The 72,089-nt window shown below is 31.5% G+C and overlaps 2 protein-coding genes and 1 long non-coding RNA gene across 7 annotated transcripts; 1 reads left to right on the forward strand and 2 right to left on the reverse strand.

The window, feature by feature from the left end:
• Positions 1–26,369: 26,369 nt before the first annotated feature.
• On the reverse strand, positions 26,370–29,220 carry LOC129319501 (uncharacterized). The gene is made up of 3 exons (XR_008595509.1): positions 28,115–29,220; positions 27,626–27,715; positions 26,370–26,544 (listed from the first exon to the last, which is right to left on the reverse strand). It is a non-coding gene; the product is annotated as an uncharacterized LOC129319501 (long non-coding RNA).
• Positions 29,221–32,245: 3,025 nt separating this feature from the next.
• LOC129319500 (non-specific lipid transfer protein GPI-anchored 6-like) lies at positions 32,246–39,035 on the reverse strand. 5 transcript variants are annotated; one of them, XM_054964601.1, is made up of 4 exons: positions 38,630–39,035; positions 36,699–36,800; positions 34,449–34,513; positions 32,246–32,915 (listed from the first exon to the last, which is right to left on the reverse strand). In XM_054964601.1, exons 1-4 carry the CDS (start codon positions 38,988–38,990, stop codon positions 32,898–32,900), a joined length of 546 nt encoding a protein of 181 aa, XP_054820576.1. In that variant the 5' UTR covers positions 38,991–39,035; the 3' UTR covers positions 32,246–32,897. The 5 variants fall into 5 exon arrangements, with proteins under 5 accessions (XP_054820576.1, XP_054820573.1, XP_054820575.1 ...); XM_054964600.1 differs by lacking the exon at positions 32,246–32,915 and adding an exon at positions 33,622–33,796; XM_054964599.1 differs by lacking the exon at positions 32,246–32,915 and adding an exon at positions 33,622–33,811.
• A 3,724-nt stretch (positions 39,036–42,759) lies between these two features.
• Positions 42,760–43,191, forward strand: LOC129319567 (uncharacterized). The gene has a single exon (XM_054964666.1). It carries the CDS (start codon positions 42,760–42,762, stop codon positions 43,189–43,191), a length of 432 nt encoding a protein of 143 aa, XP_054820641.1.
• The last annotated feature ends 28,898 nt before the right edge of the window (positions 43,192–72,089 follow it).

Genomic DNA, 72,089 nt, shown 5'->3' on the forward strand with positions numbered 1-72,089 from the left:
GAGCTGTAGCGTGCCAGTCTAAAATTTCTGCTATCATTTTGACAGCAAAATGATGAACTTTTGAAGTACGTCAGTTTCACATTTGACATTTGATCGAAGTGATTCAAGCGCTCACATGAAGCTTATCTCATAAGATAGCTAATGAGATAGGTTTTGACACGATCTAATAGTCCAATCAAAATTTGGACACTCAGGTGCATTAGGTCACTTTTTTGAAAATTTTGCACGCCCAAGCACTGAAATCGATTTCTTTCTCTCATTAGACCACACAAAGTCTTGAACTAAGTTTAAAAGGATCTATTACACTTGATTAACCACAATATAACACATATATACTCTTATATCAAAATTTGACCCTTCAATAGTCAATTTCTGCATTTCTCAACATTTCACAATTTGAAACAATTTGACATAACTTGGCCTTTTCTCAACACATTCACATATAACCACATTTATAAGATATTAACTACTTAATATTAGCCCCAAATTATTCATTCCATCATAATTTCACACATGGGCTTAAGATTCACCATTATCATAACATTTTCCATGTAAACTCACACAAATCTTAGCTCCTAATTCATTTCACCACATATTACACAATTAGGCTAAGATTTCACAAAATCACTACTTAAAGCATGCATGGAACCTTATGGCAACTTATATACATATATATACACAAGTTCTCAATTCATTACACAAACTTGAAAGGGTCTCACATCTACAACTCAACTATGCCAGTCCAAACTCTCTTCCCTTACCTCGATCACTATTTTTCCCTGTAAAAATGTAACCACAGGGGTTAGATAAAAATTTCAGTAATAGAATAACTCACTCCTATTTACTATTACATGCAACTATATAAAAGTAAAGCATAATATACCGTTTAATATAACATATCACATATTTCATTTCAATTCACACTATAAGTGCCAATTCATTTCTTTTACCACTATAACCACCACTTTTCTACATATACAATATTTAGCATAATGATCACTGACTGAACCTCCAAATCCCCTGACATGAAACCATAGGCTCGCCTTAAACTAATGTACACTCTCCTTAGTCCTAACCTCTCCTTTAGTGGTAAAATCACCAAGCCAAAGGTGTTCTATCCTACTTCCAAACTATGGTTTCTCCTAATACATAAATGGGGTGTCGTTGACTTTAACACTATATCACACAGACACTAAGGAGTCTTAAATCTCTAACACCGCACCATAATAAGCACAAAAGAGATCTTCTTCAACACCACACCTCGAAAGGCACTAAGGAGGTATAATTCTCCAATACCACACCCCGTCGAGCACTAAGGAGAATGTGCCATATGGTCTTATCACCACCTCTCTACTCAAGTGAACTCCCACCCTTATGATCATGCTTTCAGAACCATTCATAGGTTCCTCAATCGCCCTTATCATGTATCAATACATAACATATATATACAATATATATATATATATCAAATCACCCGTTTCAATAATTTTATTTGATCAAAAGCCATTTCATGCAACATTTACAAAATGCCATAAATCATGCTTAGTTGAAAACTATTTCATGCACTATATAGCATACTTACTCACAGTTATAACAAATAGTCAAACAAAGAAAGTTATTTGGTTACTTCAATCCTTCTATCACTATAAAGGTTACCCGTAGATTTCAACTACCACAATAGCTTGTTATAAGTTTCCTTTCTCAAATCACTCACTCAATATGCCAATCTAAACACATTTGGCACAATTTAGCCATTTAGTTTAATTTGACCAAAACACATATTTACTACTTAAGGTTATATTTAACCGTCTATTCTTTTTTCATTTATCCATTTTAAGTCCATCACTACTCGATTACCACTATACATCACCTCAACGGGTCTCATTTCATTCAAACACAAATTTTTTACCCCTTTCTCTCTTTAACTTAAGGCCAAATTGAGCTTACAGGTTCAAAACTCTCTCGTTCAACTCTAAAACAGTCATAAAGCTCTAATTTAACTCCCGAGAATTTTTTATTACTATTAGGCAAGAATCAAACCCCTAAAATTTCACTAATTAAATTTCTCTATAACTCATATTTAGAGAAATTTAGGTAGAATGAAAAGTAAGAGTTATACAAAATTTACCTGCTAAGTTATCAATCAAAAAGAACCTTTCAATTACCTAAAATGGCTTGCCCTAGCACATCAGCCTTTCTCCTCTTCTCCTTTCATTTGTTTCTAATTTCTCCCTTCTAAAATTCACCCAAAATTCATGACTTATAGGGTCATTTTCTAGTCCATACACCACAGCGCATGCAGCAAAAGCCGCGGCATGTGGCATAGCGAGAATAATTCTTACCGCGCACACTTACTTCAACTCAAAACGCAATCCTTCCACCCATATCTATTCATTTAACATCCTAATGAGTCAAATTATCACATAATCATCCAATTCTATAGTCCCACACTAATTACCACTTTACCCTCAGTTAACAACTAATCAAGGGATTAAGAAATTCAGATATTACATTACTAGTTCTTAATAGAAGTATATGAAATGCAAATTCTCTTACTAAGAATTCAAATATGCTAGTAAAAGTTGCGTGAGCACAAGATATAACGCAATCATACATATAATCATGTAAGCTCATCAAAGAAGACTCAACTCTACTAAGATGGGGAGGAGTGAAATCATACAAGAATGGATCAAACAATAATGACTCTTCAATAGGAGTAAGAGTAAAAGAGATAATAATAGGAAGTTTATCACCACCTCTTAAGAAAGTGCATTTCAAATGTGAAGCCCATGGCTTGAGATTCAATTGAGAAAGCTCTAAAATGCTAAGAGGGTTCTTCTTCACTTGAATTTAGTTTGCTAAATCCCAATCCTTTATACTTTGCTTCTCAACCATACCACTCAAATATATTCTAACATGCTTGTCACTTGAACATTATCGAATTTGGCTTTATTTTGCATACGTAAAGCCATAGTTTGAGCCTCTTTTTCCCCTATTACATCACTTAACAAATGTCTCTCCAATGGTAGAGAGGTATCACATGCAAAAGAATAAGAAAATTATACCAAATCTTCACAAACATAAGAGCGAAACTCATTCAAGGTTCTAGGAATATTGCCAGAAAGATCATCAATGCATTTGGGTGAGCTAGAGCCACTTTATTCCAAAACTTCAAAATCATCATTTAACTCAAAAGAAGATGCATGAGAATGGCCAGAATCAATACTAAAGTTATCAAATTCATCCATGGCAAGTAAATCACACAAAGAAGCAAGATAACATGAAACATGCTCTTTAGTGAAATTTTGTGTGGCTTGGTTTGTGTCACCAATAGAAATTGTAATAGAATCAGTGGTAATATGCTCATGAGAGTTTAGAATATCAACCTCTTTAAGGCTAGCAAGCATAGAAACCAAATCCATACAATTGGCATACTCAACATCATCAATGCAAGCACAAGTCATAAATGACAATGTAGAACAATTTTCAACAACAAAAAAATCTAAAGAATGAGCATGTAAAGAGGATAATGACAATGAAAACTCATTACTAGCATGCTTAATAGAATCCTCAATAATGCTCACACACAAAGAAAGTTATAATCAACATAAGAATTTTTCATGCTTTCAAAAATATCAAACTCAATCTTAATATTAAGAAATTCTATCTTTTAGGATAGAATTCCTAAAAGATGTACCCTTGGATTTAACATATAAGGACCATTGGATTGGAATACAAAATGAGTCAAGGCAAAATACTTGAGTTTTGGGGTAAAAGTACAAGTTTTACATGGTCTTGCACACATTGTTCCATACTTTGATTCCACTCACTCTCTCTCATAATTTTCTATTTTCTTTAGCCTTATTTAATTCAAATTTTAGACCATGGTAACTCATTACCTTTTTCCATTTACTTTAGCAAAGATTAAAATTTACCCTAGCTCTTACCTAAACCCTAAACACTTAAATTAGGCCTATTCACTCTATAATTAGATTAAACTACCCTAATTTCATTCATCTTCCATCCATTCCATTCTCACCACCAAAATCACTCCCCTTCCTCCATTTTCTCTCATTGTTCTTCATGTTCTTCATCTCCATCTCACCTTCTCTCCTCTATAACTCATGATCCAACCATCAAAACCTTAATCCTACTCTACCATTCTTCTTCTCTCACCTCACACTTAAAACACTAGTGCTTTTTTCTTGATTTGGCTTTAAATTTTCCCAGGCGTTCATGGGGCAAATTTTAGCCAAGAGGAAGAGGATTGCTCAAGTGGATTCCAAGATGACTAGAGGCTAACTCTACAAGGAGTGCTAGGAAGGAAGGATGCTAAAGGAGTTTTGAAGTATCTCAAGGAAGGATAAAGGCAATGACTACCCTTCATTAAACTTAGGTTAATGTAATCTTGTTCTTAAAATTAGAAACATTGTTATATCTTGTTCTTATTGACCAGAATTGGTATTTGACTTGTTAGTGTAATGTCTTTTTACTTGATTTCCCTTTGTGTAGTTGCTAAAAATTTTCTCTAATACAATGTAATTCATATAAATATATGTTTTATGTGTTTTGAATATGCCTTATATTTGCTAAGAATAAATATGTTTGGTTGGTGTTTGATAAAATGTCTTATGTGTAAAATTATGCATTAGGCTCACTTAAAGTCAGACTACACTAAGGAAATCTAAGGGGAATTTTTGATGAATTTGCACCTAGCTAAGGAATTGATTAGTAACTTGTACAAAATTGTGCAAGGATTAAGTTAATTGAATTGGTTAGGAAGGCACACTTATATAAAATTGTGTAAAGAGTTTAATTCAATCAAGAGAATAGAAGTTAACTTAAGCTTGATTAAAAAAATAGACATGGAATTTAGTATCCCATAACTCTTAAGGCTCCACTTTAGAAAGGTTTAAACACTCTCATTTTCATTTCACTTGTTAACTAAGTTTTAAATTAAACCTATCCATATAGTTCAACTAGTCAAAATCACTCAACTTTTAGTTAATTTAGTCCATTAGTTAGCCTTATTTGACTTTAGTTAGCCTCCTTAGTGAAGAATGACCTAGGTTGCCACTAGTACTATATTAGTGCTAACTTAGCTATTTTGGAGTGTAAGTGACCATTACCTCCATATATCGATAGACTTTATGTCCATTCTGCTAAGAATATAGCCTAGGTATGATATTATGTGAATAATTGTGGACCAATTGATGAAGTAGGTGCACTTTTTGCTTGTGAAAACTGTAAAGTCCTGACTCAATCCAAACTTTACCATTCCTAATCACACAATTAATTAATAAAAGAACAATAATATTAGAGTAATATCCCTTTATTTGTTTTCAAAATTGTGAGATCTTGACTTCTGAAAACATAAATTCAAATAAAAGGGCTAGTGGAAGTGCAATACAATTCTATAACTCAAAAAGACATAAAAAATTTCTCTTAGAGAAGTGCCATATGTCACGGCTTGTACCACATGTGCCATGGCATGTGGTATAGAGCAACATGCTTTGTTTGTCTGTGCCATACGCTGCACTTATGCGCTGTGGCACATATGACAATTCTGCTGTCATATAGCTTGAAAGATGAACTTTTACCACGCACCATTTCCACATCTGATGTTCGATCAAAGTGATTCAAATACCTATATGAAGCTTACAACATATACTAGCTAATGGAATAAGTTTGGACTCAATCTAATGGTCCGATCTAAAATTAGACATCTAGGTGCAAAAAAGGACTTTTCTTTCAAAACTTACATCTTAAGTGCTCAATTCTCATTTCTTATCCCATTAGACCACTTCGGACCTTGAACTAAGTCTAAAAGGACCGCATACACCAAATTAACACTGCTAATCATATATATCATGTCATTTACTCAAATTGACCTCTCAATGCCACATTACACACTTGTAGACTTATGTAAGGCATAACATATATTCACATATATACAAATAAACTTGTTCCACTTTCAACTCTCCATCTCTTACATATGAGGCTTTGCCTCACCATGTGGTTGGGAATCATAAATATACTCGACTTTTCCAAATGGGGCCCTGCCTCACCAGTTGTGTTAGTTTCTCACATATGTACACAATTCACAATCAATTTCACATTCAATATATATAAACAAGTGGAACAAGTCACATATAACATACACTTACTTGAATGGCATCTAGGCCTATCCATGTATCCTTCACTAGGGCACCCTCAGTGAGGTGCAATATCATATACATATATACAAGCAAGTTTCCAATCACAATTCAATACATAGTCATTTATGCATCCTAGTTGGCAACTCTACTATCACAACTCACTATACATTCATTTACATAAATGGTAGTCATACCACTACTAAGTGAGGTTACTCTTTCTCAATTCCTTTCTCGCCTTCTCGTGCTCTCTTTAGTTGTGTTTAAAAGTAACAGAGTAAGACATATATCCTAGTAACTTAGAGGTAACCCCAAGTACCAAGTAGTAAGCAAAGTCATAAACAAGAGGTAAAGTAGTATGTGTTTTAGTAAAAGCAATATCATTTGCATATTCAGGAATTCATTCTCATTAATCTCACCATATTCATGCAATGCATTCCTGATTCCACTTAGCAGAGTAATCTCTATGCTTGAACTAAGACTTCAGTCATATAGAATAAGGGCCCACTATACCATTGCTTAGACTAGGTAATCCTCTTCGTGTATGGGTGGTCTCTAGGTCCGTCATGGCTAGATCATCAGGACTTCCTAGCCTTATATATAGTAGGACCACGACCCCCTACCCTAGTCTAAGGTAACCTCATTAATCATTCCATATCCTAGGTTCATCGTGGCGAAGTCTAGCTCTACGCTCTGGATCATCAAGATTCTTCTCCTAGGTCCGTCTTGGCCAAGTCAAGCTCTATAGTCTAGATCATCAGGACTTCCTAGACCTCCTCACAATAAAGCCGCATCCCCTTACCATAATCCAGGGTATTCTCACAAATGCGATGCATGTCAATACATATGCAACCTTAAATTCATTTCAAGCAATACTCACATTTCAAGCAATACTCACACACCCACATGTATATTCTTTCATAATGCTGCTACTCTATCAGTTCACAACACAATGCACGTAGTTATATAAAAATACTTGTGAATAATTTTACAAACAAATAAGTAAAAGGGTTACTCCAGTTACCTTTAACCCTTGCTACAAAGGGTTACCAATCACATTAAGCTCTCAAGGGTGTAGATTCTCACGAGCAATGCCACAGTTGCTTAATCTACATAACAATATGCCCCTCTGTCAATTCTTAACACTTACCACAGGTATTGATTCAGCTAAACTGAATCCCTTAACACACAAAGCAGTTCAATCGAACCCTTTTTGAACACTTATCCACTATCTATAATCATTGGCCCTATAGGCTATTTAAATGACCATAACAACTACCAAACATATTCATCCACCCAATTTCACCATATAACCTAACTTTCTTAGGCTAAATAAACCTAAATTCTTAAAGCCTAACCATTCAACTCCATACTAGTCACAAAACTTTAATTTTGCATTTGATAGCTCGTTTTAAACCTTTCTTTTAGATTACAATACCTTAGAACTTCATAATTTGATTTCTCAACCAATGAAATTCAATGAAAATAGGGTAGAAATGAAGTGTACGGTTGCGTGACACTTACCCAGTAAGTTACTAATCGAAGCAGACTTTAAACCTTCAAATTTGCTTACCCTAGTAGATAAGAACCTCTTATTCTCTTTAGCTGTGTTTCCTCACAGTTCCTCTTCTAATTTCATGAGCTAATCATGTTAGCTTTAAATGATTCCTAAACAACGCACCACGACGCATGCAGCTTTCATCGTGGCATATGGCACAGTAAGTCTAACCTTATTTGTTCTCATGCATTATGCCTCGAATTGTCATTTTACCCTTCAATCCCATCAATACAACATCCAATCAATACAAACTATTAACTCAATATCCAAACCATAATCAGTCCACTAAGTACTAACTTATCCATGGTTAGCAACTAGTTCTTGAAATTGAAAGTCAAGATGTTAGAAAAACCACATCGTATGTGATATGGGAAAATATTCAGAGGTATATGTGAAAAAAGGTTGTGAGGCTGTATGGTGTGCCTAAGGACATTGTATCATAGTGGGACCCTAAGTTCATTTCTTGGTTCTGGGGAGCACTGCAAACAGCTGTAGGTACTAAGTTGAGGTTTAGTACTTTTTATCACCTACAGACTAACAGATTGACTAAGCATATGATATAAACTCTAAAGGATATGCTTCAAGCTTGTGCCATGAAATAGAAAGATAGTTGGCACACCCATTTGCCCTTGGATAAGTTTGCCTATAATAACAGCTTTCATTTGAGTATCCAAATGACACCACATAAGGCATTATAGGAGTGAAAGTGTAGATATCCTCACTAGTGCAAAATATGCTATTTAAACCCCTATATCTACATTGGTTATGGCACAAACGGTGCAGAAATAGGAGACTGTGGCATTTTCATAAATAAAAAATCTTCTACAATAATATTTACACCGATTTCGCAAATAATCGATGTAGATATTTTAACTAATTTTTTAAAAAAATTATTTTAATATATCTACACCAGTTCATATCCATAACCATTGTAGATATGTTTTATTATTTTTAAAATTTTAATTTTAAACTTATCTACACCGATTATAAATTATAAGAGGTGTAGATTTTTTTTTAAATTTCTTATCATATCTACACCGGTTATGAATTATAATTGGTGTAGATATGTGTTTTAATTTTTAAAATCATCCAAAAAACATTAAACCATTCTCATGTCGCAGCAATTCTTCATTCTCTTCTCTTCTTTATCACAGCACAACTTCACTCTCTTCTCTATTCTAACTCTCAATTCAGCCCCTCTAAATGTCAAACTCATCATCCTCTTCTCTATTTTCAATCACATTCTCTGTTCTCAGTCTCAATCTCATCAGCCCCTCTAACAACTCAACCCCACCAATGAAATTGAAATGAAGCCAGTGAAAGGACCTTCTAGAACTCTTCGAAAAAGCTTGCCTCCCTCACTGATACTTCAGTTGTGGGTGGAAACAAGGTGTAGGAAGCTTTAAATTCTTATTGATTGAGGTTAGGACTTCACTATGTTCTGTACCTAATGCTATTTTGAACTTTAAATCTTTAAAAGCCATGGATTTGAATTTAATTAAGTTATTTGCTATATAATCAATTGTAATATCTCATCTGTTGGGATTTTTTGTTACAGAAGAAAATATCTTTCTATTGGTATTTGATAGGGATTATGTAAACTTGCTCAGTTCTAGCTAATTGATTATATTATTTAGTGTGTTATTGTTGATATAATTTGCTGTATATAATGTGATCTGTGTTTACTTCATATGGTTTAAAGTTAAATGGAACAATTCAGTGCCATGGTTAGAGGATAATATAATCCTGTTTAGATGTGGAATCTATTGATTCTTGTGATATGTTATTCTGCAATATCGAGTATGCATTTCCATTTATAATTTTCAATGTTTTTACTTTAGCAAAGCCTATACAAGTCTATTAGCATTACCTATAATAATGACTTAAAGACAACTAGGAAGGTAATGATCACATTTGAAGAGAAGAGGCTAGGATTAAAATTTAAAAATTCATGTTTGCAAGGTATTTGATAAAATGACTATTAGGAAGGTTTGCTTGATTATGCATCAGTAACTCTATTAATCTGACAAAAAGCATGAACTAGCTTGGGCATTATGTATTTGTAAATCTCAATTGAGTTTTTATGAAGGAATTTATTTAAAAAGTTATTGACATCCTAAGTAAAGTTTGGATTCTTGAAAGTTATGTAGTTGATAATTTATAAGACATAACATCATTTTAGAAGTTATATTTGGATGCTTGGAAATTATTACAAATTACTATGAATTAAAAATTACCACAAGGAAATGGGTTTTGCCTATATAAATTCTATTATGTTGGTTTATTTCCTATAAATTAAATTCTTGTGACATCATTACTAGTTTATTTTCTGTACACTGGTGGAGTGCTGATAGAGGCCATTAAGCATTGCATGCGACATTATTTTTTTAAAAAACAATAGTATTTTCTCCTTATACTTTCAATTGTAAATTTAGTAGAAAGTCTAACTTTTAAGGGAGACTGCCAAAATTTTTTAAAAAATTTTTGTTTTGCCCCTTCTTCTATATGAAAAAGGCCCAAAAAAATAAAGTTGACTTCTCTCCTACTTATTAGATAGGAGGGAAGCCAACTCTATAAAATATTCTCAAAACAATTGAAAATTTCCAAATTAAATTGGGAATTATTAAGTTAGCATGCTTGTTTCATATTTTTTAATATATAACTTGTCGTTTGACCTTATCCTAATGATTTAGTGATAATCTAGGAATTGTGGCATGTTTCAGGAAGACAAATTAAACATGAATCATAGTTAGATAAATGCCAAACGAATGAGTCTAGAGCATGCTAATAGGGTTAAGGTGTTTCTGGAATTTGCTCAAAGCAATACTTAAGATGATAGTTGGAGGTTTTATTATCCTTGTAGGGATTATTTAAATGAGAGGTAGCTGAGTATAGATAAGATATATGAACACTTAATTTATGAGGAGTTTCTCAAAAAATATAGAGTATGGATATGGCATGGTGAAAGATTGAATATGCTGATGCCAAGTACATCACAATCGAGAGATGTTGATGTTGGTGTTGACGATGATGATGTTGATCGGTTGGAGGATATGATTCATGATATTGGTAAAGAGGCTTTTGAGCAATCTCGAGTATACAATAATATGTGCAGTAATGTAGAGACACCTTTGTATCCATGGTGTGAAGAATTTAGTCTATTAAAAGCATTGTTGGAATCGGTGAACTTGAAAGCTAGATCTGGGCAGAGCAATAAGAGTTTCACATAAATGCTTGAGCTGTTCAAATTAATGCTTCGGAAAGAAAATGCGTTGCTAATTCATTATTATGAGGCAAAGAAGATACTATATCCATTGGGCATGAGTTCAAGAAGATACACGCATGCTTAAATGATTGCATACTATACATGAAATAACATAAAGAGAAGCAAAGTGTCCAGTATGTGAGGCACCAAGGTATAAAGAAAACAAAGCTCCTATAACAGTGCTATGGTATCTTTCAATTATACCAAAGTTTAAATAGTTGTTTGCTAATAAAAAGGATATGAGGAATATGAGATGGCTTGCAGATGAGAGGATTTCAAATGGAAACCTCTGACATCCAGTCAATTCAGAGTAGTGGAAGAAAATTGACACTTTGTTTCCCCAATTCAGCAGTGATCCAAGGAACCTCAAGCTTGGACTTATTACGGATGGCATGAATCCATACTATAGTCTTAGTAGCATACATAGTTCATGGCCTGTTCTATTGGTGATTTACAACTTATCTCCCATGTTATGCATACAACAAAGTATATCATGTTGTCTATGTTCATTCAGGACCAAAATAACTAGAAAATGATATTGATGTCTACTTAAGACACTTGATTGAAGACTTAAGAAAGTTGTTGGAAGTAGGTGTAGATGTATTCAATGCAAATCAAAAGAGGTATTCAAGCTACATGCAATGATCTTTTGCACCATAAATGACTTCCTTACATGTGGAAACTTATTAGGCTATAGTGTTAAGGGACATAAAGCATGTCCAATTTGTGAAGCAGGCACATGCTATCATCAACTTCATTATGGAAAGAAAATAGTCTATCTTGACCATAGGAGATTTCTTGAAGAGGGTCACCATTATCATAGAATGAGGAAAGTTTTCTATGGTGGTCAAGAGCATAGAATTGCCCCAAAAAGCATTGACAGGGGAACAGGTTTATAAATTGGTGAAAGACATCAATGTAACCTTTAATAAAACTATAATGAATAGTAAAAAAAAATATGAAAAAAGAGATCTATCTTCTTTGACCTTCTATATTGGCACCATCTTAATTTCAAACCTTGTATTAATGTCATACATATGGAGAAGAATGTGTGTGATAGAATTACTAGAATGCTTCTTGACATACCAAGCAAGTCTAAGGATAGTGTGAAGGCAAGATTGGATTTAATGGACATGAAAATTAAAGAAGATTTACATCCAAGGTCAGTTGGTAAGAAGACTCATTGTCCTCCAGCTAAACATGCTTTTATGCAAGGATGAGAAAAGAAGCTTTGTGAGTGCTTACACGGCATGAAAGTTTCCTCAGGGTATTCAAATTTTAAGAAGCTAGTGTCGATGAAGGATTTAAAATTAGTACACCTCAAGTCTCATGATTGTCATGTTTTAATTCAACAACTACTACAACTAGTGGCTATTCGAGGCTTTTGGAAAGATGAATTAAGAGACGACATAGCCAGGATTTGCTTTTTCTTTAATATTATATGCCGTAAAGTCCATAAGGTTAAAGAATTGGATGAATTAGAAAAGGAAGCATATCTTATCTTATGCTAAATTGAAAAGCTCTTTCTTTCATCACTTTTTGACATTATGATACATCTAATTTTTCATCTAGTGAGGGAGATAAAGTTGTACGACCCTATTCATTTACAATAGATGTACCTAATTAAAAGAATGATGAAAGTTCTAAAAGGATATATGAAGAGTCCACACCATCCTAAAGCATTTAATGTTCAAAAATATGTCTCTAAAGAAGCGGCAAAATTTTGCCAAGATTACTTGAATAATATACAACCCGTTGGGTTGAGACAAGTGACATCAAAGATCATAGACGTGGCATTTCTGTGAAGACTACTGATCCTCATGAATTGCAACAAGCACACTTACATATCTTGAATAATGTTAATCAAGTTAAGACTATATAAATGCACATAAAGAACTTGTGAGGAAGCAAAGTGGTCAAATTAGGATGACTGAGCAAAGACTAATTAGAGAGCATAACAATACTTTTACAAAGTAGTGTAAGCAGAAGGTTAAGAAGGAAGATTGTGTTTTTGATACTGTTAAAGGGCTAGTACAAGGTCCTAAGTGTGATGTTATATGCTAGACTGCATTTGATATTAATAGGTATTTGTTCTACACAAAGTCTTTGGATAATAAGAGTAATGCATAGAACAATAGTGTTACACTAGTAGCCTCAGGCAAGTACTTCTCTAGCTCGAAAGACCCAAATCCTTTATTCACCTCCATGCCTTCTTACGAGGTTATTGAAGAGATATGGAAGGTTGACTATATTAAATTTAAAATCTCTATTTTCAAATGCAAGTAGATTGATGTTAAAAATGGTTTTTATCAAGGATGGGATGGAATTTACATTAATCAACTTGAATACCCTAAGTTTTGGTGATGAACCTTTTATTATGGCAGACCAAGCAAAATAATTGGAAGATTAAAAGAGTTGGTTTTGAGTTAGAGTAGAGGCGAAAAGATTCTGATCTAGTTTGATAACCTAATTGGGGCTTGATAGAGCCAAGTTTATCAATATTTAGGCCTCCAATCTCGTAGCAAGCCAAGTATATTAGCACCTGCATGGGATGATATCCCAGAACCAGTGAAGGCACAGATCGAGGAAACCATCAATGTATGAAAAAAATACTTTTATCACTTTTTATCACTATTTATCACTATTATTATCACTATATCACTAACTATTTGAATGGCATGTATTACAGGTCACATACGATGTCCCCCTGTATAAACTTTAAGCATAGGTTGATGACTTAGGCCTGTTATCATTGTTTTCAAGACATCACTAGCTAAGCATATTAAGGTGCTAGAAAGACAGCTATGGCCTAATCCTTATACCTAATATATGTTTCTTAATGCCACTATTGTTAAAGAATTCATTAGGCTTTGAACTATGCCATATCCTTTAGTAAGTTAGTTTATTTTAATTTATTATTTTCATTCATTTTAGTTATATATCATTGTCTTTATTAGATAATGAATATTTTGTAATTCTAATTCATAGGAAAGGAGGAGAAAGGCATAAGAAGTTGGAAGGAAGAATAATTTCTCCTAAAAAAAGTCTCGTGGCAGTTATGTGTTGGTGGATAAGAAATTGATGGATGCCAAGAGGAGGAAGAGAGAAGAACAACCTCAATCAGATCCTTCTATTCTAATGTCTCTACCATCTCCAAGATGTCGTGATGAGAGATGGATCTATGCTCACCAGAAGAAGGAAGGGTCCTCTTCAAGCGAGCATGCTCGTGAGGTTGCTCAAAAAACTGTAAGTGCAATTGTCATTCATAATATTATTTAAATATGAAATATTACTAATTATTTATTATTTGTATGTTACAAGATGAGTTTAAATAGAAGTAATTTGAGGAATCATTCATCCCAGAGGAAAGAAATGATATCCTGACTATTGCTACGAGGAAAGGAGAACATCCTGGACATGTTCAGGGATTTAGATCAGGGGTAAGCATAAGAGATGTATTTGGACCACCTCATCAACGACATTCTTCAAGACTTGTGACTAGGGAGGTGTTGGATGTCAAGTTAGCTCAATCAAGGGCTGAGGCTGAGGCTGAGTCTATTCTTAAAGCCAAGCTACAAAAGATAAAGGAAGAAATGATGATGATGATAATGAGCTCAATCAAGGAGACAACTGGCCCATAGACCCACTCCACCGCTTGTCATCCGAGCACTAAAGGGAGCAACATCATTCCCATTCCTTCAGAGGATGACCCTATTTCGGTGAGTGAATTATGCTACTTGTATGTGGAGGATTCGGATAAACATTTAGTAGCACACAGTCACATGCACAAGGGGTCAAAATGTCCATGATGTTTAAGAAGATGTTGTCAAGATCACTATTGAAGATATAAAATTGATGATTCTCCTATCCCCTTCTCTACTAATAAGATTAAGACTGTGAAAGATTATAAGGAAACTTTTTGCTTATGGTCAAAGATACTTGTTAGGAAGCCTCAAGATCTGGTAACAAATTTTATTAATTAATTGTAATAAATTCTTTATATTTAAGAATGTGTTACTAAATTTTTTTATTTAATAGGAAACCCCATCATTCTATAAAAGTGGGTCGAAAGCCACAATTATTTGATCTAAGTCCATGGGACTAATTTATATTGATGGCATATAGTGGATGGTTTTCCACCTCAGTGTTTTAAAGTAATTCCTGATCTTACTGGCATAAACAACTACGAAATCTTTATTGAGAATGAGGATCTCCATCAAATTCTTATTAATATTGACCTAACTAAGGTGAACATTCAAATTGGGGTGATATAAGTGTCTTCTTGTAAATTTAAGTGAAATTAAACAATTCAGCTTTTCAAACTAACTTGTTTTCATTTTTTTTTTAGTTTTTGTATCAATTGTTAGCTTCCCTAGGTAAAGACAAACAACACAAATTTCTTTGCTTGCGTTACACTAATGATAAGGAGACCACCAAGGAGGCAAAGGAGGCATATATGAACTAAAGGCTTAGTGAAGTCTGAAAGGAGTGTTACTTTTCCATATTTCTCAATCTGTAAGTAAATATGTTTGAATTTGTTCACAATGGTATCGAATATTTGCTTAAGTCACTTTATTTTTTTACAGTACACACTGGCAATTAATAGTGTTTTCAATGAAGAAAAATTCTATAATCTTTTGATGCTCTCTGCATCATAAACTCAATCCAGTAATGAAGAAATCTTGCTAGCAATAAGTGTGCTTAAGGAGTCTTATAATATATTTTTCTTAGTAATTAAGTTACTAACTATGTCATGTTGATGATAAGGCTATGAGAATTAGCCAGTAAGTCCTATCCTATTGGGTAAGGCCTCATGTGATGTAAAAGATCCTACAAGGATAACACCAAAGGTAACAAGTGGTACATGTTTTTTATTTTGTGTAATTTTGATGATAAAGCTTTCTTTTAGTATAATTATGACAATGTTGTGTTATTCCATAGAGCTGGCAGCAACCCCCTACTAATTTTTGCAGCTTTTATGTGTTAAGACATGCATACAATATCATCACGGCTAGCTTAACTGAGTTCACTGAGCAGGTAAATCTAATTTTAAGTGTTATTTATTTTTTTGTTTCAAAATGCTAATTTAATTCCCTTATCCTTAATCTTTTCACATGTTCAATGATCCATCTCCATTTTTAAATTCAAAGATTCATCATTATAGCCTATAGGCTTTCGCTAGGCAATAAAATATACATTTGAATGATTTTCAATAGTTTTTGAAAGATTTTGGGATCCCAAAAATTTTAAAGCATTTATATTCAATATTTTTTTATACTTATTATTTTGTTAACATGGGGCCTCTAATTGTATTTGTGTGAATTAAGTGTAATAATTTAGTAATATTGGGTGGACATTATATTTGCCACCTCATAAGGTCAACTTATAGGTTCCAATGCCTTTCACTTCAATCCTTGCATTGTTGCCAACATAAAGTTACTTGCTTCGATTTAGCAATCGACAGTACTTTACAAAGGATCCACAATCCTTACTTACATGGTTTGTGAAGCCTAAGTCTATAATATAAGAAGAGGAAATAGTTTTCGTTACAAAAACATTACAGAAATATAAGAAAAATATGAATTCACATAATTCACAAGTAATTGATCGCTTCTACTTTGCTCAAGACAATCCTTTGCAAAATGGCTTATCTTCTAACAAGCAAAGAATTTAACCTTCTTTAGGTTAATTCTCTTTTTCCCGCCCTTCTTCTTGAAAGATTTGATTTGTTGAGGAATTTCCTCTACTCGAGCTTGATATCCAAGAGGTTTTTGAGCTATTGGAGGAAAGTTCTACACTTGTGGTACCCTTGGCCGAGCACCCTATTGAAATACTTGAAGAGGCTGTGGCTCCTACTAAGGATTCGAATAAGCAATTGAAAATAACTTAAGATGACAAGGAGGTTGGAATTCAAGGAATTGATTTTACAAGGCCAAATGGTAATGAGAATAATAGTGATTTAATGCTTGATAATTTTAATGATGAGTTGGCTTTGCTTCATAGTACTTGTTCTAATTTCCTATTCACTTATGATTGTTCATATGATTCTCCATGCCCTATTTGTTTAGAAATTAATTCATTTGTGTTTGAAAAGAGTAGCACTCATTTACTTAATGAAATAATTGATGATGCATGTTTGTGTGAAATTAATCATGGGTGCACTTCTTTGGAACCCAATATGCTTGAAGAAGGGTTCTTTGTTGATTTTATAGGTCTAAATAAAGATATGGCCAAGAGCCCACATGTACTTAGAGGATTTATCATTGCAATAGAAGAGAACTTGGCTAATGATAAAGATGATCAACCACATAGAATTATGGAAGATTCTACACCATACATCTTGGAGCCATTACAAATTGATCCCGAGCCTCCACCTAAGGTGCTTGGAAAGAAGACCACAATGAGTAGTTTCATGCTACTCCTCAAAGATGAAAATTTCAATTTCAAGAGCTTGTGGAGATTTAAACTAGCTTGTATCTTCTTCACCCTTGCTCTTTACTTTACTTTGCTTTATGCTTTGATTTGTTGATTGAGTAAATTGAAAATGTGGGGAAGATGAATCTATTAGGAAAAGGTAGAATTTCATTATTTTTAGTTTGCTTGTTTTTTTTATTTGTTTTAGTTTGAAAAAAAAAATTTTGCACCACACTTTTATTATACATTCATTATTGATCTCACCTTGCTTTATCACTAATCTATACATACATTGAGGATAATGCATGATTTAAGTATGGGGGAGAGAAATAAATATTTTGTTTAGTGTTTTTGAAAAAAATTTAAAAAATTAAAAAAAATTGCTTTGTTTTGTTTTGTTTGATGTTACTTAATTACCTAGCTCTTTAATGTATATTTTGATGCTTGAGATGTGGTAATTTTTAGGATTGAATAGGTGTGAAGTGAACATTCTTTTACCTTGAATTAATGGATTAGAGCGGCACATTATCCTTTCATGGAAGAGGCTAAACACTCATGTGTGATTAATTCCTTAGTGATGTACCCTCTAGAATTTGTTTCACTTCTTAATTGAGACCACATGTCTTGCACTTGTTTGATAGGAGATGAAAGATGGCATTCATAAAAAATAGACAAGAGCCAAATAGCCAACCCGTTATTAATGATGATCCTTTGTTAGCCACTTTAAGTTTTTGGTTTGATTCTTAAAAATAAATATTCACCCTATTTTCCCCAAGGAATGCATGTTACACTTTTATATATCTTTTTAATATTCATTGCATATTTTAGATCAAGTGAATGGATGCCTATTATCATTTTTCTATCCATTACTCTTTATCCTTTGTTGTTACACCATTATATCCATTATTTTCTATTGTTTTCAAAGAGTTAGGGGCAACCAAAAGAAAAAAAAAAGATAGATTTGAAAAAAATATATAGTCAAAAATAAAAGAAATAAAGTTGCTAGAAAAAGAAACAAAAAGAAGAAGAAAAGAAGGAGAAAAAGAAAAGAAAGAAAAGAATAAAAAGTTGCCTAGATCATCCATTCCATTTGTTTTATTATTTCTTGTCATTGCTTTCCATCTTCATTATGTTAAGGTGGCCACTCAATTGAATTAGGTTATGCTTTACATATTAAGGGGATATATCTTGACTTTAGAATTATCTTGATGCTAACTTTTTTTTTTCATACATGCACTTCTTAGACATCCCTTCATTACCCATATTACAACCTAATAAAGTTCACTTGATTCTTGATTGTAAGTGTTATTTAGTGATGGAGATGTAGAAGGGTTACAAATTTATGGTAGGGTTTATCCTAAGAAATTTTGAGTGAAATTTAATACCTTATACAATTTGAGTGATGAGAGTAAACACTTAACCTAGAGAGGCTTACTCTTTGACATTGATTCTTAGTAAGGGTTTCTTTGTGATGTGCATAATTCTTTCCTACTTATTGCAACATTGATTGATAATTTGTAGAAGTTCATGAGCTAGTATTTTAGTAACTTTGAACATTATTTTTGTCTTGTTTCTTTGTCTTATAGTTTTTTTTTTTTTGACCTTTTTCACTTGATTTTGCATGGAGTGTAAAAGATAAGTGTGGGGGAATTGATAGAACACATTTGTTACCCACTTTTATTTATCAATTAGGACCCTTTTATTAATGATTTATCACCTTCAAGTACACACATTGCATTATATTTGAAATTTTGCCTAAGTTTTTAGGTTCAGTGCACTAGGGGCATTTTGGTCCAAAAATTAAACTTTTGAGAAAATGTACAAGAAAAATTAAAAAATTTTATTTTATGTCAAGTTGATGAGTGGCGAAATTATATTTTTAAAATTCATTTTATTTTGAGAGTAATTAAATAAAAAGTTAAAACTTTCTTAAGTGTCTTAGTTTGACCTAGTTTTTGGTTTGCCTTTGTGTGAAAATTTTTATATAATTTTATGCAGCCTAAACTTAGTTAATTTAATAAATTCTCCCTTCTAATTATGAAATTAATTCTAGACATTAATTATATTTTATTATATCACATGCTATTTAATTGAATTATGTGATTTATGTGACATAGGTGGCATGTGAGTTGTGCATCAATTAGGCAATTGAGGTCAACACTCCTTGAGGTCAATGGATGATGGTTTGCACGTGAATTTATGATTATTTTGAGGGATTAAATCAGCTTAAATGATGTGGATGGCACATGGGAAATTACACACACATTGGAGTCATCTACCAATCAATAGGAGATTACCACCTTACAAGTGTGACAAGGCTCCCATTTCCATTTTAATTTCTTTTCCTTTTTTTTAATTAAGCTCCAGCTGATGGGAAAAACTTAGGAGCATGTCCATTCAGCCCCAATTGGGATCCAACACTCATTTCATTCATCTTCCACATTTTCTCTCTCTTGTTCATAGCGTTCTTCATTTTTTCTTTTTTGTTCTTCATTTTCCAGCACCCTAACCTCCATTTTCAGCCACTAAACCTCCACAAAACTTATACTATTCTTCTCCTCTCTTCATTTTCATTCCATCCCTTCCATTTTCACAAGGATTGAAGCTCATTTCTATCATCCAAGAGCTATAGAGTTTGGCCTTCATAAGCAATCACTAGGGTTCTTGAATATAATGAAGGTTGGCTAATTTTTTTGGTGGAATCCTAGAGAGATGAAGATGGAGGATGAGTCTTGAGCTTCAAATTGGCTAAGTTCTTTTGTTTCCTATCCTCTTCTCTTTTTACTAGATGGTTAGATTCCTTAATCTAGAGTTTAATCATCTTAGCTTGTAAATTCTAATTTGAATTTAATGTTGATGTAAAGAGAGAGGATTGTTTCATTTAATTTCTTCCTTGGACAGCCATGACTGAATTTTGCCACTCTTTGTTTGGCACAAAATCTTGTGTTTTTTAATTAGTGGATTACTTGTGTTAATATTGCATAATCTTATGGTGTTAATGCTTGTGTTGTTGAGTAGCTTGACATAATCTTGTGGTTGCTCAATTTATGTGTTTGACCATGGATATTGAGGGAGGATTTTGAGTAAATCACTTGGCTAATTTCTTCACTAATTGGTTATTGAACTAGAGACTTTAATCTAAGACCTAGGGAGGTTAACTAATTAGGTTAATTAGCTTAGGATAATTTTCTTAAGTCATGACAGCTTTAGTCAATAGGAAAAAGAAGCTAAACTTAGCCTAATCATGAGAAGATAATGAGTCCGAAATCAACTAATCTCTAGGGTTCCACTCTTGTGAAAAGGGAAGTGCATTTAACTTACTTTATTTAGCATTTTAATCATTAGGTAATTAGTTTAGATAACTGGATAACTAAATTCCTACAACTTTGGGTGATTTATTTCACTAGATAACTTTCAATTAGACTTAAGACCATTCCTTGAGAGATGACCTAGGGTTGGCCCTATATTGTATTAGGGTTACCTTTAGTTTAATTTTGAGGATAAGCGACTAATTCCCTATCAAAAATTAGATAACTAGATAACTAAATTCCTACAACTTTAGGTGATTTATTCCACTAGATAACTTTCAATTAGACTTAAGACCATTCCTTGGGAGATGACTTAGGGTTGGCCCTATATTGCATTAGGGTTACCTTTAGTTTAATTTTTTGATAGGGAATTAGTCGCTTATCCTCAAAATTAAACTAAAGGTAACCCTAATGCAATATAGGGCCAACCCTAGGTCATCTCCCAAGGAATGTTCTTAAGTCTAATTGAAAGTTATCTAATAGAATAAATCGACCAAAGTTTGTAGGAATTTAGTTACCTAGCTAGTTATCTAAACTAATTACCTAATGTGCAAGTAATTAAAATACTAGTGAAAGTGAGTGAAATGAAATTTCCTTTTCACAATAATGAAACCCTAAAGATTAGTTAATTTGAGACTCATTATCTTCTCATGGTTAGGCTAAGTTAAGCTTTCCTTTCCTCTTGACTAAAGTTGTCATGACTTAAGAAAATTATCCTAAGCCAATTAACCTAATTAGCTAACTTCCCTAGGTCTTAGATTAAAGTCCCTATTTCAATTAACCAATTGATGAAGAAATTAGTCAAGTGATTTACTTAAAATCTCCTCTCAACAGCCACGGTCAAAACAACAATGTGACTAACCACAAGATTATGTCAAGCTACTCAACAACACAAGCAATAACACCATAAGATTATGCAATATTAACACAAGTAATTCACTAATTGAAAAACACAAGATTATGTGCCAAACAAACAATGGCAAAATTCAGTCATGGCTGTCTAAGGAAGAAATTAAATGAAACAATCCTCTCTCTTTACATCAACATCAAATTCAAATTAGAATTTACAAGCTAAGATGATTAAACCCTAGATTAAGGAATTTAACCATCTAGTAAAAAGAGAAGAGGATAGGAAACAAAAAAACTTAGCTAATTTGAAGCTCAAGACTCATCCAACACTCATCTCATTCATCTTCCACATTTTCTCTCTCTTGTTCATTCTGTTCTTCATTTTCTCTCTTTTGGTCTTCATTTTCTAGCACCCTAACCTCCATTTTCAGTCACTAAACCTCCACAAAACTCATACCATTCTTCTCCTCTCTTCATTTTCGTTCCATCCCTTCCATTTTCACAAGGATTGAAGCTCATTTCCATCATTCAAGAGCAATAGAGTTTGGCCTTGCCCTTTTTCACACAACAGGGCCTACATTTCACAACTTCATATGTAGGTACAAACCTGGCCAATTCTCCACATATTCATCATTGTCTTACACATAATTACACATATAGACTAAGATAGACATATTCACCACACAACTATATTATCACATGCTAATGCATACTATAGCAATTTATAACATTAAACATTTATAGTAAAAGTTCATTACACAAAAATTTGATGATACGACTATAATTGCTATTATGCTTGTCCCAAATCTTTCTTTTTTCCTTACTCATAATCAAGGCTTGTAAAAATGTAACTACAGGATGAGATAAGCATCTCAATAACAGAATGACTCATGACTATCAATTAATATGCTTAAATATAAACAAGTAAAGCTGATATACATAAATACATTTATACACACCCGAATAAGCTCATATTCATTTTTGTAAAACCATTTTTACATTAAATCATTTCTACTAGCATGACTATCTACTATTCGATCCTCCATATCACCTCGAATAAAACTATAGGCTCCACTAGGTTAATCATACACTCATTGACTCGTGCACATTTTAATGGTACAACCATCCAGCCAAAGGTGTTCCAACCTGCTCTCAAACTATGTCCCCCTATCACACACGATTGGGGCATTGTTACTCTAACACTGCATCATACCAATGCTCAAGAGCACAAATTTCTAACACTATACCCATATAGGTGCTTAGGAGAAAATCTCCAACATCGTACCTTATTAGGCATTGAAGAGACAAATTCTCCAACACTGCTCCTTGTCGAGTACTTAGAAGAATATATGTCATATGATCTTTCACTACTTCTCTCTATAGGTGAACTCATATCTCTTAACCTAATCTTGCTCATAATTCTCACATATAAACCACATGTTTGTATCCAACCTATATATACACATATATACATATATGTTTATAAATTCATTTCTTTAAAATCATTTTCATACATAATACACTCATTCCATAATCGTGCCACAACTTCAAACACATATATGTAATAATAACAATACTTATAAACAGTTAATCTAATTAATCAAATACAGTGAATTATTTAGTTACCTTAACCCTTTTATCAATAAAAAGGTTACCTATGGTATTCTTTAATTGCTTATTGTCACCACAACTTTTTGTACCTCAAAGCACTCTCGTAGTATGACAATCTACACAAGCTAGCACTATTAGTCAATTATCAAATTGATCACAAGTATTAATCATCACCAATAATCATAATTAATCATTCATTATCGTGCAAACAACTATCCTAGGTCTCAACCATCCCTTTTAATGTCTTTTAACACTTTTATAAGCTCCCACGCATTTTATACCAATTTTCACCCATTTCTACTCATTAATTTAGGGCTAATTTAAGCCTATTGCTTAAAAGCTTAGTTATTAACTCCTTGACAAGTCGCAAAACCTTAGTTCAATTCTCAAGAATCTTTTTATTATCAAAGGGTAAGAAATAGATTCCTTAAAGCTTCCTAATTCAATTTCTCCATAACCTAAATTAAGAGATTAGGGTAGAATTAAAGCTTAAGGTGGTACAAAACTTATTCGATAAGCAAATGCTTGAAAGTATCTCCCATGGCTCCAAAACTTGATGCCCTAGTAGAGAGAGCTCTTCTCCTCCTCTCCTCATGCTCTTTTCTTTCTTCTCCCTCTCTAACCTACCAGTTTACCTTGCACATATTAATAAATTTTTTGTGTCATACGTCATGGCACATGTTACGTGTGGCATGTTATGTGGCATAGTAAATAATATCTTACCGTACTCACATGCTATACTCTACAACACCACTCTTCCACTTAATTCTATTCATCTAACATTCCAACAAGTTAAAACACCAATCTACCATCCCAAAATCTTAATCACTTACTAATTTACTAATTGGCAATTAGTTCTAGAATTAAAAATTTAGGATGTTACAATATTTGTATTATTTTTTACTAGAAAGATAACAACACTATTAGGTCAATAATTTGGAGGCTACGTGTAACATCTGGATTTCTTAATCCCATGATTATCTGTTAATCAAGGGTAAAGTCATAATTAGTATGGGATTAGAGATTGAGATGATTATGTGATGATTTGACTCAATGGGATATTAAATGAACAGGTACGGGTGGAAAGATCACATTTTAGGTCAAAGTATGTATGGTGAGAATTATTCTCACTGTGCCACGTGCCACGACTAGTGCTAAATGCACCATGGCACATGGACCAAAAAGTAACTTTTTAAGTCATGAAATTTTAGAAATTTTAGAAGGGAGAAATTGGTAACACACGAAAGGAAGAAGAGAAAAGTGAAGGTTGTGCTAGGGCAAGAGATTTTAGAGCTGTGAAAGGTGTTTTTAATTAATAACTTAGCAGGTAAGCTATGTATAACTCTTACCTTCCATTCTACCCAAATTTCTCTAAATATGAGTTATAGAGAAATTAAATTGGTGATATTTTAAGGGTTTGATTCTTACCCAATAGTAATAAAAAGGTTCTTGGGAGTTAAATTAGAGCTTTGTGATTGATTTAGAGCTAAACGATAGAGATTTAAACCTGTAGGCTCAATTTAACCCTAAGTTAGAGAGAAAAAAGGGTGAAAATCATATTTAAGTGTAATGAGACTAGTTGAAGTGATGTAAAGTAGTAATCGAGTAGTAATAAACCTAAATTGGATAAATGAAAAAGAATATACAGCTAGATATAGCCATAAGTAGTAAATATATACTTTTGGTCAAATTAGACCAATTGACTAAATTATACCAATTGTGCTTAGATTTGCATATCGAGCATGTAAGTTGAGAAAGGAAGCTTGTGATGAGCTATAGTGGTAGTTGAAATTCATTGGTAACCTTTCTAGTGATAGAAGGGTTGAGGTAACCGAATAACTTTATTTATTTGACTATTTGTTATAACTGTGTGTGAGAATGCTATGTAGTGCATGAAATGGTTTTCAACTAAGTGTGATTTATGGCATTTTGTAAAGGTTACATGAAATAACTTTTGATCGAATAAAAGTATTGAAATATGTGATTTCATATGGTATGTAAATATATAAATACATATTTGGTATGTATGAGAAAACATGAAAAGTAGTGAATTGGGAACTTATTAATGGTTTGGAAAGCTTGATCATAGGGGTGGAAGTTTACCTGAGTGGAGAGGTGGTGATAAGACCATATAGCATATTCTCTTTAGTGCTCGATGAGGTGTAATGTTAGAGAATTATACCTCCTTAGTGCCTTTTAAGGTGTGGTATTAGAGATGATCTCTTTAGTGCCTATTGAGGTGCACTGTTAGAGATTTTAGACTCCTTAGTGTCTGTGTGATGTGGTGTTAAAGTCAACGACACCCATTGTGTGTATTGGGGGAAACTATACTCCAGAAGTGAGATAAAAAGAAACATTCTCACTCCACTAATCATAATTAACCAATATAACTCCTGGTAATCCGAGACTTAACTCGAAAGGATGATTACCAAGGTTTAATTTAAAAACAAGTTATCCTAAGTTGTCTCAATAAATGAGTTTATATCAATCAAAATCTTTCATATCCAAGTAAAAATAAGTTACAGAAGCATGGGATATCTTAGAGGAGTGAAAGAAGTCGAAAACAGTTGAAAAACAAAACATGTGCTGTGATACGGGGTAATACGCTACAGCTCATGCATGCTGTGCCGTGGTGTGTTGCTCTCTGTGCTGCGTGCCACAGCTCAGGGGCCATGCACCATGGTGTGTTACATAAAATTTTTGCTAATTTTGCTATCATTTGACAGCAGAATTGAGGAACTTCCAACTCGCCTCGATTCTCCATCCGACATCCGAATGACTTGATCTAGGTGTCTATGAAAAGTTATTTACAAGAACTAGCTAATGGCATGGGTTTCACTTCTAAAACAAGTCACACTAGGAAGTTGGACACCCAAACATGTTTTAACCACTTTTCAAACACTGTTACACAAAATGGGTGTTCAAAACCCTCAACAAGTGCCAAACGCTTTTTTGAACACCTGAACCATGTCCAATAGGCCTAGGACTACCAGTACAATATGACACAAGTACTGAAACATAATTATAACAAAAATTCACTCATCAACCCCATATTACTAAAAATGAAGGGGGAGGTAAATTGTCATTGCATCGTGCCTAAATCATTCAAAACATATTCAAATTATTATTTTTACACTTGCACTAGTATTTTGACCCTATAAACATATATATATATATATATATATCAACATACATAAAGACTAAAAGCCTAAAATACAAATCTAACATTTCCAATAACAAAATAGTACAAGTGTGATGGCATGCATCCTAAAATGGGCAATTCATATACTATTACACAATTAAATCTACTCTAAAAGCATACAGTAGGAATATGCTAATTTCCCGTCTCTTTAGCCTTCTCCCTCTCAACACCAGAGCTAGAGCCTATAAAATGTTAGATGAAAAGAGTGAGTCTAGCCACTCAGTAACCAAAGATAAACCTACCCTATACAGTTATATATCAATTATAAATCAAATACATGTACAAGGAAATCAAGTATGTAAAACATGCTGGCATATAACATAACTTGTGGATTATCATTAAATAACATCTTTAACTCTTATAGCTAGGTGCATTGTCACCATATTCTCATATATGTGACATGACCCATACTCATGCGACTTGCCAATACTTAACATGTGTGACACGTCATACATTTACTTAGGCAATGATCAACCAACCTTACATCCTCCTTATTTTTTCAGACTAAAATTATGGAATATAACACTGATTAGGGCTCTATCCGTGTGACTGGACTACCCAAACTCACTAATTGTAAGGTGTGTGACCCGGCCAAAGATCACAAGACTCACTCTCGAACCACAGCTTCTCCCATTCTCAAATCCCTGGGGTGTCTCATACCCTAGGTTATTCTCCTTATTGAACTGATAGAGATAACTAGGTTTCAGTCCCTCGACAAACTATGGGATAATCCCTTAACAAATAGTAGGATAAGGCTATGGCCCCCGTGCACTGGGGGGCAGCCTAAATACCATATGAATTTTTTTTACTCTTAATCTCTAGGTGAACTCCTGCCATTGATCATGCCATAATCAATTACTTACTTATTTTCACTTTTTTGCTTCCATATACTCATTATTACAACAACCACATTGGGCTCACGACCATGTGCTATCTAAGTGTGTATTCTCATCATCTTCTCAACATTGTTCTCATTGATTTCAAAATCCACTTCTCAAAAATTCACTTTTCATTAACACACAAATATCTCTACTCATCATCACATTCATTTTTCAAAAACATAAGCATGTTCATAGTTAAAAATCCTCTTGACTTTGCATTTTGCATTTCAAGCAAACATAGCATTATTCAATTAAATTTTCATACACTTATTGAAACTAATATAGTTTTACATAAAAATCAATTCCATGCATGTAACATTCACAATTCACATTCAATAATCAATTAACATATAACTACACAAAGTAGAGCTTTTCCGATTACCTTAAACCATTGAGAGGTCAAAGGTTTACCCCTCAATCAACTAGCTTCCAATCTTGAATTTTTAATCCAATAGATGACCAATAGCCAAAGCTACAATCAACCAAGTTGAATTCCATCAACATAACCAACTCAACATTTAAACCCTCAATCTCCACTTCTAAATTGCTCAACATTCACTCTACAAGAGTTGGAACCCATCCATTGGGTTTAATAATTATCTTTAGCCTCCAATAGCATTAATGGCATCACAAACTTTCAACTACCTACAATAAATGGGATTTTTGGATATTAAAGGTGTCCAACAATCCAGTTTACCAAAACTCATTTTACCTAGGTTTAGATACTCTAATCTACTTCCATTAACTCCATTTGAGTCAATAGATTTAGACCCATAACTTATATAGATCAAAATTACCATTCTCATTTAAACCTTAACCATAAACTCATAAATGTGAAAGAAATGGAGAGATTAATGAGTGTGTTCCTTACCTTGGGTGTTTGTAGCCTTCAAAATACTCCCAAAGTTGTCCACAAGTAAACCTTAACAGAGCTTTGGCGTGTCTCTTCATTCTTTCTTTTCTCTTCTTTCTATTTTTGTTTCATTTTGTGTTTAATAAACTGTAGAAAATGGCCATACCTAATTATGTCTATGCGCCATGGCACAGAGAGGTCCTCCCTCACTCAAAAATGTCTGTGCACCATGGTGGACGATCTCCACACCTCAGCGTGTGGCACAGCAACTTCAACTCTTTCTTTTCGTCTCCTTTTAATACCCGGGTGGCCCGCCTCGATACCGAACCTACAATTAGGGCTGAAATACTATCAAATATAATTATTAGAACTCCCTGGCCACACACTACTTCAACTTACTTAATTACCCTAATTAGGTTTAATTAATCGAGGAATTAAAACTCATAATGTTACATAGAACACCTTTGGCCGAGTGATTCTACCACTAAAAGTGAGCTCAAGGCCAATGAGATTGTGCATTAGTCTAAGGCGAGCCTATAGTTTTGAGTTGGGGTGATTTGGAGGTTCGGACGGTAGAGATCATGCTTATGTTAGAAAAGTAATGAAAAGCAATGAAAGTGGTGATATATGCTATATTAATGAGATTTGAATGAAAGATATGATATGTGTTATGTTAAATGATATATTGTGTTTTACTTTCATATAGTTGCATGTGATAGTCAATAGGAGTAAATTATTCTGTCACTGAGATTTTTATCTCACCCCTCGTGGTTAAATTTTTACAGGGCAAAGTAGTGATTAGGGCAAGGGTAAAGAGTCTGAACTGGCACAATGGTGCCATGGTCATATGGAAGCTTTGAATTTGTATAATAAACTAATTTAGCATAAATTTTTTGTATATGAGTTGCCATAGGGTTGTTGAATGCTTTGAATGTTTTGAAATGGGTTTTTAGTTGAAAATGTAGAGATTTATGGTGAATCTTAGCCCATGTGTGAAATTATAATGAAATGAGTAATTTGGAGCTAAGATTGAGTAGTAAATATGATATGTGTGGATATGTGATAAGAAAAGGGCTAAGTAGGCCAAGTTGTGCTAAATTGTAACAAATTGTGAAAAGTTGAGAAATGTGAAAATTGGCCATTGAGGGGTCAAACTTCAGTATATGTGTATATATGTGATGAAATGTGGTTAATAAAATGTAATAGGTCCTTTTAGACTTAATTCAAGGCCTTATGTGGTCTAATAAGAGAAAAGGATTGATTTGAGCGCTTGGATGGGCACAATTTTAAAAAAATAACTTTTTGCACCCAGGTGTCCAAATTTCAATTGAATTGTTAGATCAAGTCCAAACCTATCTTATTAGATGGCTTATGAGATAAGATTCGTGGGGGCACTTGAATCATTCCGATCGGATCTTGTATATGAAAATGGCGTATATTGGAAGTTTATCATTTTTGCTATCAAATGACAGCAAAAAATTCAGACTAGCACGCCACGGAGCATGATGTCACATGCCGTAGCACATAATACAAAAAGTTGGGCGTGTGGCTTTATGCTACCTACTATGACACACGTACTTCATGCCGTGGCACATGGCCCATTTTTCCTAACTTGATTTTGTGGCATTGCTTCCACTGTGTATTACTCAAATGTGTTATGATTTCAATAGTTTTGCAAAACAAGTCTTTGGCCAAAGCTTTTCAAACAAATTTTTTGATTTTTGATTGGTGTGATTAATGTGGTGATTGTGTTAATCTTCTCCTGTATCAAGCGAATATGGGGAAAGGTCACACTATGTTTGTATCTCCCATCTCATTGCTTATGATAGTGATACTATCATCTATAAAGAATTTTATAAATATTTTCATAATCATTATATTTACTCTTAAATGAGTTGTCATTGAAGAGTTCTCACTTAAACAAAGCATATATAAAGTAATAAAAATCAATCATTATGAAAATTAACATGATTCATATTTAACAAATAAAAAGTCTTCAAACATGACAAAACACAAAGTCTAGAAAAATAGAATATTCAAAGATACATTAAGTTTTTTAAGGCACTTATCTAAAAAGACAATACCTAATTATGTCTTTATATTTTCTTCGCACTCTCATCCCCTTGATGGCTTATTCCATTGAAGATTTCTCAACTATAGCTTTCTTTGCTATATTGCATAAGTCTTTCCCTAAATTGTTTGAAAATTTTTCCCACAACCAAGGCTTCTTTTTCTTTGGTTATGAAGCTTGAATATTATCTTACAATCAAGAAAATGTGATTTAGCTTTTTATTATTTTAGCATTTCTCTTAGCTATATTTTTTTTATAACTGAGGTTGTGAAGGGTTGTTCCACAGCTTCATCTTTTTTGGAAGACCCTTTGTACCCTCAGATTCACATTTTGATTCCAACATTATGTGCACCTCTTTGGATTCTTCTAAAACATCTTGGAGATCATCATTAGGATCCACTTCAAGATTAGAATCCTCGCTTTGAGGTTCATACTCCTCCTAATCCCGAAATCTTTACTAAGAGGCTCATAATCTGACTTATTCAGATATTCAACACTCACATAATAATTTCTTGAGTTATCAATGTTGCAAGAAGCCTCTAGCTTCATATTTCCTAAAATTAAAAAATTAGTTGTTTTTAAAGTTATTAAACTTATAAAATACACTAAATAGCTCAAAAATAAATTCTAATTATGCATCAAATATAGGAAAATAGCATATCAAAATGAAAATCTCAAATTTATAGATTTTATTAGATGAAGCACGTCTCAATTAGAGGTCCCACACACCCACACATGCCCTGAAAAGGTCACCAGACAAGAAAATTATGGAAAAATTGAAAAAACCAAACAAAAATGACTCTCGAGAAGGCACATGTAAACCACATGCAAGCCACATGCCACCTTGCAGTTGTCTATTGATGACATGCATTGGCCCATTATGCTCCACTCATTGTCCTCTTTCAGGTGGGGTCCTCCATATGTTGGGCCCCACTCACCACATGTGCCTTTTATTAATTAAAATTTTTTAATAATAATTAAATTCAAATTTTTTAAATTAATTCTAACTAAGTCAAGTTATCCATACCCAACTCAAGGACCCAACCCTATGGACCTTTTTTTTAATTAAGATTTTTGGGCTATTAGGCTCGCAGCCCAAAATCCTTTCTTCCTTTTTTTTTTTAAATTAGATATGGGCTTGGCAGCCCAATAGCAATATTTAAATAATTTTTTTCTCAAGTTGGGGGTTGAAATGATATTTTGCATTGTCTTCAACTTCCCACCTAGTCTATTTGACTTAATTCCTCTAACAGGTCAAGTTCATAGGACTTGAAACTTTCAGAGGTTGTATCTCCTTCGTTCAACCTCTATTTTGTGTGTTCGTAGTGTCAGTTTCTTCTTTTTATTTTTTTTTGAACTCTACAAGTTTATTCCATCAATTTTTCAAAAAAAAAAACTTATTTTCAAACACCAAATTTTTTGTTTTGCTATGATTCGAAGTTTCAGCACTATTATTCTCACACATAGTTTATGCATTACATGTATAGCCTCATACAACATATGTACGATACTAAGAAAATGATATGACATATTCATATGACACAAAACAAGAATAAAAATGCACAGAGCCAAGACAACATATTCAATGTAAAAGAAAAAACGAGAGCATACGATTTGCACGTATATATGGAGCAAGCAAATCACTATTTCTTCTCAAATACAATAAAAGCAACCCAGGAATAGCACATCTTTGATACCAGTGTAAATTTCTGGAAGAGGAAGACATACCTATAGTGTGGTGCCAGATGGAATACTAAATGTAGGAACATAATCACGAGTACGAACTTAATTCAGGCTCACAGCAAATACACTGAAAGAAAGGGAAGAGACAAAACACAGAGAGAGGGAAGGTCGTCTGTGTTGTCAGACTAGAGGAAATGGACCAATGCTTCCCACATAGCATTCAACCTCCATGCACTCACTTCACATTTCGAACATGCTTGAGCAATCGCAAAACCGTTTCCACCAAAACTACAAATTGAAACGGGAATACTTGCATGTAAAGGCCAAGAGAATATTGCACTTATTGACCCAAACTCCTCCTTATTTTCATATAGCCCTATGAGCTTATATTGGGCCTAATCTATCGAAGTGGATTACCCAACAAATATATATTATGGTTAAGCTAACTTTTTTTAAAATCTAACTATTAGTTATTTTTTACTACTTAATCCTTGTTTTTAAATCTCTCCATTAATTTCTTTCTTCTTTTATTTTATAATTTTTTGGATATGTTACATTTCTTTGCTGTAGGTTTCTGCTGCCCTTATGCAACACTACCACTTCGAGTAAGTCTTCTTTTTGTCATTGCTCTGGCTGTATTTTTTGCTTTTGGTTTGTCTTACTGCACGCCATGAGACTGCTCTACATGTTGGTTGAGCTCCGGGTTTTCGGTTTGTCTTTTTTTTTACTAGGGCCAAAGCTCTATCCTTTAAACCCACTAATCCTGAAGGTTCTTTATTTGATTCTCTTCCCGCATTCGAGTGTGGAGGTGCTTGCTTACCATTTTCCCTTGTCTCAGCCAGATGAATGCTTCTTTGATCGAAGGGTCTAGGAGCTTCTTTCTTTGGGTATGGCCAAATTTTGGCCAAGGAACGACTCCAAGGGCTGCTGGGCTATGTGGGTGGAGTAGCACTTTCGACCCCATTTTACTTGGGATTGGAGCCAACTAGGTCCTCTGGACTTGATTGACCTGATTTACGTGTTTGCATTATTGCACATGGCGACCCCTTACTGCTGCAAACCCTTCTGCAATTTTGGCATGCGAAAAAAATTTCTTAGAAGCTTGTTTGTGACGTGAAGAGCTTCAAATTCTTTGCTTTTATGTACTGATCTTGCGACAAAATTGACGTAATGCTTGCTTAGTTGTATATAAAATTATTGTGAATTTCCTTGTGATATTTTGATTTATCAAAGTTAGGAAATTATAAGTATTACTGCGAAAACTTTGAGTAACCTTAGAGTTGATAGTTGACTAATCTCAAGTATGTGTAAGATACTATTTAGGATTAAATTATATATATATATATAGAGGATTAAATGGCAATTTGGACCAATAAATCCAATAGCGATTTAAACCCTAAATTTGTTTTCTATATATTCTGATCTTTAAACAATTATACCCAAGGCAAGCTCCCCCCTTTAATTTAGAAACCGTTGACCGTAACATTAGAGGAGAGGTAATTTGTTTTGACTGTCCATCTCTCTCTCTCTCATCACCCCTTCCTCTCACTTCAACATTATTTGTCACTGGCTGCTCCCGTGTCTCCTCATCCATGAACCTGTTAACCGCTTCCTTCCATCAATGTGTGCTAGTCTCTCGAATCCATTTTCTTCACTTAGCTTCTTAATTTATGGTATTTATTTATTCGTATTCAATATCACAACACATGTGATGTCTATCTTCTTCACCGGTTCTTCATCTTTCTGTCAACAGTTTAAATGCTTTCGAGCTTTTAACTTCAATAGCCATGTAGAATAAGATGCTCGCCAATAATATGAAAGCGTGGAGAGGGAAGTTAGCGATGAAAACTGGGGTGAGGAGTCTGTAGAACTCGGATCAAAGTAGCGTGTCTGATTGATAACCACGCACGTCAGCCAAGGGTTAAGAAAAAACCCATGCCACCTATCTGCACATTAAGGTCCTATTGCATAAAGCAACGAACGTTTAAACCAAATTAACGATAGGGAGAGCTTGCCCCAAAAACAATTGTTCTAGAGTCAAAATGTACGAGTTTAATTAGAGTTTAAATAGCTTCTAGACCTGTAGTTTCTAATTCTAATTAGCAAAATAAAAACAACAGTTGTTAATACCTAAACTGAAATTGTTAATATGAAAGTTAGTTATTAATATAAGTAGTTATTAGTTTAGTTATGCAATAACAAAATATGTTCCTATATTAACAACTTCAACTTAATAATTAACGACTTCAATTTAAATATTAACAATATAGTTCGTCATAACCTCAATTTAGTCATGCAATAACAACTATAATAACAACTATATTTTCTATATTAACAATTTTAATTTAAGTTTTCACAATCATGCTTTCTATTATTTTATAGAAGATCATAGATGTAATTTTGCCAAAATATTATGATAAATAAGTCCCTAAAGATGCTTCAAAGTGATTATCTTATTTTGCGATACTATTTTGACATTTGTCTATTTTAAAGGGATTTATTTTTCATTCCTTTTTACATATCTTTTATAAAGAACCAAGTTTTGGTTTAGATAAGCATGTGAGTTATGAAAACCATTGGTGAGACCCAATAAGCAACCTTTGCCACCGGCCACCTTCTATCATCGGAGCATGAAGCAGTGCCCCCAGCACTAGCATTACTAGCTGCAAATTTTCATTAATATTTTTAAATACAATGCATATAGATAACTAAAATTTAATAAACTCAAATGATTTTAAAAGTTATAATTTTTTAAGGATTATAAATTAATATATTATGATGACATTCAGTACCAAGTCTTGAAAAAGATTACAATTTTAAAATACTTCCATAACTTTTTGTTTTGAATTTTGGTTGTTATTTATGAGATCCAGTATTTGAAAACTTGATTGTAATTATGACCGTTCAAAATAATTATAATTGTCAACATGTTCAATCTAAACTTAAAATTATAATTGTTCTAAGGTCAAATTTGAGTTATTTTTCCCTGAAAGAAAGAAAGTAATTGGCATCGGGAGATGGGCAAAATTATAAGAATTGAAATCCTCTAAAATTAAAAATTGTGAATTTTCAAGAAGTTTATTTTTTTAAAGAAAGAGAGGAAATATTTTATATTTTATAAAAATTAATAAAATGATAAAAGTACTAAAATAGGAAATCTTCACAGAAATTCATAGATCTTAACTTCAGATAATTTAAATCTAAATTATACTATATAAGAATATAAAAAATATATAATATGTGAAATTATCAAACTAAATTATATTATTTTTAATTTGTTACTTAATATCTTTTATCTAAAAAAGGCATCCTATTTGAAAAGCCCATATATTAAAAAAATATAAAATATTTTTAATGTTTCAAAATGTAATCATTATATTTTTTTTTAAATGCCTCTAATGTATAATCACTTTATATTTATTTAAAATTAAAATACCATATTAAATAAAAATAAATACAAAAAAATTGTTAATTTAAAAATAAATAAGTACTTTATTAAAAAGTAAGATTCAGCTTTCAACAGAGGAAGTATATCCCAAACCTAAAATATTATATAACGTAGGTTATGGTTTGGTTTGTTCTTGTCCTCTCTTTGTTGTACCGTTTTTCCTTTTCAGATTTTAGTCTGACGTTGTATTGTTTTTACCCATCTTGGCATGAGAATCCATATTCCCCTTTTGCCCCCCCCCCCCCCAAAAAAAAAATAGCATCAATAAGCATTATTTTACTAGTTGAGGTGATAATAAATAATAAAGTAAATTCCTTATTCTTAAAAAAATTAAAGGATAAATAAGTGAATTAACTCTCTAAACTATAAATTTAAAAGCATCTAGAAATTTATATACTCATTTTTTGTGTAATACTTTTCTTCAACTTTTAAAAACAATATAATTTGATCCCTGACATTAATAAAAGTTAACTTTACCAGTTAATTGATTAAAAAATTTAAAAAAAAAAGACCTTCAAAATTATGAGAAAGGACTAAGAAAATTTTTCTAGTCATTTGCTATAATTTTCTTGATCCTTGTGTGTAATTTTTTGAATCTTTTATTGTAATTTTTGAATTATTTTTGTAATTTTTTACCTTTTTTATTTTTTTTGGTCAACTAATAATTAAAATTAATTTTTATTAACGAAAAAAAATTAAATTACACCATTTTTAAAAATTTAAAATAAAATATTATATAAAAATAAATTTATAATCTCAAACATTTTTAAATCTATACAGTTTAAGGTCAAAATTAAATTGTTTAGATGTGATTTTATTGATCTTGACTTTCGAAGAAAATGAGCGCGCCCGCTAGCCGCAAAAATTAGACAAAGCGATGTTATTCTACATTTTAAAAAAAAAAAAGTACGAGCTTAAATTTAATTTTTCAGAATGTAAGAATAATTTTTTTAGAAAAATGTTATGCTTTTGGTTGATGTTGTTTACTCAATTTTTAATATTGCCCTTATATTTTAAAAGTTTGCGTTTAAGTCCTGTGATTTTAAATAGTTTGATATCATTAATGCCTTTATAGACATCTTATCAGCTTAATATCTCTTTTGTCAGAATAAATCATACACATACATATGTATATACACGCACATATATTTTGGAGTATTAAGATAAATTAGTTTGTTAGTTATATATTAAAAAAAAGAATAAATTACTGTCAAAATTTTAATTTTAATAACAGGGACTCAACTAAAATTTTGTAAATATTGTCAAAATATGATTTCTTTCAAACAAATATGTACCGCAATCGCATGTTCAAATATTAATTTATAAGATTGATAAAATAAGAGTCATTAGTTATTATTATATTTAATTAATAATAAATTTACTCAAGTCAGACTAATTACCAGTAGAAGGTGCAGGGGTGGTGGAACCATTTTTTGCAGCCAGTTTTCCCAAATATTCAAAATCTTTAGCTTCCTTAGAAGTAGGAGCCAAATGCAAAATATCTGGAAAATTCAAAACTCAATATCATTGATATAATAAATTATAAAATTTATAAATAGCTATAAATAATGTTCACATTCATGATATAGAGGACCATCTCCAATTTCATTCTATTCATAAAAAATTGTCACTAAATTGATTCCTTCTCGTAACTTTTATTTTTAAAATATACACAAACCTCTTTTAAAAGAGATTAATAAGTTACATTAACCGATCATGTATTCTTTTTATTGTGTACTACAGGTGTCACAGGTAACCTCCTATTAAATATAAGTATATATATTTGAGACATAGACAAGTACCCTTTTCTAGGAGGGCGTTAAACATATAATGCAATTTGTTGATATTACAAAAGCTTTTTCTATATTTTATTTCAAATGTACCAATATCCATTAGAAATAGAAAAAATTTAAAAAGAAATTCAATTATGTTTAACTTCAGAAAAGTTGGAGGATATATATGTGTGTGTGTGTGTGTGTGTGTATATATAAATGGTTAGATTTTTATTTTATGAAATTTTTGTATCAGTTTTGAAAATAAAACGGGGGTTTAAGTAGTTTAGCAAAACTTAAAATCAACCAATTATAGTTTACTATTTTTCAGAAACATGTTTAATTTTAAAAAATAAAAAAAGCGGTTTCAATAAAACTTAGAAAATTTATGCAATTTTATTTATTTTATATAAATTTCAAATCTACTTATAAAAATATATTAATAAAAAAATAATAATTAAAAATTATTTAAAAAAATTTATATCAATCAAAAATTAATTATTATCAAAATTTAAGTTAAAAAATTTAAATAAATTGTTATTAATTTAAAATAATTTATTATTAAAAATTAAATAAATATTTATTGGTAGAACGCCACGCAACAAAATCATATAAATAGGCAACTTATGTCACATCAACATTCAACCTTTAAACGTACGATTCCTACAAAAACAAATAATCAAACCATGAAAAATAATAAATTAAGAAATTATTTTTCTTTTTTGACCTGACAAGTCAAGAAATTTTGGAGCTATCTAGAGACACAATTATCGAAAGGTCCGTGTACTGTAACTTATCACCCCCCCCCACATTCTCTCTCATCAATTTTTTTTTTTATTTCTAAGATACAAAATTAATCATCAAAGCTTTATAATCAAGTTATTCTAAAGACACATGAATATCTAAGCAGATCGAATTATGATTTGCAGGTTAGAACAGAAAAAAAGAATACAAATAATGATATATTTTGTCCCACTCAAGTAGTCCTAAAGGCCCCCACAGCCAAGTGAAAAAGAAGGAAATCAACAGCATATCTGCCCTTCAACTTGTAAATTAAATATCTTCCCTTCAACTTGTAAAAGCCCTAGTTTAAGATTCATGAACCAATTTAATCGGTTCATATAAACTTAAAATATTGAGAGGGTTAGGACCTGTTTGATTGTATTTCCATTTTTTTAGAAATTATTTTATAATACATTTTTAAAATTATTTTCAAAATAAAAAAAATATGTTTGATTTTGTTAATTTAAAAGCAGTTATAGAATTGAAAAAATCAATCCAGGGTAATAGTCACTGATATTAATGGTTGTAGCTTATAATAATGATCAGTCAATATGGCTGTAATTTTTAGTAATCAAATTTAATATATTTTAAAAATAAAAAAAACGAAAACAGTTTTTAGGATATTTTTGTTTTTAAAAATAAAAAAAATAGAACAAACAGAATTGTATGGAATAATCTAAGAATATTAATTTTCTCTAAAATATTTTGAACCGATCGAATCAAAGTTAATTAGATTTAGTCTGGTTTTCATAACATTAATAGAATTAAGTACTCACTGATACAATCGGTGATGTTAGTTGGGGCATGACAAATAGAAGGAAGCTTCACAGCTAGAGTAGCATTGATCTTGATGCCAAGGTTGGGATCATCACGATCTTTGAGTAGAATACAGATACACTTATTGCTCCTCTCAACCACGTCTTTGAAGCCATTACAACAATCTAGGGTTGGAGCTTTGGCTTCGCCATTAACATAGGAAAGACAACTTGTTAAAGAAACAAGTTTATCCGTACATTCTGCTCTGTCTTGTGCTAAATCCGAGCCTCCAAAACCAGCCAGAAGAACAAGAACGAGAAGGCACAGTACTAACCCTAGATCTATTGTTGTTGTTGTTCTTGAGCTTTTACAAAAAGCCATGGGAATGATGATGATGATGGAGGAGGAGGAGGAGGAGGAGGAAGAGGAGGAGATGAAAGAAGAAAAGTTGGATGGTTTGACGGTTGTGACTTGTGAGGTGTGTGAGAGACTTTATTTATTGATGAATCGATCGGTACTGAAGATTTTTTCTTAAAGGACATAGAAAAGTCAAGGGGAGGAGCTAGGGCATAGGGTGTTACTGGTTAGGTGGAGCCCAAAACATTAAATTAGTAGGATTCGATGCCACTGGCTATCAATTAGCCATACAATGACATTTAATCAAACGTCTATCTTATAATATGTCCATACTAATTGGTAATTGAATAAATTAGCTTTTGGGATTGGCCCCTTTTTTCCATAAAAAAATTGATAATTTTTAAATTTAATTAAAAACCTTTAAATCAACTGACAGAAATTAATTCAATTAATAAATATTTAATCTACCACGTAAAATGTTATTAGATCAAATCTTACTGTCAATATAATAATCTTATTAATAGATAATTTATAAGTATTTTTATAAATATTTTTTTAATTTAGAGGCATGTTATAAATCACTTATAGCATATTTAACAAAAATAGCAGAAAATTTTAATTTCATTAATTCTATCTAAAAGTTTAATATGTTTCAAATTTTACCTCTATTAAATCTATATACTTTAAAAATAAAATATTCTAACATTTAATAAAAATAAAAGAGTAAATATTAACAAAATAATTATTAAAATACCCTATAAATCAAGTAAAACAAATACTTTCTCTACCTATCATATAAATAGAATCATAGAAGTATGTTAAGAAAGGATTTTTTTTTTTTGTTTCATATTATAAGCATTTTTAAACATTTAAAGTGATATTCAAACATTTTGGTTTTGGAAGATTATAGATATATACTTGATTGATTTTTTTAGATGGAAATTAAAAATTGAATAATAATATAATGTCATTTCATAAGAGCTGAATTGGCTCATTTCCTAACTGTAATATGTTGATGCAGTAAATTAAATGTATGATTATCATTGAGATTTTTAATTTTTCATTTAATTTAAAATTTTAAAATTCAATATTAATTAATTGTTATAATTATTAGATATTCATAATTTTTTGGCCAAAATTAAATATTCATAATTGAGTCTATGCAAGGAGGGGTCTACTCCAAGGTATTGAAAATCAGACCAGTTATTAAATGAACTGAGATTAAGAGTCAGGGATCAGGGATTCAATTGAGTTTGAACTAAGAGTCAAACTAAAGTCATAATAAAATAAAATAATTTAAATAAAAGCACACTAATCCTTAAACTATTCTTCCTTTGTAATTATAAATAATAAGACATAATAAATAATACAATATAAATATTTCTTTGTCATAAGGTTCAACTTCAAAATTAAAAAAAAAAAAGGCATCTGGTTGAAGTAAACAAAACCAGAGTAGGTGAAGGGCACCCATGTTAATCAGCATTACAAGCAACCTATAAACATTCACTCTTCAGTTTCACTCCTTTTACTCAATAAGTAACCACTCTCCCTCCAATGTTTTTGACTTCCTCCTCTTATCCAAGAGGTAACCAGTCTTAGTGCATGTTTGGATTAACTTTGAACTTTAGTTAGAATCAGCCAAACTGAAGTTAGGATATAAAATGCTCATTTTATGTTGTTTGGATTAGGAAAAAATCTCAACCTCAGTTAGCCATAAATGAGCATTTTTTTGGAAGCCAACAGACCTGGCTTTTAGCATCAACGTCAATGTTAGAAGTCGTTGCAAGCATTTAATGATGTTTAAATTTTTATACTTTCTCTCTCCTCCTATGTATCTAACACGAGCTGTCTATTTTTTTTATGTTGCTATGCATGCTATTTTTCTTCCTCTCGTGACCTCCCAACCTATAACTCCAGATCTGCTTCACCCTCCTCTGCTTCACCTCTCGAGCTCTACACATCCGGCACCTAACCTCAGTCGATCTCCACCTCAATTGAAGCACTAAGATCTCCACATTCAAGCACCAAGATCTTCACCTTTCAATCTTGCATCCAGCATTCCCTGCTCGGTAGTGGTTTCTCCCTGTCGCCTCTCAATCTCCACTGTGTCTACCAGATCTGAGGTTACCATCATTGAATCTACTCCCGTTGACTGTCCTTGGCAAATAAAGTTCTTCCTTTCATCTCATTCCTTGCCTTCCTTACTGTCAGTGCTTTGTTCCTTTATCTTTTGACTTTTTTTCTTCTTCTTCGTCGTCTGATGCTTTTCTTTGCATTCTTGGTGGAGGATTTTTTTTTGCTTTTCATTCCTTTAGCCTGTGTTGCTCCTCTTTTCATTTAGTTTAGTCTTTTTCATTCCTGTAGCCTACTTTACTCCTCTGTTCGTTTAGTTCAGTCTTTTTCATGGCTGTATGTCTGCTTTACTCCTCTATTTTTTTGAATCAGTGTCCTTTTTTTTGTGGTCTTTTTTAGTTCAGTTTATGATCTGAACTTCATCTTTAGCCATACAGTTTAGATCTTTCAAGGTTTCTCTTCAGCTATTTTTCCTTGGAATGCCTCCTTTCTCATTTTCTTTTTCTTCAAGAATCTCAGTTGAGTGTGTTCAGAATGTGTGAAAGTCGTAGTCATTGCATGAAGTTGATTTTCACATGTTGATCTGTTGTTCAAGTTTAGTGTTGGGGTGCTTCTAATTGGCTATGATTTTTTTTCCCTTCCTTATTGGCTGCTCATGGCTGTGGGAAATTAGCTACCCTTGTTTTATCAATTGCTAGTGCTATTGCCGTGGGGTAATGTGCTTTATATACATTCAAATATGAATATATATATATATATATATATAATCCATTTAAGATATAGCAACAAAAATTCAGGCATATAGTAGTTTATAATGAACATCTTGTGCTATTTATAATGCGTTTCCTTCCTTGTTTTAAAAATGAATAAATGCAAATATTATGCATTTTTGGAACTCGAGTTTTTGAATTTGAAAAATGCCAAACTAAAAATTTTGGCATATAGTACTTCCTTCCTTGTTTTAGGATTATTATTTTCATTTAGTTTCACTATGACTCCAGGATATGGTGGTAAATTGATATATATATATATATATATATATGTAGAGATATTTATTAATTTTGCATGTTTATGATGGCTAGCTAGTCTATAGAACAATGAACATTGATAAAGGAAACGTTGTGTGGAATTCAACCTTGACAGAAATTTTCATTAAGAAATATTTAGAGCAAGTGTACAAGAAATAAAGGAAAGGAATTGCTTTCAACAAAAATGGTTGGCAAGCAATAATTGAGGGGTTTGAGCCAAAAATAGGAAAAATGTATGAGCGAAAGTAACTGAAAAATAAACTAGATAACAAGAAGAAAGAATGGAACATATGGTATAAATTATTTTCTAGTGAAACCGGCTTAGGATGGGACAATGCCAAGAACATTGTCGATGCTCCAGATGAGTGGTGGGAGCAAAAATCTTAGTATAGATTAGTTATTAAGTATTTTTTAGACTAGAATTTAACTTGAGAATCTTAATTGTTGATTACTTGAATGCTTGCAAGAGAATCCCCTTTATGAAAAAAATTAGACATAAAGGGTTGAGGTTTGCAAGGAAATTAACCTTCATATTTAAGGATGTCCTAGCAATTGGGAAGACACTGTTTAAGCCATCTGCTACCCAAACCCAAATAGAGGATGATGATGATGTGTACCGCCCAATCGTTGACCTTTAAGAAGGATCCAGTGATAGTGAAGAGGAGTTAAATTTATCTGACACTGTAGCACTTATGAGGGTCACTGATGAGTTGTTAGGCTTGAATGTCACCACAAATACCGGTGGAACCAGTGGTGATGGAAGTCAAGGCAAGAGAAAGAGGGTTGTAGGAGGCGGTGGGAGGAAAAAGCAAAAAGTTCTTGCCTCAATGAAAATAGCAGATGCGATGAGTGAAATAGCTAAGGATAACAGAGTTAGAATAAAGACAATAAATAAGATTTTGGCAAATGACATAGGAGTTTTTGAGGTTGTAGCTCACCTAAATGGACTTCTAGAAGTTTTTAGTGATAAAGATTTGCATTGGAGATGTGTCAATCTTGTCTTGTACAAGCCTATGCGAGATGCTTATTGGCAACTTAAAGACCATCCTAATCACTTGGTCAATTGGTTGAAGCACCAAGTCTACCATCTATCAAATTTTATTTCAAAGAATACATCAAGATGAATTTTTATCTAGGCTTATGATAACTTGACTTGTGTTTATTTTAATTTAAAGAATACTTGTAGTTGCTTTAGGCTGACTTGTACTTTGCTATGCTTATGATGACTTGGTTTGTAGTTAATATTTAACTCTTATCTAATGCTTATCTTATGCTTTATTTTTTATGTTGTTGAATGATATTTATATACTATGTATTTTATATTATATACAAATGATATTTACATACTATTTTACCTCAGGTTGAAAATCATGGAAGATTCAAATGAATATATGTTAGGTTGGAATGAAGGTTGGGATGTAGATATGGCTCATCAACTACTTCCCTTGTTACAACAAGATATAACTGAGCAAGAAGAAATATATCAATTAATTAGTGAATATGTGATGCCATATGTGTGTAAAGAGCCACGAAGAATTGGCAGGCAAATAGGGTAAATGTGGGTCAATGAGATTTTGCAAGATCATCTTGATCGTTGTTATGAAATGTTTCGAATGGAAAAGCATTTGTTTAGGCAACTGTGTGTGACACTAGTTAAGCTTGGTCTAAAGAAATCTAAAAAATGGGAGTTGAAGAAATGGTTAGAATGTTTTTAAATACAGTTGGACATGGAGTTGGTAATAGGATGATACAGGAACAATTTTAGCATTTAGGGGAAACTGTCCATAAAAATTTTCATAAAGTATTAGCTGCCTGCCTTAACCTTTTCAAGGCAAACATAAAACCACTTGATCCTTCATTTCAACGATGTCATTCAAAAATTTAAAATGATCCATGATATTGGCCATTCTTTAAGAATGTTATAGGGGCAATTGATGGCACTCATATGCCATGCATGGTTAGTGTTGCTGATCAAATTAAATTTATTAGAAGAAAGGGATATACAACACAGAATATCATGACTGTATGTGATTGGGACATGTGTTTTACTTTTGTCATTATGAGATGGGAATGTACGGCTTATGCTACCCAAGTATTTGATAATGCCATATCAACTCCTTCAATACATTTTCTGCATCCACCTCCAGGTATATTTTATTAAAGTCACTATAATTATTATTGCATTGAATTAATGTTGGTCAAATTTACAACACTTTCTTTTATTTAATAGGTAAATATTATTTGATTGATTCTTATTATCCAACACTAAATGGGTATCTTAGTCTATATCGTTGCAAATGTTGTTACCTTCCAGACTTCAAGCGAGTTGCAGGATTTGCAAACAATAATGAGATCTTCAATTATTATCATTCAAGTTTGAGATGCACTATAAAAAGAACTTTTGGAGTATGGAAGAATAGGTTTGCAATTATACGAAAAATGTCCAAATTTAAATATAAAATACAAGTTCAATTGTTTGTGCAATAATGGTAATACATAACTTTATTAGGAGAAATTCAATTACTAATGAGCAATTCATACAAACTGAAGATGAAAGTATATATGTCCTTGAGAAAGATATCGATATTGGTGAGGCATCCTCATCAAATTTACCTAGATCATCAAGACAGATGTAGCATGTTCATGATATAATTAGAGATCAACTTGTAAATCATATCAATTAGATATTAATTTATTTTAGGTTTTTGTGATTGAATATTTAATATATTTTACTTATTAGTTGTGATTTTAAATTTAATATTTTTTACTTATTAGTTAGTCAAAAAATGTAATCATGCTTATTTAAGATTTAATATTAAGATAAAAAAATTTATGCTTATTTTTGCTATTAAACATCTCAACTGACTTTTGAATCAAATCATTCAAATGAATTTTAATTTATCTAACCGACTTTAAAAAAAATATTCAAATATAAATCACGTTACATTAACTGATTTTTCTTAACAGAAGCTTGAATTTGGGTAATGAAAGGGTTGAATATATGTGGCAGAGGCTTGAAAAAGGAAAAAGAATAGAAGTTAGAGAGTCGGGGAAGATTAATGACGTGGCAATCGTTTGGAAATAATAACATTTACAAACCTTCAACAATCAATTATTTCATTTAATTAAGGATGTCTAATTATTGATATTAAATTAAAAATATTATGGTACCTTGATTGATTGTATTCACAAACTTGACAAGTTCCTCGAAATTCCCTCTTGAGTAAATAAATAAAATAGTTGCCTATACTGTTTTTTTGTGACACCTTTTTTTACAGACAAGCTAGAAAATAAGGAAGCCACAATATACATAGTCAAATTCACATGACCAAAAATTGAAAGTTGGAAAGGGCCAATATAAAAAACTAGAACAAGATCGAGCCCCAACCTAAAAGTTCATTTTTAAAATACTCACAGTAAGAAAGGGAGATTTTATTGCATTGATGGGCTCGAGAATCACAAATCAATCCAAACAAGTATAGAAGTAATGTTTTAAAAGCTAAATGGGATGTTAAATCAAAAAGGTTAGTGGATCTTAGTTTTTATGATCTAATTAATTAGACCGTTGATAAAATTGGTCATATAATAATTTAATAAAAATTTAATAAAAATAATGTTAATTGCATATAATATACTCCATCTGTTAAAAAATGCAAGGTATTTTCAACCAAATTTTACCTTCAAATAAACTAGTTACCTTTTTTCTAATTAACCATATTTTTTCATATTTATTCCTATTAAATACTCTATAATAAATATAAAGTCATTATCAATATGGGCACTTAAAAAAAAGGTAATGATTATATCTCGAAAGATTAAAAATGTTTTACATTTTTTAACACGCAACTCCTTAAAAAATGTTTTATATTTTTGAACGGAAGGAGTATATATGTATGTATACAAGAAATAAATCTATAGTCTATTTTGTTATTAATAATTAAAAAATACATGATTATAAATAAAAAATATTATAAATTATAATTTTTTGGTAAAATTATACTCTCTCCGTTTAAAAATGTAAGGCATTTTTTGAGAAGTTAGATGTTAAAAAAATATAAAACATTTTTAGTCTTTTGAGGTATAATTATTGCCTTTTTTTAAAAGTGCCCCTATTGATAATGACTTTATATTTATTGTTGGGTGTTTAATAAGAATAAATATAAAAAAATAGGATTAGTTTGAAAGTATATAAATATTTTATTGGGAGTGAGATTCAGTTAAAAATGTCTTATATTTTTGAATAGAGGGAGTAAATTATAATTTTATAATTTATCAAATATAAGTAGATATTGGTTAAATCAGGTATAAGTAGACTCAAAATTAATGATATATATTTGTACTTATAACTGTAAATATTTTCCTAGAAAAATGTTTTCAAATCATATTATGTATATGTAAAGGGTCCAAAAATAAAGTTGATTTTAAAGTGGGGTCCATTTTTTTAAATTTTTTTTTCAATTTTTTGAGATTTTTTAATATTTTATTTAAAATCGTTCAATTTTTTTTTTAGATTGTTCCTATTTTTTATTTAATAATGGCTCAATTTAAGTTTAACTGGGTTAAATTATGAAAATAATTTTTTAATCTAAATCAACTGTAACAATCAATCTAGTTACCGCCTTTGATCGACATTTCAATCAATATGATTCTTATAACAATCATCATAAGCTAATAGTCTAGTTACCCCATAATCAATTATTAGACACAATAAACAATTACATCACGCCCAAGATCATCACAATACAACAATTAATAATTGAAACTAACGCACAATCCAAATTGATATCATCCTTAATAGTACATCATGGAGGACAAGATCAATAATTTCTACACAAATTAATCCAACCAGCATCAACGTTACCGCAGCTATCAAAAAGCCACTCACAAGCATGTGATAATCAAAAGCAAAGAGGTGGACGGTGATGCTTCAACGGTAGTTGGATGCTATTAGGTTCTCACTTCACCTCACTAATTGGTCAGCGAATGAGATCCAGTACTCAAGTCCCTTCCCTCACCCCATATCCCCGCCTGGGATGATGTGTAGCTGAAAGGATTAGGCCATTACCATATGCTAATGAAAAGGGCTCACTGCCCAATCCAAGAGTCAAATCATACTAATAGATGAATTATCATAAATAGCCGTACAATACGGGTGACATCATAAATAATATGTCAAGATGTACTTTCTGTGATCATAATTTTCCAAACTTTTCATCGCATGCTTAAATCGAATGCGTACATAAAATCAACAATATATATTATGATCATGAAGTTCTTCTTTGTAATTTTGTGTATGTGTGTTAAAATAAACCTTATATTGCCTAAGATTGAGAAAGGCTTAATATTTAAATACTAAGATGATCATTCGCGTAAGTGAGATGGGCCAAGAAGAGGAATAAGTGTGCACACACATTGTATGAAAATAAGATGCAGTTTTGGGCTCTTTTACCAAAAATATTTTTCAGTCTTCATAATAAATCATATTTTTTATACCATTTTTATTCCCATTATTCTTACTTTTTTGACACTTGTTTTAAGTATTTTGAAAATTTTAAGCATCATTTAAATTTATTAGACTTAATTTTTAATTTTGAAAACTTTTGGAATAGAAGGATAAATAATGAAAATTTTAAAAAAATTAATTTGGCACATAAAATTAATTTGAGCTATACATAATTGGGCATGTGAATGAGATTTTTTATTGCATTACATGAATAGAAATTGAAGAGAAACTCAAGGGCAAGTTTGCCAATTTCTAATTTCGCACCTTGTTTCTTTTTTTTTTTTTTCTCATTTCCTACTTGCATCATCATACATCATGCATATATAGTCTTATTTTAATTTATAAATTCTCTTCTTTACTACTTTTATTTTTTCAGCATTTAAATAAATTCTTATAAATATGTTATCATACTCATATATTTTTAGGCACACATATACTCACACCACTTTAGCATACTTATACAATAACTCATTTTTTATTATTTTTTTCCTTCACCAAATAGGACTTAGGCAAATTTTGAATTTGTTTCCCAGGAGGATGTCATTTTTTTTGCATCATCATCATCATCATCTTCTTCTTCGTTTTGTTCTATTCACAACGTTGCTCTCTCTCTCTTCATTTTTTTTTCCAGCAACTTCTCTCCTCAATTTCTCAACTTCTAGCTGTTCAAATCATAATCTAACTTCACCATCGTCTTCCGCACTTCATCCACACCAAAACCTTGTGAATTTTGTTATGGTTTGTTGAAGATTTGGCTATCCGAACTTCCCTTGCTCTTGCTGCCATGACTTTCCAATCTTGGAGCTTGGATGAAGATTTAATAATGTTCTCCATGTGTGGCTAGGCGTTCTTCTTCCTTTAGAGATGGATGCACCTATGAGCTCCATTACTATAGGATTTCTCTTCTCCTTTATCTTTTTAATTCATGAATTGGGATTCAATTTGTTGAAATATTGATGCTATATCTTTGAATTTATGAATGTATGGCTAATGTTGATATATTTGAGGTAGTTGAGATTAATTTTGAATTAATTTAGTTTGCTGGACAAATTTATTATTACATTCCGTTGTTGAATTTAATTGTTACTTACCAATTTATACAAGTGAGACTCAATTGTTGTTGTTATGTATGTTAGTTAGTATTTAAAATCTTAATTGAACTTATATTGTGTTATGGTTTGGGCAAATGTTAAAGGCTATCTAAATTAATCAATCAAATAATTGGATAATTTTTATAGTATTGAGTTGTTTATTATTGCTAATTGGCCCTAATAATAATAAGTGACTTAGTGTTTAACTTAGAAAATCCTAAATACTATTAACCCAATTAATTGAAGAAAAATTAAAATTAAAGTTAGTAGTAATGATTAGGTAGTTAAATCATTCAAGATAAGTCCTATCATTGATTTTACTCACACATTTTTACATACTCATTTTACTCCATTCATTCCAATTTAAATCATTAAAATAAACAAAAAAAGTAATAGCTTTTATTGTTTTTTTAGATAGTTAGAACAAACCCTTAACTTGCTATTTTATTAGCGTTTTTAATCGTTAGAATTTTAGAATATCAATTCCTTGAGATATTCAATCTTGATTGACCTTAAACTATGTTAGAGTTAATTTTATTAATTTTAGCTATATGAATAAGGATTATCACTTCAAAAATATTTGTTTAAGTAACTAACCAAATTCAGCACTAAAACCTTTGGAAATTTGTAATACATAATGGTGATTAATGATTCAATGAACCAACCTTTGAAAATTTGTAGTGATTAATGATAACTTGTTCAATGCTCTAACTTTTCAAAATCTCAGCAATGTTTATTGATGGATTTCTTAATCAAGATTCAATGCACCAATATTTAGAAACTCTAAAAAGTTTTTTAATGGTGTTGAAGTATGCCAAACAGTTATATACATCTATTGCTTCTATAAGACATGCAAGTAGAGTGTTCAAAACACGTTGCTCTTGAGCTTTTGAGCATTCCTTTTTCATTTATTTATTGAATATTAACTTTTTTAAAAATTATTTAAATGAGAGAGGTGACGTATTCATGTGATGGAAATGTCACCTTTCTTTTCTAAATTTTTTTATTAATTAGTATTATTTTTAAAATATATAATTATTAAATATTATTTATTAATTATTAAATATTAAAAATTATTTAAATGACCTCTCCCTTATAAATTAAATTTTTTATTAATTATTTTTATTTTTAATATATATATAATTATTAAATATTATTTATTAAATAGTAGTCCCTCCATATTTAGTCTTTTAAGATATTTAGATATTTTTTAAGAGGTTGGATGTTCAAAAGTATAAGACATTTTTAGTCTTTTAAAATGTAATCATTATTTTTTTAAAAGTATCCCTATTGAATAAATTACTTCATATTTAGGGTTTTTATAAGGATAAATATAAAAATATAAGGTTAATTTAAAAATAAATAATTACTTTATTGAGGGTGAGATATAATTAAAAATGCCTTATATTATTTTAACAGAGGGAGTAAATATTAAAAGAATTTATTTAAATGAGAGAGATGGCATTTCCAGGTGCTGAAAATGCCAGCTCTCTCTTACAAATTAATTTATTTATCAATTAATATTAATATTATTTTTAAATATGTAATTATTAAATATTTTTTTAAATATTAAATATGAAAAAATTATTTAAATGAGAGAGATGGCATTTCTAGGTGATGGAAATGCCACCTCTCTCTTTTAAGTTAAATTTTTTATTAACTAATATTATTTTTAAATTATATAATTATTAAATACTATTTATTAAATATTTTAAAAATTATTTAAGTGAAATAGGCGGCGTTTCCATGTGTTGAAAATGACGCCTCTCTCTCATAAGTTAAATTCTTTATTAATTAATATTATTTTTAATATATATATTATTTTTAAATATTAAATATTAGAAAAATTTATTTAAATATCTCTCTCTTATAAATTAAATTATTTATTAATTAATGCTATTTTTAATATATATATATATATATATATGTATATAATTATTAAATGTTTAATAATTATGGGTCAACGACCATATACAAAGGTGTGTTGGTGTCATCAAGGTGAATAAGAAATTTCTTGAATGAAATTATGGGTAAGGGTGAGTATAAATATGATAAGAAGTTGTAAATGACTTCTTCTTCCCCAAGGCTTCTTATCATCTTCCTATTACAAGTTGTCATTTTTTTTAAGTTATAAATGGCTGTTGTCCAGTTGTTAATACCCTTAGTCAAGTTGTTAATGCACAATATTTGGGATTTGAGAGTATTTTGTGAAATTCATGGTATATCTCAATAATAAACTTCATTCTGTGGGACTTGAATGCAATTTTTCCTAAAATTATATCTTTTCCTAATCCCCCACACTTGAATTTTTCCCAATCATCAAATAAATCTAATAAAGCAAAGTAAAAATCAAGGTTAGAGAGGTACAACATAATCAAGGGAGTTTGAAGTGGAAGGTTGAATCTTTAGTGATGAACATGTGTTCCTTTCAAGAGTCTTGATTGTAAAGTTCTCGTTTGATGCCATTTGGAGGCTTAGGATCAATTGGCAAAGGTCTTAAAATAAGCAATAGATTATTGACCTTGCAAGGTATGAAAGCTAAGTAAATCAAGCCAAGCATGTAAATGAAGTAATGAATGATAAAATGCACCATCAATGAAATGAGGAGAAAAAATAAAATTCAAATCAAAGAACTCTCTTTCTTTATCCAGTGCAAGATCACATGAAATGATCTCTTGGAAGGGAACAAGGACAAGCTCTTCATTTGGAATGATAAAATCTTGAAGACCTATAGCTTGAACTTATTGCTCTAATGATTTTGAGGTTACAGCTCCTTTTGTTTTTGGTGCAGAATTTTGCTCTAGTAGCTTGGAAATCCTAAGAATATGAAGCCTGACTAGAGAAAATTCTTTAGGTTTGGCCTCATTGGACTTTACAAGTTAAGCAAGCTCTTCTTCTACATCATGAGATGGTTTGGCCACATTGCATTAGTCACCTATACAAGAAGGTAAACAACCCTTCTCCAAGAGAAGTGAAAGCATTATTCAAATAAGAAAAGAGAACATCATCACTATCTTCTAATAGAAGATAGGTGTATGGGTCATCAAGTAAAAGAGATGCAACATTAGAATAATTCTCACATATGAAATCATCCAAGCAAGAACAAGATAAAGATGGAGATGTAACATTTGGAAAATTTAATCATGGTTAATTAATTTAATAAGTGTGATTAATAAGTTGACATGGTGTGTGACCAAAGGGGTCTAATTAGTATATTTGACTTAGATTTCAGACCAACATGTGGGTCTAGATTGAAGTCGGGCCATTCGGGCCATTTTAGACCAACATGTGCGTCATGGTAGGAGGTTGCGTGCACTATGGCACATGGCAAAAAATCATACTTAGTTATTTGCGTTAGAAATCAAAAGAAGAGGAAGGGAGAAAATGAAAGGCACGTCTAAGGCTCTACTAGGGCATGACGTTAGTTCCCATTAGTGATATTTAGAGGCTCCTAAACACTCAAGGTAAGTAGTTCATGCTTTTCTCTTCCCTTCTCTACCATATTTATGAAGAGTAAACTTAAGGTTTAAGCATTAATGGTGGTTTTCGATCCACAAAAATTATGGGTCTAAACCTATAGGTTAAAATGAATATAATAGGAGTGGTTTAGAGTATTTAAATTTTACCTTAATGATTTTGTGTATGGTTAGTTATGGGGAGCTATTAATACATGAAAATTACACTAAATGAGGTTGTTGGAGGTGTTTATGGCTCATTAATGGTGGTTTATTTATTTATGAAAGTCAATGTGGGTAATGAAACCTAGTAAACCCATTAGGTGTGAATGGGTCGTAAATTATAGAATTGATATAGTAAAGAATGTGGAGTTTAATGTGCATAAATTCTTAAGAATAAGATGTTGATGATGACAACTTTGTAAAATATGTGTAGAGTGAATCTTTTGGTACCATTCAAACTTAAGAGAAGCTTTGCAAGTATTTTTATGAGGGGTAAACCTTTAACATCTCAAAGGTTTGAGGTAATCGGGGAAAACCTAGTCTATGTAGTTGAATATTAATTGATTATTTGTTGAAAATAGGTTGATTTGAATCATGATTTATATTTTGAACCATTGATGCAATTTGGAAAATGTTGAACTTATGAAGTTGTGGAATGATTTTGAAAATGGAACCTTTATGCATGCTATCCATGAGTGATCATTGTTTTTGATTGATGGCATGTTGTGAAAATTGCTAAAATATGATGCTATATGTGGAGTAATGTGAAGTATATGATTATGGGTATGTGAGTTTATATGACATGAATTGATCGATTTGAATGCATAAACATGTGAGTTGAGCATAGCATGATTATTAGCGAGAGTTTGCTTATGGAGAGCTATAGATGGATAAATTCATGTGGTATTGGTAGTGACCGCTAGAATTGAGAACTTGCCTTAGCATCGACCATTAGAATCGATATGTAGCCTTTGCCCCTTGTTGATTTGGGACTATTCTACTTGTTTTATGAGAAACTAGAATCTAACTAGTCTCTATCGGTTTATGAGGAGGCTAGATTATGGGTACAACACCTCATGGTTATTAGTATTAGGGAAAACCAGATTACACAAGTAAGTAAGTTGACCTTGCCTCAGTAGCTCCTTACAAGTGAAAGGTTGGGTTAGTTTGTAAAGGATATAGCTATCGAACAGCTATCAGTTTCATGTTGGAGGTAATAGGAGGGCATAAGGTTGGCATTTGATCATACATTTAGAATTCGATCATATGGTTGTTATTATCGTGGTCCGGCATGTGTTAGGGACATATAGTTGGTATTATTGTGACCCTGTATTGTGCGTTATCATTTAATATGGATATATGTGCCTTTAGGCTTAATCACATGGTTGTTAATATTGTGAACCATGGTCAAGTTCATCATATGTGTTGTAATTGTGTGTTTTTGCCCATTTGCATCCGTTTTCAATTGATATTCAATTGTATAGATTATGTAAAACTTGGTTATTGAGTGGTTGTACTTACCCCTCAATTCTCAATATTTTTTAAGGCCTACCTTATTGGATCTAATTCAAGAAAAGCATATTGAGGCATAGGATTTTTGTAAAAATCTTATTTTTTATGCCTCTCTACTCTATAATGTGTATTTATATTGTAAAATTGCCAGCTAAATCATATACCATTATTTTGAGGTACTTGCATTATTTTTGTGTCTCACCTGTATATTTTATGCCCTAGGTTAATGAGTTTTGGTTGTAAACCCTAGGATAGGGCCAAAATATTTATACAAGTAGGAACATGTATAATTTGACTAATTTGAAAAGGAAATGAATCATTTGTGCAAAGTTTTCCTTCCCTTTATGTTTTGTAAAATTTACAGTTGAGTGGCAAAATTGAGATTTATGTGTTTTTGGTTGAGTGTGGTGTATGCATGAGTCCTTAAGAGTCTATTGAGTGTACTCAAATGGTTAGTGAATGCTTTTGGCACTCATGTATGAGTTGGGCCACCATTGTTGTGAGTTTTATGTGAAAAAGTGGTAAAATGGGTTTTCGTTTTCAACTCTTTATAGATAATAAATTTGAGATGGAACTTATGCCATGAGCTAGAGCTAGGAGAAAGCTTCGTGTAGACATAAAAATTACCTCAATTAGACATTAGACGAAGATTTGGGATGCGTTTGAAGTTTTCTCCCTATGCTATCAAATTGGCAGTTGATTACTATCATATTCGTGCAATAAGCTGCAGCACATAGTACAGAGGCGAATGAGCTGCATCGCGTATGTCCTTAGCTGTAGCATATGTCACATTTTCCTACATAATTTTCACTATTTTGAATCCACTTAACTGTTTTGGGTCCTACTTAATTTCCAAGCTTATGTATTTCTTTGAAATCATGTTTTGAGCATAAGGTTAGTATTTGGGAGAGTTTTAAATATTAACAACTTAGGATCCCATTACAAATATTTTGAAAATTGTTTCTTTCGCTGGAATTTTGGAAAAAAAAATTTTTCTCCTAATTGTGAATATATGAAAACTTAGTAATCATTATTGGGTTTAGGCCCTTGATTACTTGTTGAGTTGATTATTGTGGTATTTAAATGAGCTAATCTTACAAGAGAAGTATGCAAATCATAAGTAATATTATCAACAAGCTCAGTAGCATTGAAACCAAGAAGTGAATAGTCCTCAAAAGGATGCTTCATGGCCTCATATATATTAAAAACAACTTGATCATCACATATTTCAAGGCTAATGTTCCTTTTTCCATATCAATAAATGTCTTGGCCATCCTCATAAAAGGCCTATCAAGAATGAGAGGACCATCTCCCTTACCAACCTTAGCCATGTCTAAAACATAGAAGTCGATGGGGAAAACTAATTCTGTCACACCAAGTAATGAGTTCTCAACTATGGCATGTGGTCTCCTAAGGGATTGAACCGCCACTTGTAAAATCATTTTATTTTTATGCATGAAATCTAATCTTAAAGAATCATAAATGGAAAGAGGCATTACATTAATTGCAACACCCAAGTCAATTAAAGCATTAAAAAAATTGTTCTACTAATTTGACATGGAATTGTACATGAACTGGGATCCTCACACTTTGTAATCAATTAAGGCTTCATAATAGCACTCACAATTGAGGATAATTGGACCCTTGCATTTGGTTTAAATTTCTTCTTATTTGTGCAACAATTTTTCAAGAATTTGGCATATTTAAGAAAATTTTTAATGACTTCCATTAACGGTACATTAACATTTATCTTATGAAAGAAGTCATATACTTCTTTATCTTGTTGGCTCTTGATTTGTGTTGGTATAATTTGAGCTTGGGGAAATGAAAGTCTATTCATGATATCCTCATTCTTCTTGTCATTTTTTACCTCTATCTTTTTCCAGCATTAGTTCTATCGGTAGGATAAATTAGGAGACTACTCAAGTCTTTTTTCTTTTCTAGGATCAAATAAGATCACGAGCAGGCAAATATACTATCTAAATCCTTTAGAAACCAGAAAAAAAAATTGAGCACTAAAAAAAAGGAAAATGATCAACCTAAAGATTTTAAACTATAGAAACAAAAGACTAAGCTACATGTATATATAAATGACCCTTATATTGGAGAAACTTGCATGTGCCTTGCTAAGAATTTTTTAGCTATTGTTTTAAAAAAAATTGGAATTAATATTTAACAATCAAAATATTACCTAAGGACTTATAGTTTCTCAAAAAAATATTTATTGTTTTTTAGGTACCCACACAAATAAAAGGCTAGGAATGTGGTTACTATGTGATAGAGTATATAGGAGAAGTAATCACATAATAAGAGTTGATTAGTCCTCCAAAAGTAAGTGTTTCAAAATTAAATTCATGTATTATATATAACAAATATAATTAATTATATGTTACTTTTTCTTGTAGTATTTTGTGGGAGCAAGAGTCTTGCATTTTAGCATGAAACAAATTGAAAATGTAATTGATGAGTGGTCATAATATATAATTAGTTATTTGTTATAGATAACTTGTAATATTAGAAAAGTACAAAAAATTTGATTTGTTAGAGTAGATTAGACAAGTTAGGAAATTGATATAAATTTGTTTTGATTCCAAGTTTTTTGATAGAATACAATTTCCAATGTTAAATTATATTTTTGCTGAGTTGGTTTTTGATTACATTTTGGATTAGTTATTTATAAATTAGCTAGAGGAGAAAATGAAAAAAATTGAAATAAAGAAAAAATAATTAGCCTACAGGAGCGCTTTTCCAAAAAGCACTCCTATATAAGTCATAGAGGAGTGCTTTCCCAGAAAGCGCTCTAGTAGCTAATTTTGATGAAAAAATTATTTTTTCTAAAGGCTTACTAGAGTGCTCTTACCAAAAGTGCTCATGCTTTCATAAGTGCTTCTATATATATGGGAGTGCTGGTTATAGAAGTGCTTTAAAATCACTCTCGTATGCCTGAAAATAAGTGCTCTCGTAGGGTTTTTTTTAATAGTAGTGCATCCATCCACATTACTATCCATCTACTAGCACACATTGCCATTTCATCATTCACACATATACACAAGAGGTTAGGGAATCAAAACACCAAACACAACAAACATTAACAATAATATGCACATGTTTTTGAATCCTAGGGCAACTTATATATTTATACAAATACAACTAATATGTTGAGTCATTACACCAATTCTTACATAGGCTTTTTGGAAAAATCTCTATTCTCGGCTCAGTTCCTTTCCCTTTGTACCACTACTACTAGAAGCTAAAAAATGTAAATAACCACAGGTGAGATCAAAATTTCAGTAACCAATATAGCTCATTTAATGTTCATTATCACCGATAACTATGTCAAAGTAAGGGAAGTCAAAGTAATCATTCATATATATTGAAAATAAATATAAAACCTCCCTTTTAAACATTTCACACAATCAAGAACAATAGCATGATCATTTATCCACCAATCCTCCAAAGCTCCCTGACATGAAACTATAGACTCTATTAGATCAATCATACATTGACCCGAGTACACCTTTGGTGGTAGAAACACTTGGTCAAAGGTAATCTATCCCAACTTTGGACTATAGTTTCCCTCATTTCACATATTTATGATAGAGGTATCGTTAACTTCTAACTATATCCTAACAGGCATTAGGGAGTTGTCAGACTGCTCAGATGTCTTATGATAACAATCCCAAGATAATGTTGTAGCACATCACATGGTACCAGTCTGTAAAATGCTATATTGGATGTCCTATGGTGTCAGCTTAACCATATGGATTTGTTTACTCCCATCTCCACACACACATATCCACACACACTTTGGGTGAACTCCCACCCCCTATGATCATGCTTTTCATGCACATTTCACCCCAATTCCACATTTTATACTCTATATATATATATATATATCAAACCAAGCTAAAAATCATTAACCCTTTATTTCACAAATCAATTTCATGCTAAAACTCATTTACTTTGCAAAATCATGCATAAAAAACTCACAACACAATGAATGCATAGTTATACATTTACTTCTATATAGTTATATTAGCTAATAAATATAACAAACTATATAGTTACCTCAACCTTTCTATTCAATAGAAAGGTTACCTATGTTTTCCTCAACCTTACTTACTTTCTATTGATATTCAACTCATCACACACAAAAATCTATACAAAATTAGCAATCAAAGTCAATTGTCTTATTGACTAAATGTGCCAGTTATAACAATTAAGTAGCTAATTGCTGTCATCTCCTTTATTTGCATTCATTCATGCATATTGTGACTAATTATCACTCGCAACAGACACTAACTTTCTCACAATCAAATTTTCTATCATTACTTTCTCTAGATTAGGTCAAATTGAGCCTAAAGCTTCAAAACTTTATCATTCCAACTCAAACCAACCATAAAGTACTAGTTTAGTCTTAGAGAACATCTCTATTACTATAGGGTAAGAAATCATCTTCTTAAAGCTTCCGAATTCAATTTCTCAATAGTTAAAACTTAGAGAAAATATGATAGAATTAGAGGTTAAGAAAGTATGAGACTTACCATATAAGTAATAGGTTAGAAACGTCGTCCTTACTCTTGAGATTGTTTGCCTTAGTAGAGGTCGCCCTCTCCTCCATGCCTAAACCTCTTTTTCTTGCTTCTCTTTCTATTTTTCATGAGTTATCACATTCTTATTTACCAAGCTTTTGCACCATGCACTGTGGCGTATTTGGATTCAGCCATGGCACATGGCATAGTGAGGAAATTCCTCATCGCGCTCACATGCTCTACTTCGTGATACCATCCTTCCCCTCATATATGTTTATATAACATTTCAATGAGTTAATATAACACTCCACCATATAGAATCCTAACCTCACACTAAATTACTAATTCAATCCCTAATCAGTTATTAATGTAAGAATAAAAATTCGGGATGTTACAACCTCCTTGACTTTGGAAGTCTCCATGCCCTTTTTGATATTGGTATTGTGAACATTATATTTTGTCCGGGAATTTTTTAAATATAAAAATAATAATAAATTTAACAAAAAATGAAATTTTAATAATATAGATAGAATTAAAAAATCTTTAATTAATAGGGTTTAATTTTATTTTAACCTAGATAATCTTTTGTTAGTTAGGTTATAATTTTTTTTAGTTCATTAAAACAACTAAAAAATATAAAAATATAAAAATAAAATTTAATTCTTTTATAGGATTATTTTTCAAAAAATATATATATATATAATAAAGATGATAAATAAATTTAATTTCACCTCAGAATCAATTTTGAAAATGAAAAAAAAATCTTGCTAAAATCTTTAAAAAATCTCTCCTAAATTATCTTAACAATTCAAAGATCAGGAGAATTAGTTTTTTTTAGAGTTCAATATTTTTAAATTTCTTTCCTTAAATCTTATTGTTTTCTGGAAAAAAAAAGATATTCTTGTGTAATTCAAAATCATTTTTTTTCTCTCTTAATTTGATTTCCAAAATTTTAATTAAAATAACCAAATATTAAGCATTAAAAAAATATAAGCCAAAGGTTAAACATTAAAAACCAGATCTAGCATTTAACTATTGGCTCTAGCTTCTTCACTCAGTCAAAGCACACGAGTGAAGAAAAGAGAGAGACACAGAGAGCAGCCCTAGAGGCTTTTAGCCACATGCAAAGCAAAAGAGAGAAGAGCAGAGATGCACGAGTAGAGAGAAGAGACTAAATGTAGAGAGAGCAGATGCACACACACGATCATAGAGCATAGCAGAAGGTAGAATCTGGCATGCAAGCGCCTCTTGCCTCACATGCAAGTTCCAAAAAGTCATCCCTGTGTCTGCTTTCAAAAGGAGATAGAAAAATTTTTAGAGAGAGGAAGTAGTAGAGGTCAGTGGTGGCTTGGCAGATAAAAGATACACCGTGTGCTAAAGGAAAAGCTGAATCGAGCCAAAGTGGGCAGATTCATGCTACCCAAGTTTTTTCCTTTCGTCTTCAATATAAAGGAGAGTTTGAGAGAAGAAAAAAGGGGGGACCGAGTGTGGAAGAGGGACCGAAGATTTGAGAGGTTTTTTGGAGATTTTTTTAAAAGAGAATAGAAAAAATTGAGAATTGGGTTGAGAGAAGGAGAGACTGAGAGTAAAAGGGGGAACCAAAGATTGAGAGGGATTCAAGTTTGAAGCACATGGAGCAATGAAGAACAACTAAAAGCTAGAGGATGTTGAGCGATTTGGCATTCACGGAGGTAGAGCATGACACAGCCAAAGAGTAGATTGAATATTCAAGGGAGAAGAGCCGATTGAAGATACCTAGATCTACTCTCTATAATAAGTTTGAAGTCAATTTTTGTTCTTTTTGTTCTTGATTATGAGATTGCATAAAGCCCTTCTATATAAGAGTTTTAATTAGTTTCTGGAATACATGAATATGAAGCATCGAGTATGTTCTCTTTTTTATTAACAAAAAAGAACACCTCTATTTTGTTCAAGGAATTTTTTTTTTGGTTTGGGCATGTGTTACATGATGGTTATGTGATTCAACTATTGATAACAACTCCATTAATGTCTTCGAAAATATTTAGCCGTGGGTGTGATGATTACTTGAATGAGGATATTGTGTTTATAGCCCATTCATAGATTGCAGCAAAGATAGACAAAAAATATATATAATTATGTGGAAAGACTAATGTGAGAAATCCAAAATTGCCTTACAATTGTTGGATATATAAGGGAGGAAAAATTCTGCTTCTATGGTGTTTTTTTTTTTCATTCTTATGTAAATTATTGATGTTTAGCCTTTAATTGTTTGAAATAAACATCACTACCACATCTTCGTTTGGATCTGTGTGGGAAGTCTAATCCTTTATTTACTAGAATAATAGTATGAAAGTAAAATTAGGTCCTTAGTCCTTGCGACACACCCTTTTGTTTTACATGTACATCTAAATGAGTTGGAATATCCCATGGAATATATCAAGCTCATGTCTAACGCTGGATGAGCATATGAAGATTGCAATTTGTTTATGAATGGGATCATGGGCATGACTTTATTGTGGGCATTATAGATGTGTGTTGATATAAGAGTGTATTGTTCAGGTCTAAAATGAATTACTCCCCTTCAATATTTTTTTTATTAAAATCCAAGATTTAATACATTATATTCAAGGTTCTATGGGATTAAATTTTGAAATTTGTATATCTTGGATGAATTGTTTTGTATGATAAGACTCTAAGCCCATTAGAATCTACTGGAGCTTCATGAAATTGCCACATTCTTGCATCAATTGTTATGGTCTTTTACGCTTTTAATATAATTATGGCCAAAGACATACCATTTTCAACCTAGCTATGGGAAACCTTCTTTTTTTTTAATATTTGGATTAAAAAAATTTCAACAGTGTGTTTTTGCATATAGTTGTGACAATTTATTTATAAAAAGTTGCAATATGAAAAGAAAAATACAAGACATATCTATTCATTATTTATTTACCATATGAGATTTTAAGAATCTCATGCCATGTAAATTAATAAAATTTCATAGATATGATGATCAATCTTTTATATATTAAACATGGGTTCCAATGGCTCATTACTTACATTAACAAATTTGTTCTTATCTTTTTCTAAAATATAATTTAAATCATTTAAAAATTAAAAGGTATTATGTAAGATTTAAAGAATCTCCAAAGATATTCAAACTAATCGCCTCATTGTGTGGGATAATAAATCCTTATAGATGTTGTGATTATTAATTCGTATGTAGTAAATATAAATCAATTTTGTAAATAAAATAATAAATGTTTTTAATAAAATTAAATTAATGTATTTAAATTATAATCATATTTACTATTGATATCTTTTAGTCACATGAGATTTTTGAATCTCCGTAGACTTTTAAAATCATTGTATTATCACGTGAGTTAATAGAGCTTCGCAGGTATAATGATTAGGATTTCACATAAAAAATATACATTATGTATGCATGCATGATAAATTAATTAAATTAATAAAAACATATTTAAGTAAATATTATTTAATTCTTTTCTCGTGTAAAATTTTGAATCTCCATAGATATTTAGAATAATTATATTACTATATAAGTTAATAAGACTTTGTAGGTATAATGATTAAGAGTCTTTACAAAATATATGTATGTACAAGCTTAAAAAATTATTATTAATGTATAAGAATATAAATAAATAAATAAATAAAGTTGTTAACATTTTAATTGTATGAGATTTTAGAATCTTCACAGATATTCAAAACAATTACATTATCATATGAGCCAATAAGGCTTTACAGGTATAGCAGTTAAATTTTCAATAATAAATATAAAAAATAATTTTAAACTCTTTTCCTTCTTCTTACTTCAAATTTTCAAAAATTGAGAAAATAATTAAAATTAAATTACTTTTTGTATTTTAAAACAAGCATATCAAAATTTCAGAAAATTATTTTATTTGCAAAATGGTGAATTATTTTTAATTAATACCCCTTCTAAAAAAAATATTTTCACCAACAAACTTTTAATTCTAAACTACATTGACCTTAATTCCCATCGTAAGGTATGTAGGCCTCAGAATCTAATTCTGAGTCAAGTCCTTCCTTATAAATAAATAAATAATTCCCATTTTATTATTATCATTTTTTTACATATCAAACATGTGAATAAGAAAGGGATAATTAATATAACTTTAAAGCCATATTAATTTAGCACAATTAACTTTAGGAAACTGTTCTTACGAATAGGTGTTATGGGATGCCTAATACTTTTCCCACACTTAATCGACTCCTGAACCTATTTCTAATTTTGTAGACCATCCTTATTTCTTTTAAATGGTTTCTCAAGATTTTCCTAAAAATTTTGGTGGTGACTCCCATTCAGTCGGGTTTTGCTCCGAAGGTTGGAACCTCCACTCTTGTGTGGCATCCACATCACATTCTCAGGTGCGACACTTCCTTATTGCTCTTGAAGTGACACATCAGGATTAGTATAAGATAGGTTTGGATGGTCTCTCTAAGATGGGTTGTAAGTGTTAGAGTAGACACCTTGGCCTTGCTTCCCATCATAAGCTTGCATCCCATTGTATATTATATTCACCTGACCTAACTTTATAGGGCAATTACTTTCCACATGCATTGGTAAGTCATAAAAACTATAAGAACAAGGTATAAGAGATTGTGAAGTACTTCCATTGCTAACTTGTAGTGTAGCTAGCATCTCCCAATCTTGGTGGCTAAGAGATCTATGTGTGATTCATTAATGTTGATGAAATTGACACTCCTTCTCTCCCTTGTTGAGTATTGTGCACCACTTGAAATCATCTTGTCTATGAGCTCCCAAGCTTTCAAAGAGGTGAGATTAACTAAACATCCACCACACTTACAGCATTAATGTTAATTTATCTCTTAGAATCAAGCCCTCATAAAAGAATTGGACTAAATTCTCACTGAGATTTGATAATGTAGGTGCTTGACCAAAAGACCTTAGAACCTAGTCTAACATTTATAGAGACTCTCATCTTTTCCTTATTGAACTCCACAGATTTGTTTCCTAAGTTTTCTAACCTTGGAATTTGGAAAGAACTTCTCTAAAAATAATCTCCTTAGCTCAACCCAAGAGGACACCTTCACATAAGAGGGATAGTTAAAGTATCACTCCTTAGCAAGCCCTTTAAGAGAGAGAACAAATGCTTTAGCTTGTACTTTACCAACATACACATGCAATGGTTTCATAGTAGCAATAAAAGCGAAGAAGTTGACTTTTAGAGTTATTGGCCCCTTTGAGATTTTAGAGAAATTGGGACCTATAACCTATCGGATCACATTGCCACCATGTTTTTAAGGCATTCATGATGTGAAACTTCAAGAGAACCTAACATATAAGGCCAAGCTAGAAAGGATTGTAGATGTAAAAGACTAGTAACTGAGGAATAAAAGCACCCATTTAGTTAAAATATTTTAGAAGGGCATGACTCCCAGTGATACGACTTAGGAGACCAAGGATAAGATGAGATAGTTATACCTGTACTTGTTTTTGTAGGTACATGATTGTATGAGATTTTGAATTTTGAGGAAAAAAATTCTTAAAAGGAGGACAGAGTTGTAATATCCTCAAATTTAAACTTTGAAATTTAAGTTTTTAAAAGGGATTAATTAGTAAAGTTGAATGATTTATAAATTAATGGTGTTTTCAAATTGCTGAAGAAGTTACTAAACCTTTGGAATGCTTTGGAAATGAACTAGGATGGAGTTTAGGTAAATAGGGCCTAAGTAGATGGCTTAAATGGCGTGGAGGCTTGTTGTGATACATGCCACGGCACATGGCACTTTTCTAAAGTAAATCAAGCACTATTTGCATCTAATTTCAGAAGAATAAAAGAAGGAAAACAAAAAGGGCAATGGAGGTGGCTTGAAGCTCAGCTAGGGCTTCACTTTTGTGGGCAATTTAAAGGCATTTTGAACTAGCCACACACTTAGGTAAGCTTCTTACCTACTCTCCTTCCTCTCTATGCAAAAATTTTATGAGTTTAGATGTTGTTAGGGGTTGATTTCAGTTTTTCTTGGGTTTAAACCTAGCCCATTAGCTTATTTAGGGTCTTAGGGAGTTAGATTAAGCTTCTAAACATAGGTTTGAAGATTTTATAGTGATTTGAGATATTTGGTTTAGGTTTAGACGAACCTTGAGTGAAATTTTGGAGAGTGGGAGTAATTTGGGTGAAAATTTACTCATTTAAGTGTTTGGGTACTAGATAGAATTAATGAAATGCACTGAAAGTGTTAATGGTGTTAAAGTTAGATTTTGAGTATGGTAGGTACCCAAAATTAAGAGAAAAAAGGGGGTTTAATTAGAGTTATAATTGATGATTGGTGTTTAATCTTGTAGATTAACTACTGATTATGTGTTGTTAAGCGAGTAGGCTCTTGTAGAGTAATCAAATTTGCCACAGTAACCTTTTTGTGATAAAAGAATTGAGATAACTGAATAATCTAATTCTTTTACTTGTGTATTTAAATGTTTATGAGGTTTGTAAAAATGTAAATATACGTGCATAAGTTTTATAATGAAAATCATGATCTATTTTTGAATGGTTGGTGTTTTAGAAATCCATGTGATATGGTACCAAACCAAAGAATTACTTATGCTTAAAACCCATTTTTATGTTATTTGAGTATGATTATGAAATCGGATACAATGTGAAATATTGATACTTGATATATGAATATGCCTTATGAGTGATATGCATATGATTGAAATGTGATGAACATGATCATTGTGGGAGGGTGGGAGTTTACCTTAAGTTGTTAAGGAATATAGTATGAAATCCATATGATATACTGGCATTATGGAAGCCTTGATGTTGAGTTTTTATTTGTTTGAAAGTCCCAGTACTATTTGAGATAGATTGAGCATGTGAAACCCCAGATATTTAAAAAAGGGGGAATTTGTGGTCCAAAATGGGTGAAGGTATCTTTGGTTAAGGCTGCCTCCTATTTTTGGTGAGCATGGGCTGGTCTAGTCACATGGACTTGGTCTTATTATGTCATTAGCCTACAAATTTAGTCGGAGGAAACACGAAGGATATAAAGTGGAGAGTGTCAATCATGCATTGTATGAGTTGGCATATGATAATAATTATGTGTTTGATATGTATCCGATAAATGTTTTGCTTTCCACTTCACACACTCATATACTATTCTAGTATGCTTGTGAATAGATTAGATTATTTAATTATTGAGTCCTCAACTTACCCCCATGGTTATATTTTACAAGTGAAGGTTGTAAAAGGGGCAAAGGGAAGAAAGGGACTACTAAGAGTTGAAGAACTTAAGTTTGTATAGCTCTTTCCCCTCTTTTAATTTTGTCATGAATTTTTGTATTAATATGTTGACTTAGGAACATATGTTGTTTTGATACACTTGCATGAAAGTATGTAAAATCATGGGTATCTTATCTTAAGACGATGTATTGTAATGGAATTGTTGTTAGAGGTTGAGATACTAGTGCAGGTGATGTTATTGTGCTGTTTGTGTGTTTGAATAGCCAAGAGGATTGTTAATTGTGAATGATTGTCACCCCTTGAATTATTGTGAAATATGAGGTTTTAATGGCCAATTTATATTTGTAATGCTATTGTTGTGACATGATTAGTTGATTGAGGTCCATTTTAGTTGGTTCAAATATTTCTAAGGTTATTGGCACTAGATTGGCAAGTCTAGACACCCTTATGTGTGTTGAATGAAAAACGGATACTTTTGTGTGTGAGTGTCCAACTTTCAAATGATTAAGTGTTTGGTTGTAAAACTAGTGTTAATAGCTACGTGGCTTAAAGAGTTATGTGTGGACACTTGTATCGCTCAAATCAAATATCGGATGGTGAATTGACATGCTCCATAAGTTGGTCTTGGTGTGTTGTTATGACAACAGGAGTGCACCGCAGTGTAAGGCATGTGTGTTGTAACACATTTCAGTGAGGGAAGTGAACCCTCTGCACCATCTCCTGTAGTGAATGATACTACACCATAGCACATAGTGCAATTTGAGGAATGTCCAAATTGCCTTCTGTTGATCCTTATAAGTATTAATTTGTATTTCCTTGCTTTCGTTACTCCCATTTACTTGTTTTAAACCATGGCTTGAGCTCAAACATCTTTTCAAAAGGGTATCTTTGGATTTTAAACTTGATTTTTTTCAAACCCTTATTTTATGATAACCTTATATAAGAAATTAATTAATCCTGGTTACCATAATGTTGTTATGTATTCGTGTTATGTGTTCCGGTAATATCAAGGTGGATATTACACTAAAAAAATGACCAAAGATCACATCTAATTTTTTGTACAATTCTCATTTCAAAACTTAAACTTTAAGTGTTCATAATTTTTTCAACTTAACTCTATTTTGAGTAAATAAAAAGTTTTGAAAACTTTATGGAGTTACTAACCAAAACATTTCAAACCTTGTGAGATGTATATGATCAAAGATGAAAAACATTATTATAGAAAATTATATCTCACTCTTTATCTTAAAAACTAAAATGCATGTTTTGATTTAAAATATTTATACCAATATTGCATATCTAAATCAATGAGTTTAACATAAAGACTTCTAGACTAAGGATATTATACCTATCCAATATAAGGCTTTTAAGGTGTCTCTAAGCTTATAGGAATGTCTTCATTTTTCTTAAGCTCTTCTTGGATCATCCTTCTTTTTATCTTTGTGTTCTTTAATCTTGAGTGTAGCATACTAATGATAGTTTCAATTTTCTTCCTCTTCATTCTCACTCTCATTTTTACTTTGAATAACCTTCAATGATATGATATGAACACAATGGTCAGTCTAAGTATTAATATGCATAAATAGAGATATGAAGTTTACGGTACTATGCATATGAAAAGCCTTGTAACCAGTATATAAAAGATAATACTTTAAATTTGCTTGGATATATAATCTATAATGTCTTCCTTGACATTATCAAAAACACATCACACATAACACAATGTCATGGTAATTAAATAATAGTTTGAGAAACTTATATTTCAAAGATATTTCAAGAAGTTTGGGAACCCAAGAAGCCCTTTTTAAAATGTCTTTAAGCTCAAACCTTGATTGAAAAGTTAGAGTATTTAAATAATAGAAATCATGGAAATCATATAGGATAAGATAACAAACCAAGTTAGGTTCAAAAGAGTAAAAATAAAAAATAAAAATTTTAACATAATACATTCTGGCATAAGCACATATGCTGTGACATGAGGCATAGCAAGCACACTTCAATGAATTTGGAATTATGCCATGGCATAACATTTTAGCTGCAACATAAAATGCAAAACCCATGACAACAACATGGCAAACTTTTTGGCCAAACTTTTGACACGCCTCATTTTACTATTCAACATCCTATTAAAGTGATCTAGGTACTATAGAAAGCTTTAGCTAATGGCACTAATTTCACTCACAAATCATTTTTTTTGTTAAAAGTTAGACACCCAAATGCAAATTCAATCATTTTTTCTTTCAAATATAACTAAGGTGTTCAAAATCACAACCAAGTGCCATAAGCTCACAATCACCCTTAAACCATACTCAATAAACTTAATAAGACTTGTGCAATACACCACAGCACTCTAATAACATATACTCCCTCTATTTTTATTTATAGGATAAATTATAGGTTTTAGTTTTCTTTATATAAACAAAATCACATTTTCCAATAGACATTTCTTACAAACTTACTAAATTACCCGTCATAATTTTATCATTCATAGTCATTAGAAATAATTAATGAAGGCTTAATTAACACAATTAATAAAGAGTATTGTAGCCCAATTCTTTTATTTTCATACACAAGTAATATAGTTAACCGATTTTCTTAAAACTGTGATGTATTTTTTTTTCTTCTACAAATAAAAATAAAGGAAGTATAATATATTTTCAGCACTCAACCCCTTAATCTCTAAAATAATAAGGGTCTTAATCATATAATTTCGCATCTAATTTATCATCATTCACAAATATACTTACTACTAACTTGCACTAATATTTTAACCCTATTTAGATTTCACATTTAATTCACATACAATCTAAACCCTAAAATACACAAGTAACTCAAGTATTTAATAGTGCAAGTAAATAAATCATGCAACTCCGAGTTAGCAATATCATTTAAAATTATACACATAATACACAAAATAAATTAGACCTACAGGTTAGAATAATAAATCCTATGCCTCAGGAAGTTTCCCTCTGACTTGACCTAATGAGCTAGCATTTATAATATTGAAAAGAGGGGTGAGTGTAATTACTCAATAAATAAGGTCATTAAATCTATACTAATGTATATCAATTAATCAAAATGCAAGTGGCATATATAACTTTCACATGTGCACTCAATTTAAGGACTAATACATAATTACATCATCAATTACATGATTTCACATCAATTCTTACTAGGGTTACAATACTAACAACCATGTTCCCTTAATGATACATGCATGATCACACCTCTCTTATAACCTCCTTAAGTCTTCGACATGAAATTGTGGGCTATTACACAATGGGCTCGTCTATATGGAGAGACTATCCTACCCTTTCACACGTAAGAAGCTACTTAGCTAAAGTTACTTAACTCATTTGTGGGTCACCATTTACCCTAAATCTCACACTATGAAGTGTTGTTCTCCCTAAACTAGACTCCTTGTTAAACAAGTGAAATTAGTTTAGGTTCAAGTCCCTTAGCATTCCATAAGATAGTCCCTTATCAAATGATTTGATGCATTATTTACACACTTTATCCATTCATTTATGACCTATTTATTTGGTGCCTTCATGGGTTTAATTGTGAGAACATTGCATAAGGGTCAATTTTGTGCACTAGGGAAATTTTGATTTAAAAGATGTATTTTTTTAATGAAAAATTAGGTTATCATTGAATTAAGTGTCTTATTTTCCCAGATTTACAATGGTCTAATTGGTTTTTCAAATTCATTTTATTTTAGAAGATATTAAATAAAATCATATTTTAGGATTGTTGGCTTTGTTGACCAAATTAGGATTTTGTGCATGTGTATGCATGGATTGGTTTTCATGTGTGACAGCCCTTGTTTTTCATCTTATTATTTTTCTCCTAGATAAATAATTGATTCCATATGTCAAAATATGAATTATTATGTCACACATATTTATTTGATTAAATTTTATTTATTATAGGACATAGGTGATACATGTGCACTTGGACTTGCATCAATTGGTCAAGGAAATGCAAGGGGACATTAGGAGGCCAAATGTGGCATGCAAAGGGGCTAAGTTGTTAGGGTAGATTTGATTTTTTAAGTGTGAAGTATAAGATTATTTATATTAACATATGAATTATCACCTAATTAATGAGAAAGTGCCACCTAAAGGTGTGTGCACAAAATGTGAAACTTTCTTAGGATTTTAATTTCATTTTGAAATTATTTTTTGAAGCCAAATATGATCATTAAACATGCCAATCTGGTCATCTCTTAAAAAATTTAGAGCACTTTGATTATTCTTTCATCTCTCTCATTTCATCTTTCACTTTCTCTCTCTTATTCATCTTATTCTTTATTTTCTCTCTACTTTCTCTCTCCACATGCCTCTTAGTCATCTTTATATCTAGCTATTAGATCTTCACTAAACCACCACCATTCTTCTCCTTTCATCATCATCTTCTCATCTACACTACTTGATTACCCATCCAAGGTCTAAAACTTAAGTTAGAGTTATATGGAATTCTGACCTCTTGGAGAATTTCATAAAGACTTCAATGGAGCTTAAAGGCTAAGGTTACCTTGGTTCCTAAAGGAGGATGAAGACTTAATGAACCTATTTGAGCTTTAATTTGTGTAATATTTTCTCTTCTCTTTGTCTTTATTTACTTAACATTGTAAGACCATAGTCTTGGATTATGATGTTTTTGCCTTGCAATCATAGTCATGAGTTCATATATTTGTATAGAGATTGAATTGTTGAATGATGTTTTAATGGTTTGTGAATTTCGGCCTTCATGGAATTAACATAGTTTTGATTGATTCTTTGATGTTTCAACCTTTCATATCCCTTATCATAGTCTTGAGAGGTGTGTGTAGGTTAAATTGTAGTCAACTATAGTTTTAGGAGTCACATAGTCACTAGGCCATTATAATTGAAGCGATCACCAAACACCTAACCAATTTCTAACACTAACTTAGGGAATTGAATTGGGCACTAGAGTTCTAGGCTTAAGGATATAACCTAAGGAGGTTTAGATGCTAGAGATAGTCTTCTTAGTAGCTACTATTTAGTTGGAAAGAGAAGGAGAATGAGAGCATACTCACTTACACTTTGGTCATGATTATAGGCTTAATCCAACTCTAGTTACCTACTATCATAAGAAACTCACACACAATATTCACTAGTTTAGATTTTTTACTTGATTAGGACACTTTAAACGCAACATCAATTTTTCCCCATTAATTTGTACACTTGTTAACATCAATTCTTGACTTGAAACACCTCTTTAGGAGATTACCTATATTGCCACTATCCTATATAATTGGTTAACTTAGTCTATTTTGAGGGTAAATGATAAGCCTAGTCATCCAACAAGTGGGACAAATTATACAATTATATCAAGGCAAGCCATTGGGCTCCAAATGGTAGCCATGCCATGTGAATTTTGACTCACTATTCCTCTTCCTAGGTGAACTCCTACCTTACATGATTATGCAATGCACATGTTCAACATTTCATAACATGCATAAATTCTCCAATATGGGCATGTTTAACATCATCATTGTATTCATATCATTTTGTAATCATCACATTCTTGCATCATACTATATCATTGAACTTCATAATATCATATATTCACAGATTTCCATATTGTCATAGAAGTCCTCAATTTAACATTTCTCTCATTATTCCTAACACATACACACACATATATATCATTTCACAAATTGCCAATTCATCATAGTAATAAATTATTCATTGTACCACATTAACTCACCACATATCACATGCTTCAACCATACAACCAACTTCCAAACAAATTCATAAGCCAATATCATTGTATGATTATTCAAATTGCACATGCCACACTTGCATTGAACAATTTCACATATTTAGAAAATGGCTATAAAACTTTGTAACTAGTTAACATACAAAAGTACAAGAAAGATTTCTCCTATTGCCTCAAACCTTTAAGAGGTTAATGGTTTTCCCTTCTATAACACAATTCCAAAGCTTTACAAAACTTAAATGGTTCTAGTATGCGATTACTTTACAATTAATCATACCAATAACCATTAATATCATCATAAACACTCTTCCAACTTCATTAATTAATAATTTAACTATCCAAAATTCTAATTTATTGCATTTAAGAATGATCACTGGGTTTTTTAACTCTTTTTAACTCCATTTAGCTTCCACTAATTCAAATAGTCACTAATTTGATACCTAACAATCCAAAATCACACTTTAGAGTTTAGGATTCGTCCAAAATGGATAATTCAATCTCACAACCTTATAAAAATGCCTAAACTAGTTTTAAAATACTTAAACAACTTTTATTAGTCCCATTTAGATCAAAGGGTTCAAACCCATAGCTCTATGTCCAAAAATCATCATCTTTAATGGCATTTTATTGCACAAATTAATTCATAATTGAGAGTCCACTCTCATGGAAACATAAAACCTCTACCTCTAGGCTTATATAACTCAAACAATTCCTATTAATTCTATTTAAGTCAATGGATTCAAACCCAAAGCTCCTAATGTCAAAAAATCATCCTCCAACTTCAAACCTTAAATTAAAAATGGTGTAGAGAGGAAAAGGAATGGTAGAAGAGGCTTACTTTAGTGATTAGAAGCTCTAAATCTTCATAAAACACTAGCAAAATCATGCCTTAGTAGAGAGGATCACAAGCCCCTTTGTTCTCCTCTTTTGCCTTTCTATTTTTTATGCACAC

Source organism: Prosopis cineraria, unplaced genomic scaffold, assembly GCF_029017545.1.
Source record: "Prosopis cineraria cultivar Desert tree isolate PC_DT_omini unplaced genomic scaffold, ASM2901754v1 PC9, whole genome shotgun sequence".
NCBI classification, from domain to species: Eukaryota; Viridiplantae; Streptophyta; class Magnoliopsida; order Fabales; family Fabaceae; genus Prosopis; species Prosopis cineraria.

Bases quoted from the DNA above. Each gene is read 5' to 3' on its own strand.
- LOC129319500 (XM_054964598.1), bottom strand. From the start codon at position 38,990: ATGGCTTTTTGTAAAAGCTCAAGAACAACAACAACAATAGATCTAGGG. The intron at 36,801-38,629 runs GTGAGTACTTAA...TGAATTTTCCAG, and splicing joins TAACATCACCGATTGTATCA to ATATTTTGCATTTGGCTCCT. The intron at 33,797-36,698 runs GTAATTAGTCTG...CTTAATGTGCAG, and splicing joins CACCCCTGCACCTTCTACTG to ATAGGTGGCATGGGTTTTTT.
- LOC129319567 (XM_054964666.1), top strand. From the start codon at position 42,760: ATGAGGGTCACTGATGAGTTGTTAGGCTTGAATGTCACCACAAATACC.